A 72,089-nucleotide genomic window follows, 5' to 3' on the forward strand; every position below is an offset into this window, starting at 1 on the left:
ATTCATATTTCCTCAGGCTGGATCTGGATCTTGGCAACCAGAATACACTTTTGGCAATTGCATTTTCTCCATCAGCTAGTATAGACACGACATAGAGGAATCACTTGTTTTCCTAACCTGCTGAATTTCTTTTACTGTTCTTTACATACATTTAGTGGAAGCCTAGCCCTGTATAAAAATATGAAAGGGAAGCTCCCCCTAAAACTCAAACTGATCTTCTATCCTAAATTTCTTTCCTTGAAAGTTTGTGTTTACTTAATAATAAATTGTTTCAAATCCTAAGCACTGCTTCTATCCACTGGGCAGTGCAAACACATGAGTAGTAGAACATGAATGCAACACTTGACCTCAGGCATTTCCATAAACTCACAAAAGAAACTTGAAGGGAAACGGTATATTTATGATTCAGTGTATATTAGTCCTTGCCTAAAATTACTTTTGTTGGTGATATAGGTGGATAAATTTTGTATTGATATAGAAAAAATAATTTCTGTTAATATTGAAGACAAATACTGATTTGTCCATCACAAAATGATTTCATCCTTTTTCTGCATGAGAACAGCCAAAAAGTTTCTGGCACATACTTAGGGCTTTCAATTATGCGGAGACACTATCGGATCTGCATCTTAATAGCTTTTAGTGAATTGTCTTCCCCCTGGGTACGAGCCACCCTCCTAGGGCTGGCTGTGCTTTCTGAATCCCAAGCCCATGTTGTACCTAAAGGCCCTGTGGTGTGCTGCCCCCTTGTGGGAAAGTGTGGGCATTGCAGATCATTTATTGCCAAAGAAAATGGATTTTGTTTGCCCCTCAGAGGCAACTGGAAAAATCTTCATTGTTCACAGTAGGCACACAAGTCAAACTGGACCGCAAAAAAGACATTATCTTTAGAAATTTCTTCCAAAAATGGTAGTGTATTTATGAAAAGAATGTGATAATACTGTATAGCATGGCTAAGCTTGTACACAATGTGTTTATTTGCCAAAAGTTGTATAATTAGCTTTATTATAGATTCAACCATTTTTTTAGTGCACCATGAGAGCTGACTTCCAAAAGGAAACATTTAGATTTTTATAAAGTGCGGCATCATCTTGTAAAGTAAATAATCTATGCCCTTACCTCCCACCACCCATTCATTCTGTAACTTCTGATTGTAATATGAAATATTTCTCAAAGTAAGGACCTCTTTATACCATCAGTTATCTTCCAGCAAAGATTCTAGAAATCCCCCCCCCACCTCCCTTGCTCCATATTTTCATGGGATATAGTCATTGTTTCTACAAGCTATTTCTGCACGAACAAGTCAGTGAGCAGGAACCCTCCTTCTGCTCACTTTTGGCGCTGTGACCACACAGCTAAAACAAGCAACACAAAATAATGTGGTCAAAAGAGACTCACAATTCTCCCTCACACAGGAGGCTGAAGACACACTTCCTGCTCCTAATTTTAAATCTTCAACTTTTCTTCTTTACCCCTAAGAATGCTCACACTGGGCTTTTCTTTCTTTCTTTTTAAAGATTTTACTTATTTATTTTGACAGAGAGAGAGAGACAGAGAGGGAACACAAGCAGGGGGAGTGGGAGAGGGAGAAGCAGACTCTCCACTGAGCAGAGAGCCCAACGTTGGGCTCGATTCCAGGACCCCAGGATCATGACCCGAGCCTAAGGCAGACGCCCAACGACAGAGCCACCCAGGCGCCCCTCATTTCATTTTTTAATATATTTTTATTTATTTCTCAGAAAGAGAAAGAGAGAGAGAGTGGCAGTCAGAGGGAGAAACAGGCTCCCTACTGAGCAAAGAGCCCAACGTGGGACTCGATCCCAGGACCTGAGCTCGATCATGACCTGAGCTGAAGGCAGACACTTAACGACTGAGCCACCCAGGCAACACTGGGCTTTTCATAGCAAAACAGAATGTCAGCCCTGGAAGAGGGCTTCAAGTCTGCTAGCCCAATCCTTCCATTTGGAGACAGACTCAGGGGCTATGTCTTTTGACCCCCTAGTCCAATGCTCTTCGCCCTGCACCACCTGGAAGCTGCTCCATGTGCTATTCCCCCCTAGAAGCAGGGCACCTTTCAGTGTATCCAAGCCAGAAACTGAGATCAGGTGCGCAAACAACACCACGGTCAGAGGCGATAAGGGTAAGCCAATAAATACCAGAGAGGAACAGAAGCAGACGTTTGGCTCTCAGCACTCTGAAGATAAACAAGTGTTTGATCCGGGCTGAACACATTCCTTATCTGGTGAGAAACAACATTGACACTCAGAGGGAGTCTGTGCTTGCAGCAAGAACATTTGGAATCCTATGAGTGCTGGCCTGGTCCTCACACCAGCTGATCAATGGATTAGGGGAAACTGTTACCACCCATTCAGGGGTCCCTGAACTCCTGGGAGATCACAGGCTAAAGATTCCAAAGAAGACAGAGCCAAAAGTCTCGGCCAGGGAGTCCTGGTGGCCCCAATCTCTACTCATCCACGAAGGGCCACTGGGGCATGCCATGGATTTTCCAAATCTGTCCAGTAAAGCTTCTTAGACAGAAGTGTCAGAAGCCTCATTCTCTCTCACTGTTCAGATTACTGCCGCCGAAGAAAGCAGTGAAGAATGAACCCAGAGAGAAAACCATTAGTGTGTCTCTAGAGAGACTTGACTAAGATAATGTCTATAAAGATAATACTAATGACAATAATAACAGTTAATATTTACAGAGCACTTTCTATGTGCCTGGCACTATACTAAGTGTTTCTCCTGCACTATATTCTTCAATCCTCACTACAAAACTTGGAGGTCGGTATTATTGTTGAAATCTGCAGTTAAAACATAGACTTCAGGGGCACCTGGGTGGCTCAGTAGGTTAAGTGTCTGACTCTTGATTTCAGCTCAGGTCGTGATCTCAGAGTCATGAGATGGAGCTGCATGGAGCCTGCTCAAGGTTCTCTCTCTCCCTCTGCCCCGCGCCCCCCTCTAAAAAAAGACTTTAGGATATTAAGAGACTTGCCCAAAATTCCACAGCCATGAAGCAGGAGATCCAACAGTAGAGACGTAGTTCATCTATCTCTAGAACCCAGACTCTTAACCTCTTCTTTTCATACATTGGCATAAGCTGTTTGATGCATTTTTTTCTCATCTGTTTCACTACTTTAAGGATACAAGTCCTGTTAGAAAGTGTTATCGTGGTGAATGGAGCCTCTAGCATGGATTCTCATGAGAGCAGGAGGCACTGAGGGAGCACTGATAGGGTTGGTGGGGGGGGGGCTGGAGTGGGGGAGGTAAATGGACCCTTGCTGGGTTCTGCCATGGCGGGCTCTGGCTTCCTTCCCACCCTGGGCACAGCCCTGTTGTCTCCCACTGTGCAGCAGCAGTGGCCTCCCCTGCCTACTCTTTCCTCCTTCCTCAATGACAGGAACCTGTTTTTATTGCCACACATAATAAAGATTACATTTGCCAGCCTCCCTTTTAGCTAGGTGTGGCCACCACTGACCCTGAGCATGGGCTTGCCCTCCAGCGACAGCAGAACACAGGGTGTGAGGAGCCTGGGGGCCTGATGATGGAGAACCCGAGGCTGTTTACTTCCACTGCTTCCACATGACAGACAAATGCACTTGTGTTGTGTTTAAGTTCATAACTTGGGATTTTCTCTTTGTATGCATGGATACCTAGTCCTAACTACTAACATTGTTTTTTCTTCTTTTTACAAAGGGGGAAACAAGGTCAGAAAGAGTAAAGAGTAAATAACTCTACCCAAAGTCATACAAGTATTACTCGGCAGAATTTAGATTTAAATCTGACCCCAGAGTTTGCCTTTCCAGCACAGTCTCTACTAGTAAAAGTAGTAGGAGCATGCATGTATTTAGTGCTCTGTAATTTGAAAACATTTTCTCATGCATTATGCAATGTGTATAGTTTGGGATTTGGGGGCTGCAAGCAACAGCAATAGACTCTAGATAACTTACACTAAAGTGGACTCTCTTAGGAGGATTTGGAGAGGTGTATCAGTCAGCATTCACTCAGAGAAGCAAAATCGCTAGGGATTTTTTTTACAGACATTTGACCTCATACTGTGGTGGGGGCTGGTTAAGCAGTAAGACCACTGTCCTCAGTTCTGAAGCTGGGGCATGCGGTCCAGAGGGCAGACAGCTGGAAAGGCAGCTGGATGTAAAGTAGGGGAGAGCAAGAACAGCTGGAACCCACACACACCAGCTGGGGACCACAAGGATGGACTGCAACCCATGCCTCTGACCTCGGGGGCAGGGATATCCTGCAGACATCGGGACCCTTCATGACAGTTCTTGAAACACACACACACACACACACCTGGCCCGTAAGTTGGAAAAGCTGAAGGAGGATCCTGGGAAAGACCACTGCCTCTTGCTAACAAGGTGAGCCAGCAGATGAATGACAACAATGTGGGCTACAGAATGGATGCTTCTCTTCCACGTTCCAAATCTCACCCTAGAATCTCTCTCCTGGCCCATCCTACATGAAAACATATAGGAAAGGGAGTTCTGGGAAGTGTAGTTCAGCTTAGCCAGGTTGGCATAATATAAAGCCACCTCAGGTAGCTTAGGGAATTAGAGGAAAAGCTGCAGAATCAGACTATGGACAGGAAAGAAAGCAAGGCAGCTCAGGGGAACTGGCAGATGGCACTCAGATTCTCTCCAAGTCTCAGAGTCACCTCCAGCTGCACTCCCTCCTTGTACTGCTCAAATTCCCAGGACACAGTCTGGTCGGCTGCTGGGATCCTGTGTGCTCATGCCTTGGCCAGAGAAGAGCAGACTCCTCAGTTGACCGTCCAAATAACAGTGCATGAAATGGGGGAGTGGTGGTCGCCCAAAGGGAAATCAAAGTGCTGTTACAAGAAATAAGGGTGTGCATGCTGGAAAGGCAGACACAGCGCCTACCCTTGTACCTGCTGAATGCTGCAGAACAGGAGGCAGGAAGCACTGAAACCAACTTCTCTCCTGTCAGGTCAGCCTCTCTTCAGAGGACATGTTCCCTCACCAGATCCAGCTTCGGCTGAGATTTTGGACAGCAGAGACATCTTCCCCTTCCTGTGTCCCTTGCCAATACCCAGCCATAACAAAGAACTGAAGGATAGAGTGAAGATGTCAGAATGACTCCACAATCAGGGCTCAGGGTTGCAACCCTTCTTTTTCTCAGGTGTGGTGTGCATGTGTGTATGTGTGTGTGTGCGTGTGTGTGTGATGTGTGTATTTTCTAGAAGGGTACAAAACTTTCAGATTTTCAGAGGAGTACATGACTCCCCAAAAGGTAACAACTATTGCTTTACATTTGGTAAAATTCTGCAATTCCCTATGTTCCAGCAATTGATACTTATCACAAAGTGGCAGAAAGTGGTTCCCAAAGTGGCATGTAGTGTAGTGATCAAACCGGTGGACCCTGGAGCCCAGAATGCCTTGGAGAAAATCCTAATTCTGCCACTTCCTAGCCAGCTGACCCTTGACAAGTTCCTTAACCCTTCTGTGCCTTGCTTTCCTCCTCTGTAGAACAGAAACAATAATAATAGTTATAGGTCTGTTGTGAGGGTTTAATGAGTTTGTACATGTAAAGGGCTTAGACTTATGTCTGGCACGCAGCACGTACCCAGACAAATTTAGTCATTATTTTTCCCTAACACTGGGTCAGTATTTGTACAGGCAGGAGGCATAATCTCTGAACTTGAAGAACTTAAAACTGAAGAGATAAGATCATCCTATGGAAACAAAAGCCAATGACCTGGGCATTGTTAAATTGTGTGGTGCCCCCTTGGGTAGGAATTGAGGAGAAGGGCAGAGTGGTAAAGGAAGTTGAGGTTCAGAAGGGCTTGGCAGAAGAGATGGAAGTCTTGCCCTGGGCTTGACGGCTGGTGGCACAGGCCAGGGAAGGTGGTCTGGAATGAAGATGCTGATGATGGGCACAGGTGCGGCACACTGGGGAGAAAGACTGTCATGGTTAGAACAGAAAGAACACTGATGACAGAATCAGAAAGCTGCAGTGTTAGTCATGTCTTTTTGGGTTCGAGACATAGGAACTCAGGTCACACTGGGTTAATAAAAATGGGGAGGTGTGAAACTATGAAGGCCAGGGATAAATTACCACTGGCATGGCTAAACCAAGATGCAAAGCTCATGCAGTGCTGCCAGGGCAGTCTTGGAGTCATGGCCCCCCTGCCTCTGGGTTGACTGCATTCTCAGGCAGGCTCTCCCCACATGGTGGCCGAAGAGACCGAGTATATGTCAGCTCAGCTGAGCAGCCCCTGTGGGCAGAGGGCATGTTCCCTCCCCAGATCCAGTGGAGGTCTTGGAATCGAGGCTTATTGGCCGGGTTGGTCCCAGACCTCCCTGAGCTAACTTGTGTTGGTCAGGGAGAATGAGTGCTCTCATTATTCAGGCCCAATCCTGTGCCCACAAAAGTCCAGACAATGCTGAAAAGATTGGGTGGTTTCCTCCAGCAATGTGAGGTTACCATTGCTACAAGATGCAGGGGAATGGCAGCTGCGCAGGCCAAAACAGCATGCTTTGGGGAGGCACAGCCCCAGTCCTGCTCTTCACATGCTCCAGGTCTAGCTTGAGGCTGGTATCTGCAAAACCAGCAAATGGGATAAGGTATGCATAAGCCCTCTGGAAACTGAGACAACCTCCCACATATCTAAAAGTTAAGAGGAAACCAGCACGGTCAGACAAGAGAGAAGACATCTAGAGCACAAATAAGGGAAACAGAGTCACCAGGATGGGTGTGGGCAGAACCCCGAAGAGAGTATAGACACAAAGACCAAGAAGTCCCTGAGGCAGGGGAACAAGCATGGGTGCTGAGTAATTGTTTGATGTTTGATACAAAAGCATACATCACTAAAGGATAAATAACTTGCAAAAGAGTCAACACAGTGCGAGCTGCAGGCCTCAGCCCACAGGTATTCTCATCAGTAACCAGTGGGGAAGACCTGGCTACAGTTCTGGGCCCCCAGGGCCTCCTGCCCTCATAACTCTATTGGGAGCAGCCTCAGAAAGCAAGGAGAAACATGGGATCTGTTAATTAGCGTAGCTGTCGGGTGCCTGCCTGCCATGGGGCAAGGACACCCAAGAGGGCCTGGTCCCTCAGGCTGGGCTGTTATTTACCTGGCCCACTGAGGCCCAAGGCAGGAGCAGCACTCTGGTGACCTGGTGCTTGTCCCCAAGGAGAAGCAATCTCTGAAGCAAGATGCAAGGCAGTGCAAATCCAGCAAGTCAAGCACCCAGAGGCGACCACGGGGTCCGCTCTGTATATAATAGGCGAAGGCCTCTTAACCAAGCCATTCCAATCCACATGTCAGGGCTGCTCCCCTCTGAGGGTGACCACCTGTGCTGGGATGCTGCTGGGCTTTTAGTGCAAAAACCAGAAAAGTCCCAGGTAGACCAGGATGAGTTAGTCATCCTACCCACCTTCAAGGACTGAATTGTTCTCTGACTTCTGAGGAACTGACCAGGAGGAGCATGAACATTATGTGAAGGGAGGAAGAGCCAACAGAGCTAATTTGGACTTTGCTTGCCCATGCTTTGGGGGCCTCAAAACAAGGATAGAAGCAAGATTGTCTGCCTGGCTTGCCATTCACTTCAAGGCAGGTGACACCATCTTTGCCATCAAATATGGAATACTTGCAAGCCAAGAGAAGTTTCTACAGGAAATTCAGAGGGGAAGCAACAAATATTGTTCACAGATCATTCATGGGCCAAAAAGCATGTACTCCCAATCAGATAAAGAGGAAAAGCAGGGCGCCTGGGTGGCTCAGTTGGTTAAGCGACTGCCTTTGGCTCAGGTCATGATCCTGGAGTCCCGGGATCGAGTCCCGCATTGGGCTCCCTGCTCAGCAGGGAGTCTGCTTCTCCCTCTGACCCTCACCCCTCTAATGCTCTCTCTCTCATTCTCTCTCAAATAAATAAATAAAATCTTTAAAAAAAAAAAAGAGGAAAAGCAATAATTAAACATTGTCGTAGAAGGAAAAGTAGAAGCTCCTGCCCCTTCCTTGAGGCACAGGGCCTGTCCTGTCAATAAATTGAACAGATTCAGAGTCAGTCAGCCTTTTTTGAGCATCTGCTATGTGCCAGAGGAATTACACTCTTTTATTATGTAATTATTCCCACTCTAGAAAGTAGAGATTATTATCCCCATTCTACCCATGAGGAAGCCAAGGCTCAGAGCAGTTGAGCGAATTGCTTAGGTGACACCGTTAGAATATAGTAGAGCCAGGATTTCCCTCTGTTCTGCTCTGTATCTGGTGTCCCTTCTCTGACAGCAGGCTAAATAACTCAGGCACTAATCATACATTACTCACAACAGAGATTCTCTGGATTTGACTGCATTGACTATGAACCTTTGCCACACTTGATTCCCATTTGACAAGTTCTACAGGAGCTTTAATCTACACGAATGTGTAATTTAAAAGTAATTTTATTTGCTGTCTTTACCAGGCAATGTGGGACCTGGTTTGGGACTCAGACACTTGTCAGTCACTGTCTTTGACACCTATCACCTGCAGGGTGAGTGTTCCTGATATGGGGAGGGAGAGGACCATGGGGAGGCAGGTGATGGGCCATTACAATGGTCAGGAAGGATCCTTTGGGGATACATGAGTAAAGTCACTCCTGCCTGATCCTCACCAGGGACAGGAGCAGGCTCAGCTGCCAATAAAGGCCCGTTAATCTTTGGAAGGCTACAGCCATCACATTTATTCAATAGCAAATATGGATTGTTAGGCTAACCCGACCATAACTTAGAACAGTACTCTCTAAATTGTGCCATTGGTATTCATCACTGTAATAAAATTGTCTAATTGAAAAAGTCCATATTGACAAACCAACAGGAAGTACACTGATTTAATAGTAGCTTTGAATTATTAATTCTGTAATTTTTTATTCCATAGAGCTATTATATTTTCATCAGATGGGCCTTCTCTTAAAGAGGGCCAAAGGGTTATTCTGGAAAATTCCTGAGACTGAAGTAAGAAAGTTTTATGGATGCTGTGAAAAGTTATTTGGCTTTTGTATGCACTGGTGTGTGTGTGTGTGTGTGTGTGTGCATGTGTTTGACTGATTTCCTTAGGTGATCTGAGCTAAAGACAGGAATTTAAAGTTTGCTTTATTAGTTCTGTGGACTGAGATTACCATTTGGGGAAGAAGAGATGGGAGTCAGTGTAAAAGGTCACATATCTGGTCATACTGACCTCTCCAAGGACAGCCCACTTTGGGCACAGGTAAGTACACTGTGGTGATAATCCATAGCACATGAGCAGGCTCATAGCAAAGACTGGCTTATTGGTTAAATGGTTGAAAGGAAAACTGGGTCATTAAGGAATTCAGCTGCATGTAACAAAGACTCAGAATATAGGGGTTTATTCTCTCATATAATGGAAGTCAAGATGTGGGGAGTCTAAGGTTGTGTGGTAGTTGTCCATGATTCAGCCTCCTTTCTTTCTTCTCTAGAATCCCTAATGGATAGTTTCCATCCCAAGATCACATCTAATGATCTTGGCTACTGCAATGTTAGCCATAAAACCACTACATATGTTGGAAGAAGGCATAAAGGCAGAAGGGCAAAAAGAGGCATAACTTTCAGTGAGCAATACTGCAAGATGTTCCAAATATTGCCACTCACAGCTCAGGGGCCAGAGATAGTCATGTGGTCATACTTCACTGAGAGTGAGGTTATGAAGTGTAGTCTTGAGGTAGGCATACCACCACTCTGAAATAAAACAGGGAATCCCTGCTCAGGAATTAGGGAAAATGAACACTGATTTTGCATTAGTAGTTTGTCACAAAATACCATTACATTAGCATGAGGGAGACAAATTGACAACATCCATCAAAATGTTAAATATTCACAGTCTCTGAACGAAAAAACTAATTTTTAGAAATCCTTTCTATGTATTTACTCTCACATTGTGCACACACAAATATGTATATAAGTGCTTACTATAGCACAGCATAGCACTATTAAATATCACAAAATTGGAAACAAACTAAATGTCCATCAACAGTCAAATTGTCCAAGAAGCTATTATATGCACCATGGGATACTATGCAGCTGTGGAAGAAGAATGAGGAGAAGACTAGAAGTACTGAGATGGATAGGAGGCATTACTAAATTAAAAAGCAAGTTGCAGAATATTATACATATTATAAGTATAATATCCCATTAGTAGAGTTTTATTATATGTATTGCTGTATCAAAATCTTTGTGGACAGATGAAGGAGACTGTGTAATTTGAAAGAGCTGCCAGAAATTCTAAAAGAGAGAATCATAGTTAATAACTGCGATGAACCCCTGAGAACAAATAAATGAGTGGAGTCCATGGTTGGAGAAAGTGCTACCAGTCTGGTTTCCAGAAGAGTACCGCTTGTACTAAATTTGCACCAAAATATTGGGTGGGCCAATCAGATGTAAGGCCTTTGTGGCACATCTTAATGATGAAACTGGGGTGGTTCCTGGCAGGAAGGTGAACAAGATACCCCGAGGTAATACTCTAGACTACAATGGCATTGCATCCAGGTGATGACATGATTTTTAATACATTTAATACCAGAAACAGAGGGAACTTTCCAATGATAATAAAACAAAAGAATAACATAGAAACATGCAAAGTAAGCTAAAACCAGGATTGAGAAAGGAAAGAAAACTGCAAATTTGGAAGATAAATGACAATGCCAGCCACAAATGCCGGGACTGGAAGCTAACCTCAGCCTGCTGTGGAGCCCATTCCCTCATTAAGAAGGTTAAAGCCATCTCCTGTTGGTGGTATACATGACTCCAGGAATAAGTCAATGCAAATTCCATTTTGGAGGAGGGTGTCATTAATTCAGGTTTTCAGGATTTCCAGAGATTATGTGAAACCAAATAAAAGATCACAATAAAAAATTATCAAACACACAAGGAAACAAGACATAATGATTATATCACTAAGGACTAAATTTAACCTCACATGGCAAAAAACAAGAACATAAACAAAAACAAAAAACCCACCAAATAATGGTGCCTGAAATATGCATTTATTTGTTTTCATGTAAAACAAACCAAGAAGTAGGTATCCAGGGCAGGTTTATCACAAATTCATCAGGGACCTGTATTCTTATGGTTCATGAATCCTCTGAGATCTTGGTTATGATCATTGTTCTTGTGATCCGAGGTAGCTGCTGGAGCTCCAGATATCCACATTCCAGACCATTATGGAAGGAAGGACAAGAAGAGCACGACTATTCTCTTTAAAAACATATTCTGGATGTTGCACATAGCTCCTCCACTTGTAATTTACTGGCAAAATTTTAATTCCAGTGACCACATCTAGATGTCAAAACAAGAAAAAACCAAAAAACAAAAAACTAGGGAGTTTTAACTGGCTGACAATAAGCCTGGCTAAAAATTAGTATTTTCATTCCTAGGAAGGGATGGTAGAATGAATACTTATTGGCAACTAGCAGTCTCTGACACAATGAGTGTATGGTAGTCTGAATAATGAGCCCCCACAATATCCCAGTCCCAATCCCTGGCTCCTGTGAACATCACCTTGCATGAAAAAAGGGACTTTGCAGCTGTGATTAAGGATGCTGAGATGGGGAAATTATCCTGGATAACCCAAGTGGACCTTAGATGCAATCACAAGTATCCTTATAAGAGGAAAGAAGGAGACTACAGAAGTAGGGTATGTCATGATGGAAGCAAGAGGCCAGAGTGATGCAAGAAAGGGGTCCCAAGCCAAGGAATGAGGGTGTCCTCGAGAAGCTGGAAAAGGGAAGGAAATCGATTCTGCCCTACAACATCTGGAAAGAGCAGCCCTTCCAACACTTTGGCTTTAACCAAGTGATTTTGGACTTCTGGCTTCCAAAACTGTCATAGGATGAACTTGTGTTGCTTTAAATCACCAATTTCAATTTTGTGATAATTTGTTATAGCAGTTATAGGAAACTAATCAAGAGTGAGAGACAGAAGAAAAAAAAAAACAGATACAGTGCTCCTCTAAGAATTCATATATTGTAATGATCAGATAGTGAAAACTTTAAAGAAAGTTTAAGATAATTTAAAGATAAAAAAATACACTTTAAAAATGTGCGTAGAAGAGACTATCAACAATGACCTAGAAATAAAAAATGGAATCCATTTCAGAAATGAAAAATTATAATCTTGATATGAATAACAAATAGGCGGGTTAAACAGCAGATTAGAAATGGCCAAGAAAAGAACTGACAAACTGTAGAAAAGAACTGAGGAAATTATCTGTAATAACGCACAGAGACATGGGGAGATGAGAAGGATGACATATAAGTTAAACAGTATGGAAAACAGAAGGAGCAAGAGAAGAGAGACAGTATCTGAAGTGATGAAATATGATGAAAGCCATGAATCCACAGCTACAGGAAGACCAACATATATAAAACAGAATAAAAAAAATTCTACACCTAGACACATTTTTGTATGATTCCACAAAATACCAAAAATCTTAAAATAGAGGAAAAGGATCACCTACAAAGGAAAGGCAAATGGGGTGACAGTAGACTTCTCAATAACAGCAAGGGAAAACAGACAAGAATATATCTTCCAGCTCATTAACATAATATCCAAATAAGATTGTACTCCAGGAAAGGTATTTTTTTAAGAATAAGAGCTAAACAGGGGTGCCTGGGTGGCTCAGTCGTTAAGCCTTCAGCTCAGGTCATGATCCCAGGGTCCTGGGATCGAGCCCCGCATCGAGCCCTGCGTTGGGCTCCCTGCTCAGCGGGAAGCCTGCTTCTCCCTCTCGCACTCCTCCTACTTGTGTTCCGTCTCTCTCTCTTTCTCTGTCAAATAAATAAATAAATAAAATCTTAAAAAAAAAAAGAACAAAGGCTAAATAAAGATATCTTCAGAGTAGCAAAGAATGAAAGAATTTATAATTAATGGCTCTTACTAAATGAACTTCTAAAAGATATCATTCAGGAAGAAAAATTATCCCAGTAGGAAGGTTAGAAATAGAAGGAGGAATGAAGAGCAAAAATACCTGGTAAACATAAAGGCTTAACTGAGGTAAATGTGAACAAACATTATCCGGATATGATTAAGAATAATAATAAAATATAATATAATAATATAATATTCAAATACAAGTTGACATCAAATGAGATACCATTTTACACACCCACTATCTTAGCAAACACTAAGAAGCCTGACAATACCTCATGTTGGTGAGAATGTGGAACAAGGACTCCTACACACAGCTGAAGAGTATAAATTGGTGTACTTTGGAAAATAATTTGACCCTGTAATACCCTAGAGAAATTCTTGCACATATGGACTTGATGACGAGTTCAAAAATGTCCATAATAGCATTGTCTGAAACAGCAGAAACTGGGACAACCCAAATGCCCCTCAATGGGAGAATGCATAGATAAATTGTGGTCTGTTTATACAAATGGAGCCCAGCAGTGAAAATGTTGACAGCACAGTCAACTGACACAATAGGGATGAAATTTAGAAACATAATGCTGAATTTAAAAAAAAAAGGTAAGTCCAGCTCTAATTTCTTCCCATTTCGTTTTCCCTCCCTTCCCCGATGAGCACTGAGTGTTATATGCAACTGATGAATTACTGAACTCTACATCTGAAATGAATGATGTACTATATGTTGGCTTATTAGAATTTAAATAAAAAATAAAATAAAAAATGTAAGTCACAAGTGGTTGTGTATAATACGACCCTCCTTTTTAAAAGCTCGAAAACCACACTAAAACTATAGCTTTAAGGACATTTACCTATGTGGTAAAGGCTATTTTACACACCTAGAGGGTGATAACCACATAATGGTGGTTTCTGCGGTGCTTAGGCTGGAGATGGAATGAGAAGAAGCGAACAGGTCACTTCAAAGACATTGGTAGTGATGGAGCTTTAAAGTTGCATGGTGGCTTATGTTATTATTACACATTATAACATATATGCCTTATTTATATGTTTATGCATCAAGTATTACATAATAAAATAAACAAAATAATGAGGGTCTGGCTCAAAGCCAGATTGCCTGGATTTCAGTGCTGGTGCTGCCACTAAACTGGTTGTATGACTTTAGGTAAATCCCCTAATCCCTTAAATTGCAGGATTCTCACCCTTAAAATGAGGACAATAATAGTTCCCACCTCTTAGAGTTGTTATGAGGCTTATATAAGATAAAACTTGTAGAGCATTTATTAAATGCTCAGTAAACGTAAGGAGCAATTATTGTGATTACTCTTATTTCGGGATTCACCCTCCCTTTGGTCACTGTGTGCAATCAAGCTATGCCTGTGATAATCCACTCATTTTCACATCTCCTCTTTTATGCCCAAATCCTTACCCTTTTCTCTCCACTCCCTCATACAAATGTGAGCACGAGCAGCATCCAGGGCTTGTCTGACAGAGCATTTAAAAGCACATATATGGATGCTAAGAAGGGAATCCTAAGCATAAAGGGACAGAATATTCTTTGTGTTAAGGCCCAGCAGATGTGGCTTTTGCTTTAGAATGTGTTTGGATGGTACTGTTTGGCCCTTTATACAACTCTGAATGACTAATTTCTAAGCGATGCATCCTTAGGGTTGCAACCAGGACATTCAACTCTGACTAAATAAAATAAAAAGACATCCTCTTAGGGAGATTTGGATGCTGATGGTCTGAATGGGGTGGGGAAAATGCTTCCAGAACTGGGATTCCTGAGGAATAATGAATGCGTAGTTGGTTAGCACAGTCTGACAAACCCTGCTAAAATCCTGGCAGCAAAAGTCTTGAGCTGAAAGGGTCTGTTTTATTGTGCCCAAGGGACTGGAGAAAAATAAGTACAAAGTCACCCTTTCCCTCGACTTTCTTTTTTTAGCTCTAGTATATAGCACAGGCTGCTTGCATCTGGCTCAGGAACTAGGCATTTTGCAACATGTTTTGGAGTGCTTCTCTTTGTGTTCTCCAGAATTGCAGCTGGTTTCCTTGGCTGGAAACAGAGATGGAAAGAGAAGCTCATATCTAGCTGTCTTCACTCTCCTCCAAACCCCTAACTCTCAGTAAATACAATCCATGGTGTGATGCCTAATGTGGTTCTTCTGTCCATGCCTGCCAGCTTCCAATTCTTTCTCAGACTTAAGATATGTTGAAGTCTGTATTAGTATGGGTTCTCTAGAGAAACAGAACCAATAGGAAATAATAAAGATATATAGAAAGAGATTTAGTATGAGGTACTGGCTTACATGATTATGGGGAATGAGAAGTCCTGTGATTTGCAGTTGGCAAGCTGGAGGCCCATGAAAGCCTCCAGTCCCCACATGAAGACCTGAGAGCCAGGAGTGTCATTGTCAGTGGACAGGAGATGGATGTACCAATTCCAGCACTGTGTTGGGCTCCATCCATGGACTCACACCCATGAGATTAAGACCTGAGCTGAGATCAGATGCTTAGCCGACTAAGCCACCCAGGCGCCCCTATCATTCCCAATTTTTGAACACATTGCATTTCATGTGGTCTCAGACCACATCTTTTGAAAAATGTATTTATTTCCATGCCCCTATGGTCCGGTCTACAGGCAGAAAGAACCACACTCTACAGGAGTGAAGTACTCTACACCTCCGGCCATTGTAACATGGATGGGGGAGGACCCCAGTGGGGATATTTTCAACAAGATAAGTGTTGTTCACTGTGTTGCAAATAGAATCAAGAGCCTCTCAATTACTCTTTCTGTAGGAGGAGATTTCATTAATGTCCTATCCAGATATCATTTCTCCTTTCATTTCTTTGTCCAGATAATTGGTGGTTATATACTGTTCCTCTTGCTTGTTTAACCCAACTTGCTTTACCTATTTTTTCCTTCTTCCCACCAACAAATGTAGCCTTTATCATACAGATGTAATATACTGTTTTGAAAAAAATCCCCAGGCTGGATGTTGGGTTTGTGACAAGAGTTCTAGCCCAGCCTTCTCTTCCCACCAGCTCCCCATTCCCTACCATCATGCTCCTTCCAAAGAAAAGTATCATTGCAGTTGGAAATCACAGATTTTACACCAATTAGTTATTAAAATTGTCTCTTAAACCTTAAGAGTAGCTTAAAGGTAGCTGTAATTTCAATTCAAGACTATCTATGATTTATTTCATACCTACTAAGTGTCAGACCGTGCAGGGCATCAACATGAATAATCTTATTTAATCCTTACAACTGACCTGCAAGGCAGACAGTTGTGTTCGGTTGTTTGGAAACTTTTGTTCTAAATTATTTTGTCCTTAATCTCACTTAAAAAGCAATAATTTAGTTTTAATTTTGTATAGATAATAACATACACACAAAATCTAAAGGCAATGGAAATATGGCCAGTCCAAAATGAGATGTATTGTAAGTGTAAACTACACACTGGATCTTGAAGGCTTAATATGGAAAAAAAAAGAATGGAACATGTCTCATTAATAAGTTTTTATACTGATTGCATGTTAAAATGACAATATTTTCGATATATTGGGCTAAATAAAATCTATTATTAAAATTAAATTCACCTGTTTTTTTTTTTAATGTGACTACCAGAAAAATTTAAATTACATATGTGGCTTGCATTGTACTTCTATTATATAGAGCAGTGCTGAAATACTCAGGAAGAGGAAACTACTCCTTTGAAGTCTCAAAGGGAAGACTTAAAGAAAGTGGAGGCAAAGGTGCATGACCTGTGATACAGAGCAAGCTCTCCGTAAATAACAGGGAGGGGATGAACTGATTTTCTCTATGTAACATTTAGTTCTTGTTAAGGATGAGGAAGTTGACTTGAGACTATGGCTTGTCTCCTACCTTCAGTCAGGTACAGGTATTCTCCTTTCACACCCATGGCACTTCCTATTCAGCTCTACCAGAACCCTTCGGCTAGTGCCCCACCCCGCCCCCAATCTGGGCATTGCCTGCCTCCTGCAAAGACTCACACTCCTCAGTCACAATCTTGGGGGATTTAAGACTACTTCATTTTGTTCCCAGAGTCCTTTTCCTTTTATGAAAACCTGGCCCTTGGACTCTATGAGCTTATGCTTTAGAAAACAAGCATGGATGAGTATCTTTTAGGGTAAGGAAATCTAAGCCTTCCATATATAAATGTTTAGTTGATTTACAATGAGCCTAAAGTTGAAATCAATATAGATGGTGTCTTGGACAGAATTCCTTAGAAGCAGAGCTTGACACGGGGACTTGGGTATACATGATTTATTGAAGGAGTACTCTTCAGAAAAAATAAATGATAGATAGATAGATAGATAGATAGATAGATAGATAGATAGATAGATAGATGGATAGGAGGCAGGGAGGCAAGATAGGGAAGTAGGATAGGGAAGGGGAAATTGCTGAGCATGGACTTCATCTAGGTGAAATCTAACCTTAGCCTGATCCATAGTGGGTAGACTCTGGAGCTGGGCTGTCCAAGAGAAATTACTACAATGTTGGAAATGTTCTATGTAATTGGCATTGTCCAGTATAATTACCACTAGCTACATATGACCATTGAGTATACGAAATATGGCTAGCATAACTGACAAACTTATTTTTAAATTTAATTTAAATTTGAAGAGTTTTACATGGCTAATGTCTACCATGTCAGACAATGTAGTTCTGTAGTATAAGCCTCAAGACAGAGCAGGGAGGAGGGGGCTGACACCTTGTGCTCTCATTGGTTGTGGGCTGCCCCAGCATTGGTGGGAGGGTCGATGGGGCATAATTTCCTAGCCAAGGCTTTTAACAGTGGACATTCACACAGCTGAGGGGTAGGTGTACTGGCTAAGTAAAGGGGATAAGGCACACCCCAACGCCTGCTATTGGTTAGTTCTCAACTGGACATCCTGATATCTTATTTTCATCACTCCTCATGGATTCTCCAAGAACTAAATTGTAGCCATAGAATAACCTAACACTAACAACTGGCCATGGCTTCATGCAGCAGAACAAACTTCCTAATCCCCAGAGCTGTTGGTTCCTCTCCACCCCATTCTCAAATCTTCCCTGGCAATTCTACTGGTTTGCTGGTCCCAGGAGAGTCATGATGTTTTGTATAAGTATGCAGAAGGAATTTTTCTGTGGGCTTCTGATTATTAGCTTTTTCAGCCATAGAGAGGAAATCTATTTGACTTTACAATATCTACTAACCCAATATCTCTAAAAGGGAAGAAAAAACAAAAACAACTTTGCCCTTTTCCACACTGAGGTGTCATAGATGTGAGGTTATAAACGAGGAAACCTGAGTTCATGTTTTATTTATACCTATTACACTTGATTTATGGTGTTGGAAAACATATTGAGCTTAATTTATGCAGGAATTAACTTTGGTAGAGATTAATTTTGGATCTATGGCCCCTTCCTAAAGTATATCATCTCTTTTCATAACCTTGGCTTGCAGACAGAGATAGTAGTAAGTGAAAAAAGAAAAAGAGAGAAAGAAAAGGAAAAACAAAACCATAAACAAAACCAAAAAACTTCCAAAGGGAAATACTTTAAGTCTTTAAAATGAGAATAACAAGGGGCGCCTGGGTGGCTCAGTCGTTAAGCGTCTGCCTTCAGCTCAGGTCATGATCCCAGGACCCCAGGACCCCAGGATCGAGCCCCGCATCAGGCTCTCTGCTCATTGGGAAGCCTGCTTCTCCCTCTCCCACTCCCCCTGCTTGTGTTCCCTCTCTCGCTGTGTCTCTCTCTGTCAAATAAATAAAATCTTTAAAAATAAAAAACAAATAAAAATAAAAATAAATAAAATGAGAATAACAAGATGTTTTAGAATTAGGATACCTTTAGAGTTCATTGATAGAGCCAGAATTCAGAATTTATATAATGGTTCTTTCTACTGAGTTCAGCCATTCAATAGAAGGCTTTAGATGAAATACATAATAGAAGGTTTTTTTAAATTTTATTTAAAAGATTTTATATATTTATTATAGCTTTGAGCTTTGAGCTTCTTGACAGTCAAGGGAAAAAGGGAACAATATATGTCATGCCTAATACAAGAAAGTATATTAGTTTGCCAAGAGGAACTAATTTTGTTTTTGTTTCAGAATGTTGTCTATTTAAAAAAAGAAAGCTGTCGGGGCGCCTGGGTGGCTCAGCTGTTAAGCATCTGCCTTCGGCTCAGGTCATGATCCCAGAGTCCTGGGATGAAGCCCCGCATCAGGCTCCCTGCTCAGCGGGAAGCCTGCTTCTCCCTCTCCCACTCCCCCTGCTTGTGTTCCTTCTCTCGCTGTGTCTCTCTCTGTCAAATAAATAAATAAAATCTTAAAAAAAAAAAGCTGTCTTTATTAAAAACAACAACAACCCAAAACCAAAAAAAACCAAAAAACAAATAAATAACATAGATTATGTCTTTTTTTCTTTTCTTAGATCCCAAACATCTTTATTGCCTATACCTGGCCCATTTCACTCACTGGCACTACCTGCCTGGCCCTGGCTGATACCTGTGATTGTGAGCCCTGGGCCTGAGGATGCCATTCAGAGCTGGTCATACCTGCCTCTTCCTGTTTAAGCCTCAGGCCAGTCAGTGCCACCAGGTGGATAGAGGAGGAGACAGAGTGAGTTGTCCCCTACCCTTCCCAAGGCAGATGACACCCTCTCTCCACAGCTGTATGGTTTTCACAACTCTCTATTCCTGAGCCCCTGGCACTATCATCACCCCAGCAGCCAGCCGGCAACCAGAACTCCAGGCCACCTCCGGTGATGGGACAGGGGTGCCAAAGGAGGGTGTTGAAAAAAAAGGACTCCACGGCAAGGCCTAAGGAAAAGCCTGTGGAAAGAAAACGGCAAGATAAAGCAACACAATTTCAAATCTTAATCTCCTGAAATGGTGCCTTTAAAGCTGCACTTTCCACATTTCTGAGTGGGACCCGTCAAAACTCCGTGTCAAATCATGTTATAACCCTGCTTCTTATCTGTTTGTGATAGTTTTCAAGGGCCAGTTATTCCCCCATATGTGGCAGAAAAGTTCATAGTAGAGATTTGCGCACTTGACTAAGCTTCCTGCATCGCTTTTTGTGGAGTGCTGGTGAAGGAGAGAGATTTGTTCTCCTTTTCAGAACTAAACCGGGCAACTGCCAGCAACACAGTCTAGAAGCAAACCAGAATCACTCACTTGGTCAGATAATCTACAGAACGATGACTTAATATTATATACTCTCCACTTTTGTCCAATAAAACACATAGCCAGGTAGAATTCCCTGCCTTTTTTCAAGTACAAATTAACAGACATGCTTTAAGACTTGAAGAAAACTGAATAAATTTAGTATGATCGACTTCATAGTCACTGGCTCCACATGCATTTGCTTGCTGTGAAGAGAAAAGCATGTGAGGAAAATATATTGCCACTGAAGGAATGGATCTGTCTCCAGTATAACTGCTCATTTTTTTCCATTCCTTGTGTTTTACCAGAGTAGATTACTAAAGAAGCTAGCCCTGCAGCATGAAGCCCTCTCAGCCACAGCTCTTCAGGATGGGCCACATCTCTAGGCCTCCTCACTCTCCACCCCACGCACACTAGCAATAGCTTGGTGAACACCAGTTCCCTGGGTCCCTTCTCAATTCCCTGACATTCCCTGAGCATCTCACAAGGCTTGAGTCCCTGGGCTCTTGGCAGTTGAAACAAAATCTAAAAGAAATCCACTAAGCTCTGCAACCAGTATGCTAAACCCCTCCACAGCAAGAGGCCAAACCCTTCTGTTTCCAGTCACATGAATCCTGGAGCCACTGGGCTCAGATCCCTGGAGAAGCTGAGACCAAACTCTATGTCCAGAAGGGGAGAGCAGATTTAGTCCTTAGCGCAGAGCCACTTCTATTTCCTGAGAAGAAATGAGGAATCAATCACTCACATCAGACTTTCTAGAGCAATCCTGTTTTGAGCTTTCTTATTTTGTGGGCTATAAAAAAAGCTCTTCTGTCCTTATTAGAGCACAGGCTCGACCTGTGCCTGGGGTTGGGGGTGAAGAGATTGGGGAAAAGGTAGATCTAGGAGCTAACAGAAATTGAGGTTGGAGAACTGCTCATATTATTTCTGGGGAGTCCACTGCAATTATTAGGGCAATGTGTTATGAGGAAGAGCTGTGGACCAGGACTGCAGCTGAAACTGCCTTATTTGTTTAGCACACTCTCAGTCTTGTCAATTAAACAGAAATTGGGGCTCTGACAGGTGTGGAGAACGAAGAAGAATGGCAGGGTGTGGAGCTGGGAGGACTATGAAGGCCTGAAACCTCTGGCAGCATCAAATAGGTTGGAATGTACAGGCAGAGGTTTTCCAAATGGCCCTGGGGACCTGGGATATAGGTTGGGAGGGAAAGGGAAACTCAGCAAAAGGAAGGTCTGGGACAAACTCTGCCTATTCTATTGTTTTGCTTAAGCCAGCCTTAATCCCTGGGGTTGAACTGCATAATGAACAAAAATCTTACCAGGACTAAATAATTCCCTAAAATATTGATCCCAATGATGTGACACATTGCCAGGGCCTTTGGTCAGGCCTGGTGTGGTTTTGACAATATGGCTCCAGTCTGTCTTTCTCAGGTCATCTTTTTCCACCCTCCCATCAATCCCTTGCTCTTGTCCTTCCCCATTCCCAGGCAGACCCTGAAGTTACACAGCTGTGCTGACAGTGTTCTCACTGCCTGGCAGAAGTTTTCTCTTTACTCTCTAAAGAAGTTCATTATCTGCTCTTCATGTTCCCTGTCAAGTTCCTTCTATAATTATTTTCTAGATCCCCATACAAAATTAATCCCATCCTTTGAATTTCCATTTTTATGCTACTCTAGCATATGTTGGATTATGATGATTTCTTTATTGGTTTTGCTCTGCTGGATCATGTATGCTTTAAGTGGAGGGGTGGGGGAGACCAAAGTTAAGTTTCATTGCCTTGTCCTGCATTAAATTAAATGAAAAGTCTGAGATACACAAGCACTGTCTCAGTATTTGGTAGGTGTTGATAAAAGGAGGAAGAGAATAGGGGTAGAGAAGCTCTATCTCTGTTATCAATGTCGCATGCTGGCATACACACATATTCATATATGTATATGTGTGTGTGTGTGTGTGTGTGTGTGTGTGTGTGTGTGTACGGACACCCAAATATAAATATATAGAAGTACTTACTATGTACCATATACTGTGCTAGGCTAGGCAATTTTACATGAATGTTTTTATTTAATCCTCACAAGGGTCTGTTGTAAAGGTGAAGAAATAGAAATGATTAAGGATTTAAGTAATTTGCTCAAGATCACATAGCTAGTAATAGGCATAAATTCAGATTCAGATAGTCTGACTCCAGAGCCCAAGATTTAATCTGTTATTATTAGTTACCTCTCTTTATCATACCTGTAATGGACAGCTCTCATTTTCTTGGCTCCCTGCCTTCCACTTTAGAAGCTGAGAAGTCCAGCCATTGTCCCAGCTTCAATTGTAGCTAGAATGTAGGCACCTGACCCAGGCTTAACTAAACAGATGCACCTACTAGTGACTTTGAAGTGGGAGCTGGTAACATAAAGAGGCAGAGACAGTGGAGAATTCAGAGGCACCGAGGTGGTGGTAGCAGAAGGAGCACCATCCAAAGTCCACTGTCTATGGCTGCCTGGTAACCTGCAGCATTCATTGTTTAGAGGTAGGGGCGGTAGTGGTGGTTTCCTCCCTAGATGGGTAGGGTGGTGTGCTCTTGGCTGGGGTCCTCTTGCTGCCTTGCTCCCTTGTCTGGTCTCCTTTTCTAGCCTGGTTCCAGTCAGGTTGGAAATTCCTTGAACTATTTAATAACTCAGCAAAAAAAAAAATATCTATATATCTATATATCTATATATATATCTTCTTTTTTCCCCTGCTTAATCAACCAGAGTTAGTTTCTGTTGCTTGTAGCCAAGACCTCTGGCTGGTATAATATCCAAACCCATTATCTTGAATATAGGTTGACTGCCACATACACCATTCCTACCTGGAAAAAAAAAAACCCAAATATGGATCCAGAATTTTATGAAAGTTCAACTGAGTGGAGGATGAAGGTGGCAGATTGTGTATCATTGGGAATAATTTCTAGGTCATTTATCTGACTACCTATTTATGATTCATATTGCAGTTTGCATGGATAAATATGAGACTTTTTAGTATGTTGTTACTAAACTAGAATCCAGAAATGGATTTTTACCTTCCAAGTGTAATTTGATTTCCAGGCCTAACTGTGAGCTTTAAACATTTTGTAATGAATTTTGCTTTTGAATAATAAGAAAAAATACTAAATATCTTTCCTGATCATTATAGGAAAAATGGCTTCCCAAAACTGGATACTTACAAAACTAAGATCACAGAGGAAGTTGAATTGCTGAATTATTTGATATAATCTAACTCATTAGAGTCTTAGTTTCTGAGATGGAAGAGGATATGATAGCTTACATAAAGATTATTGATAAATTCCAAGATGAAATTCACTTTGAAGAGAATGAAATGTGGTTGGGTGTAACTAATCTCTCTGGCCTAATTCAATGAGGGAGTTGAGTTTGCAGTTTGACAAAGGGGTTATAATTATAAGGCATCTTGGAACTTCTGGAAGAAGCTACTGCTTTGGATGGCCAAGTGGTCTACTGAGATGTCAGATATTAGACAGGAATAAACCTTACAGAGGCCAGGGCTTTGACCTTGGTAAGTCTAGACATACTAACATAATTATCATCACTCTAATCAGATTATAAAGTAAACACACACTCTACAAAGCAAAGAATCTCATGGGGTTATTTAGAAGATGATGAAAAGCTGCTTTCTATCTCTACCGAGGACACAACAGGAAGAAATGGGGTGGTTTGTAGCATAAGAGACTTTGGGAAGATTAATGGTTCTTTTTTTTTTTTTAAAGATTTATTTATTTATTTGAGAGAGCGAGAATGAGAGAGAGTACATGAGAGGGGGCAGGGTCAGAGGGAGAAGCAGGCTCCTCGCTGAGCAGGGAGCCCGATGTGGGACTCGATCCCGGGACTCCAGGATCATGACCCGAGCCAAAGGCAGTTGCTTAACCAACTGAGCCACCCAGGCGCCCAAGATTAATGGTTCTAAACCAGGATTAATTTGGAGACATTTTTGGTGGAAGGGAGAAGGTGGGTGTTACTGGCATCTAGTAGGTAGAAGCCAGGGATGCTGCTAAACATCCTATAATTTATAGGACAACCCCCCCCAACAAAGAATTATCTGGTCCCAAAATGTCTAATAGTGTCAAGCTTGGGAAACCCTGAGTTTAGACGTAAGGAAAAAATTTCTGATTATGAAATTATATAAATAGTGGAATGGGTTTACAGGTCCAGGATAGTGTGAGGTGAGTGAAGTATTTGCTTTAAGGTGCAAAATTTAAGTGCCAAAAGCCTCAATTATCAAGATAAATAATATAAAAAAAACAAAATCAATGCAAAATATCCATGATGAGCAATATAACAAAATTTTAAATAAAGACAGGATTCAATAGAGAAGGCACTTGGGTAGGCGAAGTTGAAATATTATTTATCTTGATTACTAAGGCTTTGGAACCCCCTCCCCTGGCCCCCGTTAAGTTTGTGCCTGAAGGCCTGTGCCTCATTCCCCTCATCCTAGTCCTAGCCTGTTGGATTATTAAGGGTATGCAATTGTTTTAGCTAAAGGGTGATTTGATTTGATTATTACTAAAATGGGGTTAGTCAGGTCTGGTAAAGGTAAATGAGAAGGTCTTTCCAGCTCTAGAATTTTAGATCTTAGTGACTACATTAAGTAAGGAAGCAATCCCTGTATTAAGCCACATAGAATTTCCCTAACATGGGTTTTTAATTTCTCTGATTTATAGTCTGGCCTTGATTAGCCAAGATCACCTTCATTATGAATGGTAATATATGAATGGAATCCCAAAGAAATACGTGGCATTAATTGTGGTCTTAAGCAATACTCTTCTGTTGTAACTCACCCTTCCTGGAAAATAACCCTTGTATGATTTTTCCATTTTACTTAGCAAGTAAACTATTCTTGTTTCTTATCCTCTCCTCTCCGCAATCCCACTTCACCTCAAAACCAGCTAAGTATTCTTTTCTGGGCTCCACTGATATTGACATTCTATATCATTTGCCCCTTTTGTCTCCCAAAATGCCTTAGATGGAATTTTTTTTTTTGGTGGGGGAGAAGATTTTAAATATTTCTCCTTCTAATTGGCTGGGAAACTTGTCTATATCTAATTACTAAGTTTATGTATGTGGATATAGAGTACTCACAACATAACGCTGACCCCCTCAGAAATGCCAGATGAAAGATTCAAAGACAATTTACTGTCCTGGGCAGGGCAAGATAGTTATAAAAAATTACAGTAATATTACTAATTAGGAGAAATGTGGTCTTGGATAGAACAAACACTCTAGCCATTATAGATTGCTTTCCATTAATTTCCCTGGTTTCTGTCTATGTGCAGCTAGCCTGTTAGAGTACCTGCATTCAGCAAATGTACTCGTGCATCAAGTAACTGGATATGGGACCTACCACTTCCCCACATCCTGTCACTTAATTTAACTGACATATGTACAATTCCTTTTGATCTATGATAACCATCTTTATCTCAATGCAGATCTCAGCTTCCTATCTGTTATTTTTAAAAAATGCTTTAATCAGAGGGTAGTGACAAGTTGGGTTGAATTATAGGGTTCGGGTTTAGGACTTTTTTTTTTCATTCTGTTAAAACAACTTCAAACTTGGGCTCTTTCTTCCTAACCATTTAGTCATAGCTATTGTGATTAGCTATTTTGAGTTTATTTCTTGAACAAAGAACAAAAAGAAAGAAGAGAAAAAGGAACTAAGGAACTAAGTGATGGGGGGTAGATGAAGTGATTCTAATATTATTTGAATTGCCAAATCTAGACATATCCAAATGTTTTCTTCTCTTTTTTCCCTTTTCCATTCCTTTTCTTTTTCATTTTTGGTTCAGAGGTGAACAGAAGTTCATGTGCATCTGTCTGCTGCTTTAATTGTCTAGGATTTGGGACTCAGCTACCTGAGATGTGAGCTTTCCAGAAAATCCACCAGGAGAGGGCAGTATGGAGCACTGAGTGGAATGGGTGTTGCCCTGGGGAAGAAGTTGCTTTACTATTAAACATTTTGGCTAAGGACAGGTCATAGGATCTAAATCGTATGTGGCAAGGTTTTCCAATTCACAAAATGGTGATGACGATGCTTAAAGCTTCCTTTATAATAAACTGTATACATGAATATTAAGTTTGTGGACTACCTATTATTCTGTTGCAGAAAGAAAAACCCAAAACCAACCAACAAACAAAAAAGCTATGTCCCCTAGAAAATTTTAGTTAGACCTTTGGAAAGAAAATCAAATGAGACAAATCAGGTATTCTCTTTTTAAAATATAGAATACCTTTTCTCTAAACAAATGTTACTCCACCTATTTTATGATCATATCCTGGCCAATTGTGCAGTTAATTTTCTTCTCAAGATTACATATATTTTTTACAATAGACTTCCAAGTCCAAATAAAAGAAAACAGCTTTTTAAAAAAGTATATTGAAATGTAGCATGATATTCAATTAAAGAGGTTATTTATTTATTTTTTAAAAAAAGATTTTATTTATCATTTGAGAGAGAGAGCACAAGCAGCGGGGAAAGGCAGAGGGAGAGGGAGAAGCAGACTCCCCACTGAGCTGGGAGCCCAACATGGGACTCCATCCCAGGATGCAGAGATCACGACCTGAGCCGAAGGCAGACGCTTAACCATCTGAGCCACCCAGGTGCCCCTAAAGGAGTTATTTAATCCAGCCATTGTTTCAACAGGTTTGTGTTTATAACTGGCTAAGCCATTTTTAGTTCCTAGGTAGAAATGAAATGATTAGGTCTTTCAAGCAACCACTTGCAGGACTTGGACACTAAAGCTTTAAGAGATGGGAACTCTGCAGAACCACAGAGGAAAATAGGACATATTCCTGTAGGTTCCTTGAAGACAAGATAAAGGGTGGTACCAAGATGGATACATCATTTTGTTTTGTGAACCTCAGAGAAGGAGAAAGTTTGCAAAGCATTTCCATGCTTCTTACCACATAGAGGATTTTAACAGAAGATTCTGCTCACAGTGCTCAATAAATGCGATGCCAAGAATAAGGCCCTTAAAGGTTATGTGAGGGCTTGATGTGAGCCAATATGTGAGATTCTGGTTCTTTGCTGTAGCTGGTGGGTTCTTTGCGTATTTTATCAAGCTTTCAGGACTGATGACTTTGAGACAGGGAACCAGAAGTAGTGTGAGGAGTCATAGCTTCTAAATTATGCTTCTTAAACATCTGTTTATTCTTGTTGTTTTAAATTAGTGCTTTCAGTACTGATACTTTCAACATGGCCCCCTTCTAGAGGGGTGGAGAATATAGGGCAAAGTCAAGGAGTCTTTTCTACTGAGAATCTGCCCTTGCCCCTTGAAGAAGGGTGAGGAAACTGAGTAGAGAGTATGATGCCAGGGTAAGACAGAGCAACTATCATACATGACAGGTGAGGAAAAGTTTCAAATCCAAATACTTATTAAGTAGCGAACACAATTATTTAAGGTCACAAGAACTTTACACTATTCTTTTTTTTTTCTCCTTAAAAATGACATTTAAAAAAAAGATTCTATTTATTTGAGAGAGAGAGAGAGAGAGCATGTGATGGAGGAAGGGCGGAGAAAATATCAAGTGGAATCTCAAGCAGACTCCACATCAAGCACGGAGCCTGACACCAGGCTCCATCCCATGACCCCAAGATCATGACCCCAGTCGAAATCATTAGTTGGATGCTCAACTGACTGAGCCACGCAGGCGTCCCTTAAAAATGACATTTTAATTTGATTATGTAGCTATTAATTTTAAAAAGAAGCTGATATTGGAAACATTAACTTGGAACTAGATTCTCTGTTGCTTTATATTAAAAAAAAAAAAAGAATAATACAGTGAATCTCCTGTGTGAACTTCAGCCATGAGATCTGAACCAATATGCTCTAGAGAGCAAAGAAAAACGGAAAAATCTTCACATAAATGCTGGCTTAAATAGTAGAGATGGGGTTCTTTGTGGAGAAATAAGATACTCTAGCATTTATTTAAGTGTGTCTGTTCTGTCCAAATCAGTTATGAGGGCAATTATGGAGTTCCTTTAAATTGGCCCTGCTTCTCGGTCGTCTTGAGAATCAAGGCCACAGACTGCAGTGAAAGCTTTTCCAGATACTCCTCCCTGTGAGGGGGTGAGTGAGAGGAACCATGGAGCATGTCTGGAAATAGAGCTTTAGAATTCCTTCAGGCTCAGAAGACTTGCTCAGGGCAAAATCTCCTAACAAAACAAATTATTAAACACCCACTATGGAGTAAGATGAAACTCTCCTTTAAGGTATGTTTAATTGAGCCATTAACACATCGTGAGGAACAGCCCAAAGCACTTGCATTTCAACCTCCTGGCTCACTCACTGGGCATACTAGGCATGTCATAACAGCCTCATAAAACACAACCAATTGTCTCTTATTTCGTAATTAACATCTTGTAAAGTTGACAATATGATTATGATTGAATTGAGCCAGAAATGAATTGCCACTTTTATCTGCACATAAGATAGTTTCCTCACGGGAACTAAAGGACTAGTGTAGATAAGAAAGGAGCTGCCCACTATGTGAAGACAAAGCAAAAATAGTGTTATTTTAAGGAGCTCCTTAAAACCTTTAAAGAAGAAAATAACAAAGTAAGGGGGATCTTAGCTCTATGATTCCTTAATCAGCTTCCTCTTCCTTAGCATAAGACTGGCTGTGTATATAGCACTAAGGCAGAGTAGGAAGAATCAAGTGCCAGGTGCAATTTTATCTTCTTTTCACAGATTATCTCATTTAATCCTGCCAACCAACCATCAGGAAGATATATAACGACCATCTCCTTTTACTGGTGAGGGAAATGAAGCACAGAGAGGAAAAGTAACTTGTAGAAGTTCACAAAGTCATTAAGTTCTGTCCTGGGGTTACAACCTGAAATTCTGACTTTGTAGTTGTGCTTTGTACCACTATTACCGCACTGCCTTTTTCTTTTTCCTGCTAAACTCTTTTTTTTTTTTTTTAAGTAAGCTTTATGTCCAATGTGGGGCTTGAACTCATGACCCCAAGATCAAGAGTTTGCATGCCCGTGGACTGAGCCATCCAGGTATCCCTCTGCTAAACTCTTAAAGAAATGTTTCCCAAGTTGGGGTCCAAAGACAAATTTTCAGGGACTCTGGAATTCTGTGAGAATTAGCATTTCTTATGATCTTGCCTTTTGTGAGAATCTGAAAAAAATTAACATAAGCATGTTCAGGGAATCCCATTATAATTGGGTATGGGCCTGTGCTGTAACTTCCTTTTGCCTATGTAAATTCCTGCCTCCTGTGAAGCCACAGACTTGGAGAGAGAAGGATTTAGTCATTAAGGGCTCATGCTTCTGACAGTCTTATGACATCATGCTCCATGGAAGGAAGAAGATCTCTAAATACAGTTTGTATCCCACGTTTACATCTCTGTTGGGACCTTTTTCTTTTTTCATTGGCTGCCAATTCTCATTGCCTCTTTTGTTTCCTCAATTTTTTATGTATTTACAGTGTAGGAAAAGTGGAGACACAGGGTTCCCTGTCTTCCCAATATTAATTATCTGTATTCCTACAGTTATGAGATTGAATAGATTACAAGGATTACTGTAGGATAGGTGCTTTAAAAGAGGAAGATTTGGGGGCGCCTGGGTGGCTCAGTTGTTAAGCGTCTGACTTTGGCTCAGGTCATGATCCCAGGGTCCTGGGATCAAGTCCCTCATTGGGCTCCCTGCCTGGTGGGAAGCCTGCCTCTCCCTCTCCCACTCCCCCTGCTTGTGTTCCTGCTCTCGCTATCTCTCTCTCTGTCAAATAAATAAATAAATAAAATCTTAAAAAAAAAATAAAAGAGAAAGATTTGTCTCAAGGGACTAAGCGAGGTCCTTGGGAAAATTGGTACATCCTTCACACACTTTTGCACAAATGAATCTCTTTGTGGTTATGTTGTTAAAGTGAGAGAAGAATGTCATGTCATGCCACCTAATAATTTTGAAATAAACTTTTCATTTGTAATGTTAGATTTATAGAACAGTTGCAACTATAAGAGTTCTTGTTTACTTCTTAGCAGTTTCCCCCAATGTCAATTCTTTTTTTTTATTTTAAGATTTTATTTGCTTATTTGAGAGAGAGAGAGAGATCACATAGGCAGAGGGAGAGGGAGAAGCAGACTCACCGCTGAACAGACAGCCCAATGCAGGGCTCGATCCCAGGACCCTAAGATCATGACCTGAGCCAAAGGCATACACTTAACCAACTGAGCCACCCAGGTGTCCCTCCCCTAATGTCAGTTCTTAACTTACATTTATTTGTACACTTGTCAAACTAAGAAATTAACACATATTACTTTTAACTAAACTCTAGATTTTATTCAGATTTCACCAGTTTTTCTCAATTTTTTCTGTTCTAGGATCCAATTCAGGATACCACACTGCATTTAGTACCTAATAATTTTGTCAGAAATATTAATTTAGTCATTTTTAAGATTTATTTGAGAGAGACCGAGAGAGAGAGAGAGAGAGAGCAGTAGGGAGGGTCAGAGGGAGAGGAGAAGCAGACTCCCCACCAAGTGTGGAGCCTGATGCAGGGCTTGATCTCACAACTCTGAGTTCATGACTTGAGCTGAAACCAAGAGTCGGATGCTCAACTGACTGAGCCACTCAGGCACCCCGTGAGAAGTATTTTAAACAAAAATCTCAACCAATACTTGATTCTGTCTTTCTTCATTCTAACAATTAGTGTCTTACAGTTATAACCAGAATTTTGTTAATATATAATGAAATAAATTTTTAATAATATTTTTTCTTCTAATTTTCAAATTGGAGTACAAATCAAAATATTTCTTACACAATTTACTATCAAATTTTACTTTAACTATGGAAATTTAACTTAAACCAGTCTTTTCATCTTACTATGTTTAGATAACTAGTTGGCTAGAGGGGCTTCTTTAATATATGTAAAACAGGTTTTTAGGATCTGTGGATAAAAAGAATAAGTTTGATGTCTGTATAATCAGAACTATGTACAATGTGCATATCAGTTCTTTGAGTTAAAAATTAATTAATAAGGGGCACCTGAGTGGCTCAGTCGTTAAGCGTCTGCCTTCCGCTTAGCTCATGATCCCAGGGTCCTGGGATCGAGCCCCGTGTCGAGCTCCCTACTCAGCGGGAAGCCTGCTTCTCCCTCTCCCACTCTCCCTGTTTTTGTTCCCTCTCTCGCTGTGTCTCTGTCAAATAAATAAATAAAATCTTTTAAAAAAACCTATTTTTGTTTTATCAATTTATTAATTTTTAAAAAGATTTTATTTATTTATTTATTTGAAAAAAAACTATTTTTGTTTTATCAATTTATTAATTTCTTTTAAAGATTTTATTTATTTATTTGACAGAGAGAGACATAGCGAGTGAGGGAACACAAGTAGGGGGGAATGGGAGAAGGAGAAGCAGGCTTCCGGTGGAGCAGGGAGCTCAATGTGGGGCTCCATCCCAGGACCCTGGGATCATGACCTGAGCCGAAGGCAGACGCTTAACGACTGAGCCACCCAGGTGCCCCAAAACAAAAATAGTTTTGATGCATTATAGAACCTTCAGATGAATACCTGGACAGTAATGCATTGTCAGATGGTAATTACTCTCTGCCTGCCTCTTGATACATAAAAGTATACCTTCAAGCAGATATGTAGCTTTATGATAAAAAAAATAAAGTTTTCATTTATTTCAGCAGTATTATATTTCACCACTATCACCTTTATAATATTATGAAATAAACCCCACTGAATATGTAGCTTATATATTGGGGGTAAGACACCTTTATGGTTTTTGTTTTTTTGGTTTTTTTTTTACTTTTACATTTTTTGGTTCAAAAAATAACTCATAATATCTAGGAGAATTAACACTTTACAAGAAGCCAAACTCTCTCCTCTTCCCCTTTATGTATTTTTACTGACCTGTGGCAGTTAGCTAGTGCCACAAAATTGTGTGCTGTGTGGCATATAATTCTATACATTTATTTCTTTGGTGTCTGAAGAATGGCCTACCTCTCATCTTGACCTGGGCTCACTTATGTATCTTGGCATGGGCTATGAGGCAGCTGGTTTAGCTGTGCTTAGTGGGATGACTGGGTTCTGCTCCACGTGATCCTCACCTTCCTCCTGGGATAATGGGCTAGCTGGGTCTATCCTTCTCATTGTGATGGCAGAAGCACAACAAAGCAAGCCCAGGTTTTCATGCTTCCTCTTGCATCATATCCACTATTATTCCATTGGCCAAAACAAAGCAAATGGCCAAACTCATCATCAAGGGGTGGGAAAATATACTTGACATCCTGATGGGAGGAATAGCAAAGTCACCTGGAAAAAGGCACAGACACAGAGAGAGCTGAAAATGCACTGATCTACTACCTGTTTCTTTCAATGATTTAGCCTTCTCATAACAGGGGCCTATGTTACAATGTTGAAAACTCAGCACAGCCTGGCTTAGTAAGGAATACATATAGAAACATTTTCAAAGCCTTAAATTGCAAAATATAGCACCTAACTTCTGTCATAAAGTTTAGGAAAAGCAATAAGTAGGTTGGAAATCATGATTTTACAGGTTTTACAGACTAGGTTCAGAGCACTTAACTGAATCACACATGCCCACACCATTGATGGACTGATTTCTGAGTCTTGGACCATCTAAGAATGCCCTTTCCCTTTATAGCCTTGATTGTCATTCCAGAAAACTCAGGTTATTCTTCATGTGGGAATGGCAGGAGGCACAGAGCTACATGCAGTTCATAGAATGGATTCATTTTGAGTAATAAATATATTTATTTTCATTATGCCTATAAACATTGATTTTTTTTTGAAGGATGTTATTATGTGGCAAGGTTTCAGGGTATTTTTATTTATTTATTTATTAATTTATTAAAGATTTTATTTATTTGACAGAGAAAGACACAGTGAAAGAGGGAACACAAGCAGGGGGAGTGGGAGAGGGAGAAGCAGGCTTCCCACGGAGCAGGGAGCCCGACGCAGGGCTTGATCCCAGGACCCTGGGATCATTACCTGAGCCGAAGGCAGACACTTAACGACTAAGCCACCCAGGCACCCCGGTTTCAGGGTATTTTTAAGGAGTATGACAGGAATCAATTTCTTAAAGAAGCATTGAATTATCAGTTATTTTTTCAAATGGGCTAATTCTAGGGAGGTTTTAAAATCCTGTCTTTATTCCATTTTTTGATGTAAATAATTTAGGACAATAAAGCACAGTGAGGTGAAGATGAGTGTTATGGTCTGAATGTGTCTCCCCCAAATTCATATGCTGAAATCCTAATGCCCAATGTGATGGTTCTAGTAGCTGGGGCCTTCGAGAGGTGATTAGGTCATGAAGGAGGAGTCCTTATGATGGGATTAGCGCCCTTTTAAACAAGGTCTGAGATAACTCCCTTCTGCCTTCCCCAAGCAAGAATACAAGAAGTTGACAGTCTACAGCTGGAAGAGAGGCTTCACCCAATCTTACTGGCACCCTGATCTCAGACTTTCAGATTCCATAATTGTGGGAAGTAGCTGTCTATTGTTTATAAGGCACCCAGTCTGTGGCATTTTGTTATAGCAGTGTGAAAGGACTAAGACAATAAGGGAAGAAATATAACTTTTCGTGTATTTAGAACGACTTATGAGCTGACAACCTAGCTTAAATTTTCCCATCCCACCAGATGTTTCAAATGAATCAAGTACTCAACACCTGGAAAACAAAACAACAGCAACAACAACAACAACAACAACAACAAAACCCAAAACCAAAACAAAACAAAATAGGAAGGAAGGAAGAAAAAAGCACAAAAAAAAAAGAGGAAGTGGCTTATTTATTTAGATTAATTAGACAAACAGTACAGATAGTGATGGCATCAATTGCTCATCACCTAGAATCTCCTACTTGATTTAAAGAAAGAATATTCTTACCACCTGGGCATTCTTCCTCAGGGTGTCATGAAACACTAATGACCTCCCCTGAACTAAGCCTAATTTGCTGCTAAATTCTCATTGTAATTTTTCTGTTTCTTACAGCAGCAGTCAAATGAGGTGGAGTTAGACTGCAGATTGTCTTCTGAACTAGCAAGTCAGGGTCCCAAATGGGGCTGGGCATACATGCAGGGACTTCCATCCCTCAGTACCTATCTGTCTGAGCAAAGCTTACTTTCCATCAGTCCCTCTCCTGCAAGGCTGGAAGTTGGAGTGGAGTGCAGGGAAGCTGAGTGGTAAAGCAGCCTCACTTGCTTATTTATTCTCAATATCCAGTCTGAGAAGTAGGGAGAGAGTGATTTAGCCACTTTTGGTTCAATGATTAAACAATTAGATTAATGAATGAGAACAAACTTCCAAATGCTGATGTGGACCAGTTCACAGTTGTTTTTTAATTCATGATATATGAAACAAAGAAACAAAGATGGAAACAAAGCTTGCTATTGGAATTGTTAACATTACTATGACCTGCACTTTACTTTTCAAAATTGAGGGAGGGGATGGGGGTAGCAATGGGCAATATTCTGCACAGTAATATTTTGTACACATAGACCATAACCTGTGGTGATTATTTCATCCCAGGTCCTTAAAGGTCACAAACAAGACAGGAGTCTTGTAAACAAACCACCCATAAAGCTAAAGGGCTGAATTTCAGAGAAGGCTCTTCCTCTCTGGTCTCCCATCCATCATGCTTTTTTCCCCCGCTTTCCTTCCCTTCCCTTCCCTTCCCTCCCCTTCCCTTCCCTTCCCTCCCCCTCCCTTCCCTTCCTCTCTCCCCTTCCTTCCTTCTTCTTTTTCTTTTGTACTTTAAATTTATAGACAAGCTGCAAGAATAATACAATAAACTCTCTCATATCATTCACCTAGATTCACTGATTATAAACCAAACACTTGGGGCGCCTGAGTGACTCAGTTAGTTAAGCGTCTGACTCTTGGTTTCAGCTCAGGTCATGACCTCATGGATCTTGAGATCAAGCCCCACATTGGGCTCCGTGCTCAGTGGGGAGACTGCTTGAAGATTCTCTCCCTCTAATACTTCCCCCCCCCCTCAAATAAATGGATAAAGCTTAAAAAAAAAAATAAATGAAACACTTTGCCACATCTGAGATCTCTTTTCACATATAATTACTATTATTATTACTATTAATATTTTTTCAGAACTATTTGAGAGTAAATTGCAGACAACATGGCCCTTTACTCCTAATCTAAATATTTTAGCATGCATCTCCTGGGAGCAAGAACATTCTCTAACATAATCACAGTGCAATTATCAAATACAAAAAACATAGATTTAATACTATTATTCAATATAAAATCTATATTCAATTTCAACTGCCCCGGTAATATTCTTTGTAGGGTTTTTTTTTTCTTCATTGATTCGGGATCCAATCCAGGATCACACATTGCCTTTTGCTGTTGGTCTCTGTAGTTTCTCAATCTAGGACAGTTCTTTTCTTTCTTTCTTTCTTTTTTTAAAAAATCTTTTATGACATTAACAATTCTGAAACAGAGCTATTTTTTTTTTAAAGAATGTTTCTCATTTTGGGTGTGTTTGATATTTCCTGAGGATCAGACTCACATAATATCCTTTTGGCAGGAATAACACATTAAATGATGGTATGGTCTTAGCGCATCACAAAAGGAGGCATGTGATGTCAGTTTGTCCCATTAGTGATGCTAAAATAGAACACTTGGTTTTATATCTACCAGATTTAGCTATTGTAAAATTACCATTTTTACTTTCATAATTCAAAAATAACCTATGATGAAGTGTTTTAAGGTGGTGTAAATGTCCTGCTCTCCATCAAACTTGCACCTAACAGTTTCAGCATCTACTGATGAATCTCACCTGAGTTGATTATTATTATGATGGCTGTAAAACGGTGATTTTCTTTTGTTATCATCCAGAAGATAGGAAAAAATTCTAATATTTTACTCTGGTATTAATTGGGAGCCTGATTTGTAATACATAATTTGAATACTAAGATCTAAGAAACTTCTTTTTTTTTTTTTTTTTTTAAGATTTTATTTATTTATTTGAGATAGAGAGAGTGAGAGAGAGTGCACGAGAAGGGGTAGGGTCAGAGGGAGAAGCAGACTCCCCACTGAGCAGGGAGTCCGATGCGGGACTCGATCCCGGGACTCCAAGATCAGACCTGAGCCGAAGGCAGTCGCTTAACCAACTGAGCCACCCAGGCGTCCCAGATCTAAGAAACTTCTTAAATTCAACATCAGAATTTTCTTTTTCTATCAACATTAGAATTTTCTAATTTCCTTTTTCTTAGTGATAATATTGTATAGTGATAATTCCTCTTACTAATGATTAATGTTTATTAAATGCTTACTCTGTGCTGGGCACTGTGGAAAGCACTTATGGTGCCTCATTTGCCTCACAGTTATTATTAGCTCTATTTTCCCAATGAGAATACTAAGGATCAGAGAGATTAAATAACTTTCCTAGGGTCACATAGCTAGTTTGTCCTGAACAGCTACTTTTGCATCATCCACCATCATTTGTACTGTGAAGTAATCAAATGGGAAGGAATTCATCTACTCTGGGAATGTGGTCAGTGCCTTTACCTTCCAGTTTGAAGGCCAGCTATATTGTTAAATATTGAGTCTCTTTCATTGCAACTAAGAGCTGGAGTATTCACCAGCACTGAGGCGAATTCAGCCTCCTGATGTGAAATAGAGTAATAGAAACTGTGATGTAGCATAAGGCAGTGGTTTTCAAATGCTATCAGGAGGTATTCCCCCCTCCCCCAGAGGTTTTGGATAACTTTTCTTTTTTCCTTCTCCTCTCCATTCCCCCACCACCGCCAGTTTTATTGAGATATAATTGACTTACAACACTGTATTAATTTAAGGCATACAATATAATGATTTGATATATGTATATAAATCACATATAAAAAGTTACAAATGTAAAAATGATGCTCTTAATCACTTACGGTAGTCCCCACCTTGTCTTTAGAGAATATGGTCCAAGATCTAACACCTGCCCCCATGCCTGAAACTGCATGTAGTACTGAACCCTGTATATACTGTTTTTTCCTATACGTACATACCTATGATAAAGTTTAATTTGTAAATTAGGCACACTAAGAGATTAGCAACACTGATAATAAAATAGCACAATTATAACACTATATTGTAATAAAAGCTATGTGAATATGGTCTCTCAAAATACATTATTGTACTGTACTTACCCTTCTTTTTGTGATGACATGAGATGGCAAAATGCTTATATGATGAGATAAAGTGACATGAATGGTGCAGGCATCGTGTTAAGTGACTATTGACCTTCTAATAATTCTAATCATTCATCAGAGGAAGGATCGTGTGCTTCCAGATTGCTGTTGACCTCAGGTAACTGAAACCAAGGAAAGTGAAACCATGGTAAGAGGGAACTACTATGAACAGTTTTTCCTCTCATATCTGATTGTATTTATTAAAATATAATTTTATGCTTACTGAAACTAATAATGAAAAATCTGTACTTGTATTTTGCCTATTTTTTTCCATTTTTCAAGAAATTCATTTAAAAAATTTTTTATTGTTATGTTAATCCCCATACATTACATCACTAGTTTTTTGATGTAGTGTTCCATGATTCATTGTTTGTGCATAACACCCAGTGCTCCATGCAGAACGTGCCCTCCTCAATACCCATTACCAGGCTAACCCATCCTCCCACCCCCCTCCCCTCTAGAACCCTCAGTTTGTTTTTCAGAGTCCATCTGTCTCATGGTTCGTCTCCCCCTCCGATTTCCCCCCCTTGAAAGAAATTCATTTTTGCTCTATCTTACAAAAGTATCTTTCAGTGATGAATTATAAAACTAAAGAACTTGTGCTTTAACCACAGATAATTTGGGAGTCCGCTCTAGACGGTTAATTTTGAGGCGGACATTGGGAGTGTAGTAAGAAGCAAGGCCCCTGAGGGGCGCCTGGGTGGCTCAGTGGTTAAGCGTCTGTCTTCCACTCAGGTCATGATCCCGGCATCCCGGGATCGAGCCCCCCCCCATCCGGCTCCCTGCTCGGTGGGAAGCCCGCCTCTCTCTCTCCCACTCCCCCTGCTCTCGCCATGCCTCTGCCAAATACATAAATTAAAAAAAAAAACCCCAGGGTCGCGGAACCAGTTTAAGCAAAAATAAAAACCTAACAAAGCTTTAATAACTAACATTTTTTTTTTCTGGTTAAGTATGCCCAACTTGTATCTGGGTGTACGCAGAATACAAATCTAGTAAAAGGTACCCGCCTCTTGCCCCAAACTCTTCCACAGGTCTGGCCTGAGGTATTTGAGATAGAGGCCCAGGGAAAAGGAGACAGGGGGCGGGGCGAGTCGCGTGAGGTTATCACAGAGCGCCGCCGCCCAGCGGACAGAGCCGGCGCCTATTTGACGTCACCACCGCCTGCTTTTCCTGGAGACAGGAGTAGAAGGCCCGCGAGGTATTAATCAAAGCTGGGGTTTGAGTTTTTCTCGTGTTTCTGCAAAAGTTCGCTTCTTCTCGGAGTCCCCCTTTTCATCCCCGGGCTGACTGAGGGGAGCCGGTCGGGCTGCGTAGCCTTCACGAATGCGTTACCTCTCACCTGAGCATTGGGGTTGGAATTGTTGCGGGACCCACACTTCGGCTTGTCCTGCGGCTGCTAGCCGGTTTTGGCTAACCTTGGCCCCTCACCTCTCTCTCTTGGTCTGTCCTTTAGTTTTTTTCTCCTCAGCTCCTCCTCTTAAATATTGGGAGGTGGAGGAGAAATTAAATGACTTCACAATTTTCAGCTGCCGTCAAATCTTGTTTAGGGACGAAGGCCAAAGTGTAGGGTGTAGGGGAATAACTTTATGTTATCGCCGTTTATCATTCACATACGGCCTGCCGCTGCAATATTAGCCCACCTGAGATGGTAGGCTAATTTCGATTTAAAGGTGAAATCTGTAGTCGATAATCTCGACAAAGTTTTTCTTTTTGCCTCAGGAAGGCTAGGTGCGATTCAAACTTCTGTTTAAATTATCTTTAATGTCTTTCTGTTTGTTGACCTCAATTCAATTTTGGCTTGATAAAGGTGTATATGTCCCGCTTATTAATCTCTTTGGACTGTCTGATAATATACTGAACCGAGAATTAACTGTATTTTGATACAGTTGTATTAATTGGATCTGAAAATGTTGGATCCGAAAATTCAGACAATTCCTGTTAAATTCAGAGAACCGTTTGTGATTTGTGGACATGCTAGAACTCTTTGTTTTGTTGAAAGATAAAATAATGCCCGTGTGAACAGTGGTTTTCCAAAATGTTACAGGGTGGTATAGCTGCCTTCAAATAGTTAATGTTATAGGTATCACAGGTCAGAGGTGATACAGTTTTTCATAAAACTGCTTTTAATTTTCAAATGGTTCTTTATATGTGTTATCTTAGCTACTGATTCCAAACAGTCGACCCTTCGAGTATGGCTTTGAATAGTCCACATTGGTCACATTTGGTCATTTTCACTTTAGTAAATTAATAACTATTACCACTAGCTAATGTGTTGAGTGGTAACTGAGCCAAGCACTGTTCTAATAGCTTTACCAATATCATTCATTTAACTTTCACAATCGTCCTATATACGGTTATTATTTTAGAGATGAGAATTTTGTAATAAGTGAATTCCATGGTTTTGGAAGGTAATTTTGCTGCTTCATATGTGTAATTTTGAAAATACTTTGAATTAAACATTAGCATTAAATAATAGTAAATTCATTATAATCTGATGTAATTATTCATCTCAATTTTGAGCAACCTTTTGTAATTTGTATCTTTTTCTATTATAAGACTTTGGGATAAATTTATTTTTTAGAGGTTAACACCTTTAAAAGGAAAAAGTATCTTTTCTCAGGGATTTTACTGTTAGTTTGAAGGAGAATTATAGGTGGCATCAACATGGACTGTCTGCCAAAGGAGCAATATTATTGATAGATTGTTGTATGTGTGTTTCACCATTATTTTCTAAGATAATGCAGTGTGAAAAGGTCATTATGGTAATAGAATTCTGGTGCAACATCTGCAGATGTCTCAACATTATAAATTGGATTTTTTTCTGGTTTAGTTCATAATTGTATGTAACTCTACTTAGCATAGGAATGGAAATAGCCCTAGAATGTACCTTATGGTACATTTTTCTTTTGGGTCCATGTGGTGACTTCCTAATATCTTTAAGTACAAACTCAAATCTGATATTAGGATTCTCAAAATTTGTCCTCAGTTTACTTTCATTGGTTTTGAAGGGGTAACAAACAGTTACTAAGTACCTAATATGTGGCAAGATGTTATGTTAGTCATGTGCAGATGCAAATGTCATGCAATATAATTCCTGCTTTGAAGGAATAACGTAGAGGATGAATAACCAGTGGAATGTTCTGGGCAGAGGAATGTCATGATCTGATTTAGGTTTTTAACAGGATCACTCTGGCAGCTATGTTAAGAACAGATTGTTGGACAGTGCGGTAGGCAAAAGCCAGGAGACTAATTAGGAAGGTGTTGTAATAATTCACATGAGATTATAGTGGCTTCATAGGGTGAAAAGAAGTATGGTGAGAGGCAGTTCAATTTTGGATGCATTTTGTAGGTAAAGCTAACAGATTTGTTTATGGATTGAATGTGGATTGTAAGAGTGAGATAATTTTCAGGGTTTGGGGCTTGAGCAACTTGAAGGGTGGAATTGCCATTAACTAAGAAGTGAAAAACTAAGAAAGGAGAAGTTGTGTGGGGGAAGATTAGGAGTTCAGTTATGACATGTTAGGTTTGAGATGTCTGTTAGTCATCCAGGTGGCGATGTTGAGTCTAGCAAGTTAGGAGTTCATTGGGGGGAGTTCATTGTTGGAAAAGAACATTTGGGAGTTGTCAGTGAACAGATGGTACTTAAAATTGTGAGACTGGAGATAATCACCAAAGGAATGAATGTAAACAGAAAAGAAAAGCAGTATAAGACTGAGTCCTTAGGCATTTTAGCCTTTATAGGTTTGGGGAGATGAAAAACCAGCAAAGGAGACAGAATAAATAAATAGCTAGTGTGGGACAATGACAGTTTTGAGAGTCTAGTGTTGTGGAATTCAGGGCTGAGTAGTGTGTTCATTTTTGTCAAATGCAATGAATGAATGGGTCAAGTAAAATAAGGTTTGACACCTTTGGATTTACCAAGAGACATGAGAAGGAGTATGATTGATGGATATATAATAACTAAGTCTGGAGAACTTTGGGAACAAAGAAGAAGAGATACTTTTGTTTGGAAGCTGTGGGAGCCTTTATAGAGGAGGGGCATTTGATGCTGGTTTAAATAATTAATGTAGACTACGCCCAGAACATAGGGGATGGGATGTGAGGATGAGGTAATCCAAGCAGAGGGAAGGGCCTTACTTTTTTCCCTTCAAGGCCATACCTCCCAGTCAGTTGTTTTAAGGATGCTTTTCCAAGTTCTTTCCTAGCCATTTCCTCATTCTGGATAATTATTCTTGCTCTAGGTCTGAAGAAATTCACAAAAGACACAAATTAATGCTAGTTATCCTCAACCAGGTACTCGCTCAGTTCCCTGACAATTCTTTTATTTATCCCTACTCCTCCTAGCACATACTCTACAATGCCATGTAAATGAATAACATTTACTGAGCATTTACTACATGCCAGGCACTAAGGAGTCATTTATTTAATAGATATTTATTTAGCAACTATGACATGCTGCCACGATACTTGGAATGTAATCATGAGCAAAGACTTGCCCTATACAGGATTATAGTCTAGTGCGGATGATGGGTGTTCATCAAATAATCACAGAAGTATAAAATTACAACAATGACAGGGAGAAACCAGGACGCTGTGAGACTCTATAACTAGTGGATGTGACTTGATCTGAGTGATGAGGGAGCTGGGTTAAGCAGGCAAAAAATGGTGGTGACTGGGAGTCCTCACAATTCTAGGAGTTCTAGGCAGAGAACAAGGCCAGAGAGGCTTTTGTACGTGAGAATAGGGAGAAAATGGCCTCATGGTGGCTAGAAAATTTATGTGTAGAGAAGGGAATCTATTCATATGGTTCTTTGAATATAATAGAGCTAAAGAATATAGGTTTGATTTTAGCTGCTAAGTTGGGAGAAATGACATTGGGCGTATTTGGGAATAAATTTCAAAATTTCAGGTAATTAAAAAATTTATGTATGATATGTAAAAATATATAATTATTATAATATGTTATATTTATTATTGTTTAAAACTCGTAATTCTTTTTTTTTTTTTAAAGATTTTATTTATTTATTTGAGAGAGAGAGAATGAGAGACAGAGAGCACGAGAGGGAAGAGGGCAGAGGGAGAAGCAGACCCCCTGCTGAGCAGGGAGCCCGATGTGGGACTCGATCCCGGGACTCCAGGATCATGACCTGAGCCGAAGGCAGTTGCTTAACCAACTGAGCCACCCAGGCGCCCTAAAACTCGTAATTCTGAGAGTATAATGTAAAATGTGCTCCTTTACCTTCCTGCTTATTGGTTTCCCAGAAGTAGCCATAGTTAGCAGCTTCTTTTGTATCCTTTAAGAAATTTACGTGCATGTACAAGTATGCTTCCACACTCATACATTTTTTTTCTTAAAAACAAATGGGTTGTATTATATATCCTACTCAGTTTTTGTTCACTTAATATATCTTAAGAATCTGAGCTCTACTTTATACTTTTTCACTGCCTCAGAGTATTTTATTGAATGACTATGTCATAATTTATTTAACCAGTTCTTGTTAATGGACATGTAAATGGTTCTCTGCTTTAAAGTTTCAGTATTTTAAAGAGGGTTACAGTAGATGTCCTTGAATGTTATCTTGTATGAAAATGTACTCTTTGGGAAGTAAAATTGCTTGGTCAAAGAATTTGAACATATATAATTTTGAAGCAAGGTGCCAAATTCCCACCACCCCCCATACTCGGTTTACACTCTAAGAGTGAATGAGAGACTGTTTTTCCTCACCTTTGCCCATATTAGATACTATCAGTCTTTTTAATTTTTGCTTGTTTGGCAGATGAAAAGTGACATCTTGTTTTAGCGATTTATGTTTCTTTGATTATAAGATTGAGTAGCTTTATCTTTATTGGTCGTCTGGATTTCCTTTATATGTGAGCTTCTGATTTTCTTTGTTCATTTTTCTTTTGGGTTGTAGGTATTCTTTTTGTTGTTAAGTTGATTTGTAGGGGTTCCTTTTTATGTCTTTGTGTTGCAAACATTTTCCCTACTTTTACATATGACTTTTGACTTGTGTTGGTTTATTTATTCATTCCTGCATGCATACATTTTTAGGAGGGCCAGATAATGTATAGGACATCAGGATTTTTTTAAAAGGAAATTTTGACATTATTGAAATAATTTGACATTCTGGAATGTCAGCCTTTGTTGGAAATGTTAGTAATATAAACCTCATTTGAGGCCACAGGGTCTGTTTTGTTTTTATAAGCTTTGTTCAACAACTATCACCGATCTGTTGAGCGCACCCAGTAACCTAGCTTCCCTTTACCCCCAGTTATATTTGGAATTGAAATGGCAGATAATATAGCTGCTTTAGTGTTCTAGACTGTAATTTCTGTTTAGGTGTACCTCAATTTATGAACGGAGTTATATTCTAAATGTTAGGTTTGTGAGTTAGGTATCTAATTTCACTATAGAAATAATGTGCATAGGTTCTTTTTTTAAAGATTTATTTATTTATTTTGAGAGAGAGAGCGTGCATGTGTGAGTGCACAAGTGGGAGGGAGGAGCAAAGGGAGAGAATCTTTCAAGCAGACTTCCCGCTGAGTGAGAAGCCCGACAAGGGGCTCGACGAGGGGCTCGATCCCGCAACCCATGACATCATGATCTAAGCTGAAATCAAGAGTCAGACACTCAACTGACTGAGCCAACCAGGTGCCCCTATACATAGTTTTTTTTTTGTTTTAAAGATTTTCTTTATTTACTAGAGAGAGAGAGTGCACACAGCAGGGGGAGGGGTAAAGGGAGAGGGAGAAGCAGACTCCCCGCTGAGCAGGGAGCACAATGTGAGGTTCAATCCCAAACCATGGGATTGTGACCTGAACTGAAGGCAGATGCTTAACCGACTGAGTCACCCAGGCGTCCCCCACCCCGCCCCCCTACATAGGTTCTTATCTCTATTCTCAAAGTATAAGTAATTCGTGAAGGCTAGTTTTTTTAAAATTGCGAATTCAAGATGTCTGTAATTGTGCCCCTATGTACTTCAGTATGCATCCTTAAATGATATCATTATATAACTATAATGCCATTTTCAGTTGAATTCTAATTTCATAGCAAAATTATCAATAATCTCTTAGTGTCATCTAACACCTGATCCATATTCAGATTTCTTTGTCTCAAAAATATTTTTTTACACTTGATTTGAATCAAGATCCAAACAAAGTCTACATATTCCATTTGGTTGTTAGCTCTCCCAGATCTCCTTAATTTCTTCTTCCTCTACTTCTCCTCCCTTTTCTTAGTTTTTCTTCATCACATTTTTTGTTACAGAAACCGGGTCAATTGTCCAGTAGAGTCTTTCTCATTTCAGATTTGTCTGTTTGCTTTCTTATGGTGTTAACTTGTTTCTCTATCCTCTGTATTTCCTGTAAAATGGAAGTTAGCTTTAAAGGCTCAATTAGATTCAGAGTCAACTTTTTTGGGAAGTTGGAAATGCTACACAGATGGTGCTGTGTACATCACATTGCTTCACATCAGGAGATTCATAATATGTTTGTGTCCTACTTTCAGTGATGTGAAGATTGATCCCTGGGCTTAAGTAGTGACAGTCTCACTCCTGTGTTGTAAACTTCCCCATCACCCCTTTATCTGTCAGTGATTGTTGCCTGAATCTATAATTTCATTAGGGGTTGCAAAATGGTGATTTTTTTTTTTTTTAATTTGTCATTCCTTCACATCTGTTAGTTGGAATTTGAACTCTAGTTTTATTACTTGGGAACCTGACAATCAGGAATAACAAGGCTATTGTGGGAGAAGTTCTGTCAGAACAACAACTTGTAATGCCAGGAATGTACCTTTTCTTGCTGTAGTTCCAGAGGCTTAAAGGAGTGTGATGGTCTTTTTGATGTGACAGCTTGACTAGGCTGCAGCCCCAGATATTCAGTCCAAAACCAGTCTAGGTGTTGCTATAAAGGTATTTGTAGGTGTGATTAAAATCTACAAATTAGCTGGCTTTAAGTTAGGAGGAATATTCTAGATAATCTGGGTGGGTTTGATTCAATCAGTTGAAAGGCTTTAGAAGCAGAGCTGAGGCTTCCCTGACAAAAAAGAAATTCCACTGTGGACAGCAACTTCAGCCTGTAGCCAAGACTTCCAGTATGCTCTTCCTTGATGGCCTGCCCTGCAGATTTTGGAATTACTTAGCCAGCCCCCACAGTTACTTAAGCCAGTTTCTTTCAGTAAATCTCTTCATGTATCTCCTATTGGCTTCTTGCAATAAATGTCTTCAAATCTCCTATTGGTTCTCTGCTCTGGGTGAGCCCTGGCTGGTACCAGGAGCAACTCCCCTGATGCCGTTCTCTAACAAAATGGGGTGGGGAGTTGTGGTAAGGGTCAGAGACCCTACACTATTTAGGGTGATCATATGATTTATTGCTCAAACTGGGACTTCTGAAAGAGAAATGGGGAGCTGAGTGGATGGCCAGTAGAAACAATAGGCACAAACTAGGATTGTCTTGGGCAGATTGAGACATAGTCATTCTATGTGTCAGCCACTGGTGATGGAACATCAGTATGACACAGCCCCTTCAAGGAGCTTGTAGTCAAAAGGGAAATTAATTATATCAACAGAAAATACCAGATAGTGTTTTAGTGATATGACAGCTTGTAGTTGCATTTTTCAGAGAGAATAGGAGGGTGGCACTCAGAGAAGTCCGAAGTTTGAACAAAGTTAAGTGGGAAGAATGGTTAATGTACAGAAAGCCATGTAGGTGAAAGGTGTGAATGAGCGTGGCACATCTGGAAAACTGCCATCATGGTTGCAGCTATAGGATTGGAAGAGGGGGGCAATGGAAGATGAGGTTAGACAAGCAAGGGTCATGTCATAATGGGCCTGGTATCCATACTGAGGGATTGGGGAGCTATTGCAGGATTTTAAGCAGAGGTGTACCATGACTAGAGTATCTTTATAGAAAAATCATGTCTTGTAACTTTTCAAAATTGAAAGTGGAAAAAATTGACAGTAGGGAGATTACTCAGAGGCTCTTGAAATGATCTAGTCAGTGAGAGTGGAGGAAAGCTTGTGGTGTAAGGACATTGAAGCCAAATTGATGGGACTGATTGGATCTGGGGTCTGAGGAAGGGGTGATGGGTGACTCCCAGGTTCCTGACTGGATTGACCTTCCTGAAGTAAGAGAATCGTCGGCAGGAGGTAGGGGGATGGCTTCTGTTCTTGTGTGATGCTGTGCACCCCTCCTTTTCTGCCTGTATTATGATTTTCCTTACCAGTGAGAGGAGGGAGGGAGTGGCAGTAACATCCTGTAGAGATTACTAGGGAGGGTTCCCTCCATCTGCGCTTAAATCTTAGCCAGACCTTAGGGATGGAAAGAGGCACATTTTCTCCTGTCCTCTCCTACCTCCACCTCTGCTGCTGGTACTTCAGAAGGAGCAGGTTGAAGGGCGAGAAATACCTATAGACTTTGGGAGAGGGTGAGGAGCAGAGGAGGTTGAGTTCTTTTCTTCTTTCCCTTTGGACATTTTACCATGTACAACTTTGGGCAAGTTATTGACCCTCAAGTAAAGGAGTTAATGTGTATAGAGTACTTAGAATAGTGCCTGGCTCATAGGCAGTGATTTTCAAATGTTTGCTGTTGCTGCTAATACCATACATTTCATGGCTTTATTCTGGGATCTGAGTAGCAAAGGGAACAGAGGGAAGTTTCTGCAGTTCTCTCCTTGTAGATTTTCCTGTGGAAGGAACGAATATTTAGGAACTGTCTATATAAAATGTTAGAAGAAATCATATGAATTGGAGGGAATTTCTTATAATAGAAGAACCATTATTTTGTAGTCTGCCTTGTCTTTATTTTTTTTAGTTAGGAAAAAGGCAAGTGGTTCAGTTCATATTTAATGAGGGTAATTATTCTTACTGCTTTGCTTTCAGTGTTCACCCTAACCCATTTTAACAATAAATAACTGCTTGTTTATTGGGGCTTAGGAACCAGGAATAGTTGTAGGAAAAATCCCCATCATGATTCTGGAGAGGAAAAATATTCTCAAATAGAAAAATTGGATGAAAAAAAATGCACATTTAAATAAAGGCCTTACTGTGTTTTTAATATTTGCAGTATTTGTTAAAAGCCAAAATGCATTGTTAAAATATGCCTTTATTTGAATTTAATGATTTATTTTTTATTACAATTTTAGTACATGCTTTTTGAAATAACAAAATTTAGGGATGCCTGGGTGGCTCAGTCAGTTAAGACTTTGACTCTTGATTTCGGCTCATGTCATGATCTCAGGGTTGTGAGATCTAGCCCCAGTTTGGCTCAGTGCTGGGCATGGAGCCTGCTTAAGATTCTCTCACTCCCCCCTGCCCCGGCCAGCACACGCATGTTGACTCTCTTAAAAAAAAAAAAATTCATGAAGAATTAAAAAATGAGTCTGCTTTGATCCTATTCCCTAATCCCTGCCTCTTAGAAAGAATGTCTCTTTTTTGTGTATCTCTTTCCAGACCTTTTTCTACATATCTTCATATATACAGGTCTTTAAAAACAAATGGCATATGTTAGATACATATTGTTTTATATACAACGTTCTATGAATTTTTTCACCACTTCTCATTGTGTGTTACTACATAAAGATTTACTTATTTGTTTTTAATACTCTTTTGGTTGGATGTGCTATAATTTATTTAACTGTTTCCCTATTGATGAATATTTAGATTAGTCTTTCCAATATTTTGTTAAGAGTTTTTTCATTCAACAAATGTTTGTTGACTGTCAGGCAGTGCTAGTGAACAAAACACAAAAATTTCTGCTCTAATGTGGCTACATTCTTTTGGAGGTGGCCAGACAGTAAATGAATAAAATAAATATGTCAGGCTACTGAGCATTGTGAGGTAGAGAAGGAGATAGGAGTGCTGGAAGTCGGTGGGGGTGGTGGGTGCATTTTAACAAAGGGTGGTCAGGAAAGGATTGCCTATAGGTGACGTTTGAGTAGAGATCTGGTGAAGGTGAAGTAATGAACTCTGAAGCTCTTGGTGCAGGAGAAGCATTCTAGGAAGGGAAGAACAAAGGTCCTGAGGTAGGGGCATGCCCAATGTGAAGGGGAAGAGCAATGAGGCCATTATGGCTGGAGAGTCAAGGACCATTCTGTAATTTTAGGTCTGAACAGTTGGAAAGGTAGAGTTGGAAAGACTATAGCAGGCAAGATTTTGGTTTGGGCACATTACATTTGAGAATCTATTAACATCCAACCAGAGAGGTATTGAGTAAACAGTTGGAAATGTGATTTGGAGTTCATGGGGAGGTCAGAGTTGGAGATGAAGACCTGGGAGTCATCAGTATATTAATGTAATTTAAAGTCCTGAGTTCACTTAGGGAGTAAATTGGAGGGGAAAAAAGAATCAAGGACAGCCTGTGGGCATATCAAGGGTAAGAGGCTGAGGATATGAAAAGGATGCAGGAAAGGAGACCAAGAAAGCAGCCATGAGGTAGGAGGGAAACCAAGAAAATGTGATGCCCTGGAAACTAAAGGAAGGGAGTGAACAATGTCAAGTGATGAGAACTGAGAATTGACCATAGAATTTAACAGTGTGACTGTGTGGGTGACCTTGACAAGAGCAATTTTGAGTGAGAAGGAGGGGACCTGGTTGTAGCAGATTCAAGAAAGAATGGAAGGAGAGGAATTGGGACTGTTCGTATAAGCACGTCTTTCAAGGGTTGGAAGATGGTTTTTTTTTCTGGAGGGGATATGAAGTCAAGATGTTTCTTTTGTTGTCAAAGATGGAGAAATAAAATGTGGTAAGCTTATGGTTAATGATAGAGCAGAAGGAAAAACTGATGCAAGAGAAAGTGGGAGAGATTGAGAGAAGAGTTCAAGGTGTCCATTTTAATAAATTTGTATGTATGTATGTATACAAGGATTTCTGTAAGCTAGATTCTTAAGACTTCCTGAGTCAAAGGGTATGTACATTTAAAAAATCTATGCCAATTTATATTCCACCTTCATTCTATACCCTTGCCAACATTGAACTTTGCTAATCTTTAAAATTATTGCCATTCTGATGGGAGATATCTATATTATTTTAATTTGTAGGAATTCTTTATATAATCTAATTCTTTAATATATTTTGATAAATATCTTTCCCAGGCTGTTTCTTGCCTTTTAACTTTGCTTACGGCATACTTTTACCATGTAGATTTTTTTTTTCTTTCAGTTTTTATGTAGTTAAGTCTGTCACTCATTGCCTTTTATAGCATTTGGGTTTCATATGGATTATATAAATATTTTAATCTTTTAATATGTTTATACATTTACCTTTTTAATTCATCTGGAGTTTATTTTTGTGTATGTTATGACATAGGTATCTCAGTTTTTCATCTTTTTCTGTGTTCATAAACAGTTAAATACTATAAGAATTAATTGTTTCTTAAAGATTTGAAAGAAATTACCTGTATCTTCTAGACTTGGAGCCTTTTTGGAGGTTAGACCTTTGACCTTAAAATTTTTTTCTGTGGTTAATCTATTTGTTTTACATACTTCTTCTAGGTTAATTTTGGTAATTTTTTCCCCCCTGAGCACCTCGTTCTTTTCATCCAGATTTTCAAATTTATTGGCTTAAAATTCTATGTAAGGAGAAGAAACACTAAGTCTTCCCCATATTTGCAGTATATCCCTTGTACTTACACCTTTATCTGGGCAGCAGCTGCTGGAGCCTTCCAAGATCTAGAGATTTTGGTTTAGCTGTTTTCAGCCCTCATGCCCCAGTTCTTAGTGCCCTTCATCTTGGAGTTAGTCATACATTCACCTTCTCTTTTGTTTGTGGGGGATTGCAGGCTTCTTGGCTCTCTTTCCTATCACGCTGATCCCATTTGCTCTTTAGCTTACAAAAATTTGTGCTGTTGAGGTCTGCTGATGCCCTTTTTGGTTTCCAACATTACTATGGACTTATTTTTGGATTTCTTTTGTCATTTGGAGAGATTTTGGGAGGGATGAGAGGCAAATACATATTTTTAGTTAGCCTTTTGAAATAGGAAGTCACAGTTCCTTCCTGTGTGGTTTTCTTTTATCAGGTCCTTTGTTCAATTGCTGGTTGCACAGTAGTTAGATAGTAACTTTACAGCCCAAGTAGTGATAGCCAGATAGACTTCACTTTTCTTTTTTTTTTTAATGAAACCAGATGACTCAGCAGAATGTACTTGTTGAATAGAAATGTTGACACATTGTCAATAAATATTCCAATAGTACTTCTTAAAGTTAAGTGACATAGTCGTAACATTTAGAATTATAAGGGACTTTACAGATCATTAGACCAACTGCCTTATTTTATGCATGAAATATTTGAGGCCCAGAGACTTTCAGTGATTTATCTAAGGTGACAAAGTCGGTGATCAAGCAAGACAGAAAGCCCAAGTTTCTTTACTTCAGTTCTACTATGCTTTGCTATTTTACACATTCTTGGTTGTTCTACTTAGCTTTGTAATGAAAGAGGTATTTTCAGCTAATATATATTTTTTAAACCTACAGATGGTACGTATGGCTTGGAATTGCTTCTGAAAATTTGGTCTTAGATATCATATTAAATATGTTGGTGTGGATTTTGGTTTTTCTCACACAGATAATATGTATTATGATATAAATGTGAATTTTATTTTATTTTATTTTTAAAAGATTTTATTTATTTATTTTACAGAGAGAGAGAGAGAGTGAGAGAAGGAACACAGCAAGGGGAGTGGGAGAGGGAGAAGCAGGCCTCCCGCCGAGCAGGGAGCCCAATGCGGGGCTCGATCCCAGGACCCTGGGATCATGACCTGAGCCGAAGGCAGACGCTTAACGGCTGAGCCACCCAGGCGCCCCATAAATGTGAATTTTAAAAGAATGGGCTGTCAAGATATACTCTAGCCTAAATGAAAATCATATCGTTTATTTCTCCCAAGTTTCCTCTTTTCTGCTGGTAGACTTTATGTGATTTATGGACTCTCTGAATTTGTTATTACTATTTTAAAGAGGCTTAAAGAATATATATAAATGTAAATATAGGCTTAAAAATGATTTTAGTGATAGTCATAAGCTATTTCAGACCTAGGTTTTCTAATTTTTTAGTTTAATATACCATGCTGCTAGATCAACACCTAAATTAGTTAGTTAATTAATTTATAGATTTTATTTATTTATTTGACAGAGAGAGATATCTAGAATAGGAACACAAGCAGGGGGAGTGGGAGAGGGAGAAGCAGGCTTCCCAAGGAGCAGGACCCTGGGATCATGACCTGAGCTGAAGGCAGACGCTTAACGACTGAGCCACCCAGGCGCCCCTCAACACCTAAATTTAGAAGGGCTAAAATTTTTCAAAGCTTTTCAAAGAAAGAGCTTATTATTTTTTCAACAAGCATAGGATATACTCATTGTACTTTCATAGCTTTGGTTGGTCTTTAATTTCAACAGGTTTTTTTTTTTTTTTTGAAAGTTTTTAAAATGTGGGATTTTGATTATTGATAATCCATGTTTGGTCTTTGTTCTTGAAAGGCATTGAGGCTCTGATACGTGTAGCATTAGTGGACTTGGGTGGGTTCTCTTCTCCCCTGCCACCTCGAACAATTTGAGGATGGAAAGTGAATGTAGTTGCTCTAGAATTATATTTTAAGATTTGTATAGTTATCTTTAGGTTTTAACTCTTTTAGTACTTTTTAAATGCATAATATTGATTTTGTTTTTGTAAACTAAAGAGCAATCTCTGTCTTCCACGAATTCTAAAAAATTTTTTTTCCAGTTGGTCATAATGGCCGGTGAAGAAATTAATGAAGACTATCCAGTAGAAATTCATGAGTATTTATCAACATTTGAGAATTCCATTGGTGCTGTGGATGAGATGCTGAAGACCATGATGTCTGTTTCTAGAAATGAGTTGTTGCAGAAGGTATTTTAAAAATGTAATTTCTAAAAATGTAATTCATAAAACAGAGTGCTATGTTATGAAAATATAGAAGATACAGATTAATGACATATGCTCCTTTTCCCCTTAATTTCAATTTTATAAGTGTTTGGGTATTTTTCGGGGGAAAAAACAAAACAGAACTCCAACCTTAGGAAATACTTCCTAACAATATTTTTATTTTGACTTGGTTTTGAGAAAAAAGGAGCTCTCAACAACATTCTTTTTGACAGACTCTATCTTTGACCTTTTAAATATTACAATGATGTTATCAGGGTTTCTGGAAACCCTATAGGACAAAAAGAGTAAATTGACTTTGACATTCTAAAACAAATCTCATTATGTTTCTTCTGTCTTTGGTATTGCCTAAGCATTTTAGCCTGCCTCTTATACATAAATGCATCATGTACAGTGTTTATATTGATAAATTACTTTTGACATACAAAACCCAGATCATAACTCCTGAAATTAAAATAATTGAAAAGAATTTTGCTTGGATTACACATTCCTTGTCTAAGTAAAGTTGATACCCTGAAGTGAAAATTTGTGGGCAAAAATCACTGGTTAACAAAACTTTTTCTTTTTGCAAATTATTTCAGGATCATTTGATTATTGGATTATAGGAAGGGAAAGAAACATCTCTTTGATACATTGTATTTGGTGAAAGTCTAAAATAATGTGATGGTGCTCAGAATTTGTATGTATTTCTTTTTTCTTTCTCTCTCTCTCTTTTTTTTTATAGTTGGACCCCCTTGAGCAAGCCAAAGTGGATTTAGTTTCTGCTTACACATTAAATTCAATGTTTTGGGGTATGTATATTAATTTGGAGTTAATTAGCAAATTATTTATTGTGTCAAAGGTGATTTTTTTTAAATGCTAGCACTTTATATACAGTTATACTTTATGGCAATTTTAATAGTCAGATATTTATTTCTTTTAAGTCAGAATACCAGATATCCATGAGGCACATAAAAATTTAATAATACATAGAGGTTGAGTAATTTAAGATTTAATTGATCATTTTTTGTGACATTTCTTTTTTGTGAGTAACTAGAGTTTCTTTAATTAATGCTCTTAATTAATATATATGCCATTTTATTCCATGAAATCTTTGTCTTGTAGTTTATTTGGCAACTCAGGGAGTTAATCCTAAGGAACATCCAGTAAAGCAGGAATTGGTAAGATTGCAGTGGATTTTTTATTTGACTCTTTGTTTGTTGTGGTATTCCTGAAGTCAAAGTCACAGTACCTTTATCATACTAATTATGGAGAACAAAATTACTTAGAGTCCAGCTTATGAAAGTGAGCCAGATTTCCTTATGTCTTTTCCTTACCTTTGTCAAAGAAATGGTGTTCCATATATTATATAAATCTCTGGATGGGAAAATGTTACAATTCAAGTAATTATTTATAACTTCCATATTATTTTTTCTATAAATTCTTGAAATCCTGTTCATCTCTACAGCTGCCTTTTTTTTTTTTTAAACTTACACAATTCTTAAAAGTATATTCTAGTTGATTTACTAGCAAAGACGGGAAAGTTTCTCCCCCACTTTTCAATTCTTCCATTAATTCATTTTCTCAGCAGTAAAGAATCCAGTTCAGCAACAAAGCTAAAAGCTTTTTTGGCACCAGTTGTATGTGTACTGTCCAGTAATTCTGCATTAGTGACATATTTACAACCTGTAATAAATCTTCTAGGTTTGTCTTTGTATTCCATTTAGATGTATAAGTACAGTATATAAGGTCGGGTATGTTGGAGTTTTTGCTGACTTCAAAAATTAAATCATTCAATATGAAAGAAAAAATTAGAAATCTAACTTACAGTTACCTTCTTGACTTGGCTTTATGAATAAGAATGTTAATAAATTTATTCTTTGTGTCTATAAGTTATAAGGTAAATATGTGAAATACACTTGACACTGTATTATTATTTTCAAGTCTTATGGTGGTTGATATGTATGTTATTTTCAACTTAGTAGAATACTTGGTCATTTATTTATAAAAAAAACGAGTAAACCAGGTATCTTGTCTTCATTTTATAAATATATGGACTAAGGCATTGTCTTCTTTTAAAGTTTTTGGGGGAAAAACAAATTTATTTTTAAATACAGAAATTGTGAAAAATACTTAAAGCAAAAATGTAAGACAATGTGAAGCACAGATCTTGATTTGACCGGTGATACTGACTTTAAAATCTTAAGAAATGTGCCCTGTATCATCTGTTTTCAACTTTCTAATATGGACTTTACATTTATAAGGTTTCTCATTTTTCCTTTAATACAAACTTATTTGTAGTGTCTTAATACTTGGTTCTGTCATTGGAAATGGATAAAATCATCATGTGTCTTTTTTCTCTGTCAGAACCCACTTTATGGAGGAGTACATTAATATTCTGGACGATGGTTGGCACATAAAAAGCGTACATAAACCCATTCTCCTTTTCTGACCTTGTGATAGACATCACTAATTGATCACAGAGTTAGTGTGTGAGAGGAAACCTATTTGTCATATATATCATGAATGGGGAAAGGCATTGAAAATAGTCAATTTATTTACAATTATTACAAATAATTGCATGCCTACTGGAAGCCAGGCATTATATCCAAGTGAGATGATTCCTCTGTGAATAAAGCTGATAAATACCACTACCCTTGTGGCAGATGCCAGACTATCTAGTGGAGGGAGACCAGCAATTAACATAAACAAATGATAAATACATATAGATATATAGTATGTTAGAAAGTTATATGTTATGGGAAAAAAGAATAGCATAGGTTGAGGGGGATTGGAGTGTTTGAGTAGGATTGCCATTTTAAATGGTAAAGGCAGGGCCTATTAACAAGGTTAACATTTGAGCCAGCTGGAAGGGAGAGAGGGAGTGGCTATGTGGATATTTGAGGAAGATCATTCCAGGCAAGGCTGGGTGAGTGTGTGTTGGGAGGACTTGGGCTTTTACTCCAAGGGAAGTAGAGAGCCAGGAGAGGATTTTGAGCAGAGTTGTCAGCCTTTCACAATTAAAAAGTTCTAGGGGTCTGCATTTTTCTGAGTATATTTCTATAACTATTTTGATTATTTTAATGAAACTTGCTTTTTTATCAGTGATCAATCATTTACTATGCTATTTTACGGCTCTCATCCCCTTTATTTCTCCAGTGAAGGTATAAAATAGCCCTTTATTCTTATTAATGGTCTCAGAGGATTCGAAGTGGTATGGCAACCTTATTATGTTCCTCACCTTGTAAAGTCTGATTAGAATTGATTAGAAATATAGAAACTATATTTCATTAGAAAGTATCATGTGCTTATCAATCAAAACTATGAAATTGAACAAAAAATCTTGTATTTTCATTTTGCTTATTTTAATTGTGATACTAGAAGGTAAAATAAAAAAATAGTTAAATACTACTTCTTCCATTTCCTGTTTAGAAAAGTTTCAAGAGAGTTTAATTTGTATGTTGCATACAAGTATATGAGAGCTCTATTTTCGATTATAGACTTCAGATACATGAGAGTTCTTATGTGGATTTAGGTTAATGTTAAATTAAAAAATATATAACTACATATGAACAATTCAGTGTTTATCTCTGTAGTGATGTCTTAGTTTAGTTCTTCCCCTATTGAAACACTCCAAATACTTCTGAAATGACTTTTTAATGTCTATGCCCCCCAGACTATGAACTCCAGAAGAGCATGGAACATGTTTATCCTATTCACTTGCACTTACTAGCACCACTCAATAGGCAATAAATACATATCTGTTGAATTTAACTGAGGTATAGTATAATAAAGCTTAGTGGTGGTGAACAGCTTAGTAAATCTATTGCCTTTTTTTTTTTATCTTTAAGGAAAGAATCAGAATATACATGAACAGAGTCAAGGAAATAACAGACAAGAAAAAGGCTGGCAAGCTGGACAGAGGAGCAGCTTCAAGATTTGTGAAAAATGCCCTTTGGGAACCAAAACCTAAAAATGCATCCAAAGTTGCCAATAAAGGAAAAAGTAAAAATTAACCCTTTGGTTTTGATGTACACATATTGTAAAAGTACATCACTTTTACTGTTTTCCACAAAATAGATGATTATGTGGCATTGCAAGGTTTAAATGTATTTGTTATTGAATCCATATATAAAATTTACATTTTAAATTTGTAATGCTAAATATTCTTTCCCCTAGAAAGATTAAGTTATCTTTATTGATTTTCCTATAGGACACAATGAGGTTTTTAACATTGTGATATATTTTATATTTATAGTTTATCATCTCTCTTGACAAGACTCTTATTTCCTTATACAGGTCAATCTTTCAAGTACCATTTTATAAGCAACTATGAAATTTAAGTTAAATGTTCTTTGTAAACATTTGTCTATTTTAAATGAATGACTTTATGAAGTATGCTATCTGAAGGCTAAAGTTATAAATACATCTGTTTTCACTATATAATATTAAGAAAGAATGAAATGACTTAAATGCCCATTTCTTTCCTATGTAGCTACTTCATCATGTTTTCATGATTTTGGGAATTATTGCTTTTTTGATATTTGAAGTATGAAATTAAGACTTTAAGGTTATATTTTAATTCTTGGCAATTTGCCTCTATGTCCCATTTAAGGTAAAATATATTCTCATTAGCTTTAGATGGGAAATGAGGCTGTATATTGATGGCTGAATTTTGGCATAATGGCTATACCCTATCAATAAAGGCTGTAAAGGTTGTATAGATGACTGTTTATTTTTCTCTTTTGTGTAAATTTGCCCTTGAAATTAGGAAGATAGGTTTTAGAGATTATTAGGAATAGAGAAACTCGAGTTTTTGTTGCTTATGCATCATGCCTATAGATCTTCTGGCCTCATTTTTTCACATTTTTTGATTACATGGTTTTGAGGTGGCATCAAGTACATACAAGTATTTTGGAACAACTTTCTTTGTTTATGTAATGCCACAGTTAAGGAGAGGACAAGTCCAAAGGAGATTATATTGTGTTTAAATTCTGATTTATTTTTTCAGAATATTTGTTACAGAGAATTCTACATATTATAAATTTTTTTTAAGGTCTAAGTCCTTGAATTTTAATTATATGCTCTTAATGCTTTCAGTCTTTGAATCCATATATCCACATCATTATGTATAGGAATGCCAAGTACAGTAAAGTACTTTAATTTTTGAAAAAGAAGTTGTTAAAATTTTCTATGTGATTAATTCTCCATAAGTAACCTTGAATAAATGGATTTCTTGATTTATGGTAGAAGATATTGGAAATGGTCTTAAAATGTAATGGATTTTGTAAAGCATGTTGAACTCTTTCTATGACACATGAAGAGGAAGTCACTGATAGATGCAGAGTCTTCTGGCTCAGATGTCAGACAATTTTTGAAGTGGAAGAACATTTATAGTTACTTCATTACTTTTTTTACCCTCATCCTCTCAAATTTCTAGCTTTTTTAAAAAGTAACTTCTTCATGAGAGAAATAAATGTTATTATGAACAAGTGTAGTGTACATGTGTTATTTATTACAAAGAAACTTACAACTTGCATTTCTGTATATTTTCTAATTTCATAAAGAAAAAAATGAAAAATGTCATACAGTTGCAGAAAATCATTAGCCAAGTTATGGGTTTGTGAAAGTCCAACTCTAAATTCTGTTAAATTGGAGTTTCTTAGTGAATAATTCTTTCAGTGTTTTATTAATAGAAATAAAAAACAGTTGAGTGTATTCCCTTTTATAATGTAGAATTTGAAATACATATTACCTGGCACATAATAAGGAACTGAATGGTAGAAGTGCAGTGGGTGCTCATTTTGTTGTTATTGTTTATTCATTCCACAAATATTTAATGACATTTACATTGCCAAATACTACTCAGGTTCCAAGGAAGACAACTCTAGCCTTTATTCTGTTTTTATAAAGCGTTATGAAAAAAGTAGTCTTTTTGTTCACTTCAGTTTTTCAGAGTTACTAGAAAATTTATGACAAATTGTGCTCATTAACCTTAGTCAGAACCATAAAGGGTGATGGGTTGATCTATTTGACTGTGGTATAGTTATTGTTAACATAGTTTTTTCCAAATGACAGTCTGCTCTAAGTTTAGATGTTAATCACATCTTTTATTAATCTCTTTGGGAATTAACAAGTTGGAGAGGTTATAGCTATAGATATTTTTAAGATTAGAATTATAGACTATTAATCTAATACTAAATAATGAGATTTTGTCTTTTAATATTATTTTAAGTACAGTTTTCTTGTTCAAAATTGCAGGATGGGAATTCATTTTAGTAAAGTAGAATATGTTAAGAGGAAAATTGAAGGTTGAATTATGGTTTACATTCCTGGAATTAGGAGGTTATGTCAAGTTGATTGGTTTTTAAGATACCCTACAGATTAAAAAATTGTTCTACTTAGCTATTAGAAGTGGATTGGTATTATTTCTAAATAAGGCTTTTAAAATTGACTAGAAATGTAGGAAATGCTTCAAAAATGGACAATATATTGAATATAGATACTAATTTCTTAAGTAGGTGATTGGAGAAAAAGATGCTCTAGGAATCATTCGGCTTATGATATAGTTAAACTATAATTTTATGCAGTAAATTATTAGAAACTCTGGCTTTACAAAGTGACATTAACTGAGAAAGATTTGAACAGTGATTCTGACCGTCATGTAATAGCTAAGTTTGGTATATAAAGGGAAGAAAAAGAAGCCCTTGGCATCTCATTTTCTTCCCTCATAGCATAGTTCATAAACTTGCCCTTGCCCAAATATATTCAATGGCTCCTTTACCAAATAACCTTGGTAGCAACCTATTTTATATAAATGTGATCTGAATGTACTTTACTAATAAAAACATTTCCTTTTCTCTGTATCCTGGTCTAAAACTCTTCGGTTTTGGAAATATAAACTACATTTTGTTTATTTTGTATATTAGCATTTTATAGTTGTCATTAACAATTATGTTAGGGGGAAAAGTATACAGGACTTCATAGTAGAATTCTGTAGATTTGTTCTACTTTGTTAATTTGCTATTATATTGCTTGTGAGCAGGATTTCAAGAAAATGCTTTGAATGTTTTTGGCTAGCAGATAGGTTTTCCAATCAGAGTGAGCTGTCATAGAGTACTCTTTGGAGCAGCCACCCTCTGACTTGATGTGCCTTTTAAAAGTGTTTATTTTATGGCATAATTTTTAATATAGCCAGGAAAGATTAGTAAAGTTATCTAGAAAAGGGGATAGCTATAGTGATCTCTATTGGCAGTTGAGGTTTAATTTTAATTCTGTCCCCCCCCCCCTCCAAAGGCCAAAACCCAAAACCAATCTAGCTCTGTATTATTCTTCTGTTCATAAAAGGTTGCGAAAAAAATGCTAGCTCCCTCCCCTCCCCCCCCATAAACCTTGAAGTTAAGCAAATGTATTGTGGCAGAATAACTGCATGCAAGATGTCAATTTTGTAAAGTGATTTATTTATTCTGTAAAGTGTACAGAATTTGATGGTGGGGAAAAACAAGCTTTTATAAATGAAACATTTAAGAGACTTTTTTTTTTATTTGCTTTCAGTTTAGTGTTGCCTTTTAGGTGCACCATTTCAGTTTGGCAGCTACAATAAATGAAGGAAATTGAAGATGATAATTCAACATTTCAAGATGCTTCTGCTGAAATGAATGTAGACCTATCCAGGTTTATTTAAAGTTTATAGTAATATGGTTTTTTAAAGCCAAGTACCCAGGAAATGATATGATTTGAATGAGATGATTAGGAGAAATAGAAAAGAATACTTTCAATCCCTTGTTATGTGGGTATTGAGAGTCTATGTTGAAAATGTTAGTGTAAAAAGAATAGAGGCTTGTTATGTACAATTTACTGTAGTGTGTACAATTCATCTTGGATCTTGTCCAAAGAGGTTTAGTTATTAAATAGCAGAAGAATTATTGTAACAAGGAACCACCTGATTTAGTGCTACAGGAATGGATTACCCATAAACGGTACTGTAATGTATCTGGTTGATACTGTTTCATTTAGTGACCTTTGCTCTCTCTCTCTAATAACGCATTCCATGACTTATTTAAATCGAAATCATTTACTACCCTATTTCTGATACTTTCTTTTCTACTATCGTTCCCTTAAGAAAGAAATCATTAAAAATATGTATAATAGTTGCTGGGTTTTATGGTTTTGACATTTTTGATTTTTAACATTTGTGATTTTGACTATTGACGAGTGACCTTAGAAGTCCATGGGGTATATGGTAGTTTGCTATTTTGCCAAGGCATAATCCTAATTCCCGCTAAATGCCATGCAGAATGGCATTACTCAGCTAATGTGGCCTAGCAAGCCTCTCAGCAGCCAGTTTCTTCCCTCACAGTCTCATGCATTTATTCACTCATTCATTCCACAAATATTTATTGAGTCTCTCCTGTGTGCCAGGTTCTATTATAGGCATGGGAAATTCAGCTGTTATCCAGACAATATGTAGTGGTTGGAAGATGTCAAACTTTATCATGTGAAAATGGCTGCTATGGGTTGAATTGTTCTCCCCCAAAATGCATATGTTGAAGTCCTAACTCTCAATACCTTGTAATGTAACTCAGAAATAGGGTCAATGTGGATGTAGGTAGTGAAGATGAAGTCATTAGGGTGGGCCCTAATCCAATATGATGGGTGTCCTTATAATAAGGGGAAATTTGAACATAGACCTGCACAGGGAGAACATCAGATGAAGATGAAGGCTGAGATCAGGGTGATGATTTTATAAGCCTAGGAACGCCAAAGATTGCTTGCAAACCACCAGAAGGTAAGTGAGAGGCGCAGAACAGATTCTCACAGCCCTCGGAAGGAACAAACCTTGCCAACACTGTGATGTTGTATTTGTAGCCTCCAGAGCTGAGAGAGCATACATTTCTGTTGTATAAGCCACCCAGTTCATGGTACTTTGTTATGGCAGCCCTAGCAAATGAATATAATGGCTATTCTATGAGAGGAATTAAAAAGATTAATAATTTGCATGTGAAAGTATGTGTAAGAAACTTTATGACACAAGGTTGAAAGTGTAATTCTGAAGAAAACCAGGAACCTGTATATATTTATTCAGGAATATTTTTGAATTTGAGCAAAGATCTCAGGACTTAGACTTTGAAATGTCAAGGGTCTGTTATACTCACTCTGAAGCCAAAATGTTCAGACTTTTCTAGCAGACATTGTCAGTTATGATTGAGTGTGCCATCTTTTAAACTTGGTTTGAAGAACCTCATTTCCCTGAAGGAAAGAAAACCCTGTCAGGTTTCCATGGAGAGAATGTTTTCACCAAGCCTATTATGTGCTATGTGGTCTTTTCCTAATATAATGCCGCAGTCTGGTTCAAGTAATGAATATAAATACTTAACACATCTTACCCAAGCTGTGCTTATTCAAGAGCACAAACCACGTAAGAAATCTCATATTGAATTCAGCTTGATAGTTTTTTTTTTTAAGTCATTTTTCCCCCCCCAAATTCTAAACTGTATAATGTGCTATTCAGTTTTCTTTCTTTAAAGTTAGGTATTAGAGAACTCAGAAGTGGGTTTTACTCTTACTGGTTTGGGCCCAGTTTAAGATTTTTTTTTAATATTTTAAATGCTGCGTATTGATGTTCAGTTTTTAGAATCAGTCAGTAGATTTAAACGTGGAAGACAAGAATGTAAACAAAATCCACCGTGACTATGTAAAAGTAAAGGCATGTAGAATAGAAGTGAGTTTGAAATGGGGGAAAGAGGACATCATCATGGGGAGAAATCCAGATGCTGCACAACACTGATGGATGAATATGGTTTTAACGTTTATTTCAGTAGTAAAGGTAATAGCTCTATTATTCTTTTTTAATTCTTTCATGAAAAACTGGAAGGAATTGGGGGGACTAGTATAAATTAAATCCTTATTTTTAGGAGGAGTCAGAAGAGGTCCAGTGAAAATTTGTAGTGTAGATACACATTATGAAGGTAACCACCAGAATTAAAGACAAATGATTTGAAAGTGGTAATTCCTCACTTGGAATGGAGATAAAGTGGGAGCACAGCTTTTTTTTTTTTTAACATGATTTGCTTGGTAAAAAGATGTGAGGAAGTTGTACTAATGAGCAAAACATTTGTTCAAAGAAGCAGCATGACAATTGGATAACCTGGTGAATGCTAGTTGTTTAGTTTTTGAAATGTTAGGCAATAAATAAATACATCAGTGAAATAATATAAGAATGCTTAAGTGTGCATACGTATATTTCATTGTCTTAAAAAACCCCTCAAACACCCGTATATAAAAATGTCTTTAGGCATTTAATAATTTTCCTAAATTTGAACGCAGTTTATTTTTAATTTTCATTTTAGACAAGTTAAATTCCAGTTATAGCTAGAAAATAAGAATTTTTATTTTGAAGTGGCTCTCTAGTGTGCCTTCCATGTTCTTTCGAAACTTCTAAATGTTATTCAAGATAGTTAGGCACCACAATGATAGGGTTATATGTAAGTGATAGGGTGATCTTTGCTTGAATGTTTTAATGATGCTGAATTGGAAGAGGGGTTTTCTTGTACCTAATTTTCATTAAAAAATGAAAGGTCAGGAGAAATGCCCTTATAATTTTTTTCAAGACCTTTTTTCACACTGTAGTCTAACTAGATAGATGGAAATTGATTGTTCAGTAACCGAAGTTATACATGTCAAAGTGTAGCAAAATGTAAAATCTTAGGATTTGTCCTAACAACAATTAAAATTAGGGTTTAAGGAATTGGAATTGCTAGATTTTATCTACCACTTCTAAAATTTGTAGAAAACACTAATAAAGACTAATCTATTAGTGGTTTTCTTAATTATTGATGCTATTTAAAACCTTATTAGCACAAGTTGATATTCAAAGTTAGCTACATTATATTGCCTAAATACATAACATTGGAAAGAACCTGTAATTAAATTTCATTCTCTCACTTATCTAGGCATTTAAGGTAACTTAAAATAATTTAAATATATAACATTGAAAAGAAATGTTAAAAGCAGCTTTTGGAAATAGGGTTAATGTATATTCTAATCCTCTTAAGGGAAGTACTATGTATAGCTTAATACATATCTTGTTAAGCTTAATTCTTATGTACTGCCTTGAAGTTTATAGAAATATTGAAATAATCATCTTAAGCTATAATTGTATATGATCCATTCATTGCCTGTACTCCTCTTCCCCCTTATATGTGATCTTAAAGAAATTACTTAATAAACTTTATTTTCTACAGCAGTTTTAGTTTCACAGTGGAAAGTACAGAGAGTTCCCACATCCCACATACCCCCTGTCCCCCAACATGCATAACCTCCAACACTAATGACATCCCCCACTAGAATGGTACGTTTGTTATAACTGATGAACCTACATAGATCAGTATAACCCAGAGTCCATAGTTTACATTAGGGTTCATGCTGGGTGTTGTACATTCTATGGGTTTGGACAAATGGGTAATGATGTGTATCTATCATAGCATCATACAGCATAGTTTCACTTCACTAAAAATCCTCTCTGCTCCACCTATTCATTCCTCCCTCCCCAGAACCCCTGGTGACAACTGATCTTTTTCCTGTCTTCATAGTTTTGTGTTTCCAGAATGCCATATAGCTGGAATCATGAGTATGTAGCCTTTTCAGATTGTCTTCTTTCACTTAGTAATATGCGTTGTTTCCTCCATGTCTTCGTGGCTTGATAGCTCATTTGCTTTTAGTGCCAATAATATTCCATTGTCTGGATGTTTATCCATTCACCTCCTGAAGGATATCATGGATGCTTCCAAGTTTAGCAATTATAAACATCCATGTGCAGATTTTCGTGTGGGTATGTTTTCAACTCCTTTGGTTTAGTAAAGACTAATATGTGCGATTGCTGGGTCATATGGTAAGAGTATGCTTAGTTTTGTGAGAAACTGCCAACTGTTTTCCAAAGTAGCTGTACCATTTTGTATTCCCACCAGTAATGAATAAGAATTCTTGTTGTTCCGGGACTCCTGGGTGGCTCAGTTGGTTAAGCGTCTGCCTTCAGCTCAGGTCATGATCCCAGGGTCCTGGGATCGAATCCTACGTCCTGGGCTCCTTGCTCAGTGGGGAGCCTGCTTTTTCTTCTGCCTGCTGCTCCCCCTCCTTGTGCACACGCTCTGTCTCTCTCTGATAGGTAGATAGATAGATAAATAAATAAATAAAATCTTAAAAAAAATAAAGAATTCCTGTTGTTCCACGTTCCACATCCTTGCCAGCAATTGGGGGTGTTGAAATTTATTTTTAAAGCTTTTATTTGCAGATTCTGCCATACATTTTTGTAGTGGTTCAAAGAAAAAAATTTAAGTGATCAAAGGAGATGTAGAAAATCTTAAATTTCTTTCTTTTTTTTTTAAAGATTTTATTTATTTATTTAACTGACAGAGAGAGAGACAGCTAGAAAAAGAACACAAGTGGGGAAGTGGGAGAGGGAGAAGCAGGCTTCCCGCCAAGCAGGGAGCCCAATGCGGGGTTCATGACCTGAGCTGAAGGTGGCTGCTTAACCGACTGAGTCACCCAGCTGCCCTGAAAATCTTAAATTTCTTAATGATAAAATTGGAATTGGGGCGCCTGGGTGGCTCAGTTGGTTGGGCGACTGCCTTTGGCTCAGGTCATGATTCTGGAGTCCCGGGATCGAGTTCCGCATCGGGCTCCCTGCTCAGCGGGGAGTCTGCTTCTCCCTCTGACCCTCCTCCCTCTCATGCTCTCTGTCTCTCATTCTCTCTCTCTCAAATAAATAAATAAAATCTTTAAAAAAAAAAGATAAAATTGGAATAGAGCTAGGATCTGCATCCCGAAAAGCTAGCAAGTAGAATATTTCATTCAGGATGAGACCTGAGCTTTAATTTAAAATGCATCTTAAAATTCCTTAAATTTCCTGACTCATTGGAGAACATTCTCAATATATTCAATTTTTTACAAGACAAAGTATTGGAATCCTCTTTAAATATATATTTTTAAAATCAGAGGTAAATAACAAATGCTTGTTAATATGTGAGTTGGGAAGTACAATTGAATTTATTAAGTCTTTGTTTTTAATGCTATCTTTACCAGTTGTTTTAAATTTTATTGCTTTTATCAAGATAAAATGAATACTAGATTGTCATTTTCACGGCTGGAACTCAGGCTGTGTTTACTATCTTTTGTACTAGTATCTGTAATTAAAGCATAGATTATTCAATTTAAGAAAATGACTACAAATGAAAAAAGGGTTTTCTAATTATTCCTTTCTGATTAGTAATTTTTCTGTGTGTGCATGTATATTGTCATGCACTGTCCACGTGTGAAAGTCCGTGCATTTAGGCAATTAACACCCAAGTCCTTGCCACGGATGATCCAGGCCTCGTGTTACTGCATTTGGGATCCATACAAGCAATTGGGGTGGGTATTATTTTTTTGTTTACAAGGTTACTGAGGCTCAGAGAGGTTAGGTCTTGTCCAAGGTTACACAGTTATAGTAGTCCTCACTTATCTGCAGTTTCGCTTTCGCAGATTCAGTTTCGGTGGGCAAGGCGGCGGGGAAGCAGATGAATCTCCTGACCAATCGTCAGAAGGTCAATAATAGCCTCGCGCTGCGCGCTGCGTCTGAATGCGTCGCCCTTCACGTCACTTCATCTCACGTAGGCATTTTATTCTCTGACGTTCGGAGAGGGGTAAGTACAATATTTTTTGGGAGAGAGAGACCACATTCGTGCAACTTTTATTACAGTACATTGCTAATAAGTGTTCTGTTTTATTATTAGTGTTGTTAATCTCTTACCCTAATTTGTACACAGAACTTTATCAGAGTTTATGCGTAGCCGGCCTTACTATCCGAGGATTGGGCATCCATTGGCGGTCTGGCATGTATCCCCCTAGTGATAAGGGGCCACTCTTGTAGTAGTGAGGCTAGGATGTGAGTCCACTGGGGGACCTCACCTTCACCGCTGTGTTCGCCCTCAGCTTTATTACCGGCTGAGGAACCTCATGCAGAGGAGGCTTGGGGGAGACAACCTGGCTCAGTCATGGATGCTGTTTGCTGATTGGCCAGATTTGCTCTGAATTTTCTTTTTTCTTTCTTTCTTTTTTTTTTTTTAAGATTTTATTTATTTATTTGACAGAGAGAGACACAGCAAGAGAGGGAACATAAGCAGGGGGAGTGGGAGAAGGAGAAGCAGGTTTCCCGCGGAACAGGGAGCCCGATGCAGGCCTCGATCCCAGGACCCTGGGATCATGACCTGAGCCAAAGGCAGACACTTAACGACTGAGCCACCCAGGCGCCCCCTGCTCTGAATTTTCGTTAAATTTGGAAACCAACTTTTAAGCATGATTTGGAGCTAACACATTTTTGACGTGTGCTGTGTGGATAGTGGCAGTGATGGGAAAATCATTCTGAATTTTTTTTTTTTTTAATGTAAGCGCTATACTTGAGATTTGGAGATCAAGTTGCGTGTCCTTCTGACTGAGCCAGCCAGGTGCCCCAATCACCTTGAATTTTCAACCAGGTCTGATCATTTGTCCCATAGCTCAGACCATCGTAAAACTATTCAAGAAGCCCACTACTGATATAGCTGGCATAGTCCTCAAAAATAATTCTTTCCTTAAATTAATTTATTGATCCCCCCCTCCTGGCCATGTAAAACATGCTCTTTATAGATATTAAAGAGAAATCTCCCCCCTCCCTGACCAAGAAATAATTGACTAACATTTAAAGTATTTTCTTTCAGCCTATTATCAATTTACATTCAGCTGCAAATAGTTTTTGCATCGTTTTTTATTTTATCACTTGATTATAAGAATTTTAATGAAACAGTTTAGTGTAATTGGTTTAAAAAAAATAAAGATGCGGTTGGTTGAGATAAACAGGTGTTTATTGAGTGCCTACTATAGGCTGATGCCCAACCAGCCCGACACTAAGTACCCCCACTCTTGCTTGAATTTACAAACTAGGTGAGGTTTCCTCTCAGTATTTATGCAGCATAATGGAACGCTTTATTATGTAACTACCCTCTTCAAAATTTGTCGCTTTTAATAATTTGGATTTTCATGTTTTGGATTTTCTTAAAGATGTGCTTTATGTCTCCTCCGCATTAGTTGTCATCATTGCATTTACTGATCAGAGCCACTGGGTGGCAGCAAGAGAACACAAAAGATTTTCTATTGTGCTTTTTGTGTACACAAAAATGAAGTGAAAGCTATTTGAATTTCATGGGTGATGGGCAGAAAAATATAGTGATTAAAGCTTGACATGTAACTAAAACAGACTAGACACCAACACATCTCATCACTAAATGTATGTTACTATGGGTAAAAAATTAAATGTGTGCTTTATTGTTACCAAAGCCATATTATAAAATTCTCCTTTCAGTTTCTTTTAGTCATGAACATATCTTTCTTTTTTTTTTTTATTCTTATGTTAATCCCCATACATTACATCATTAGTTTTAGATGAAGTGTTCCATGATTCATTGTTTGTGCATAACACCCAGTGCTCCATGCAGAATGTGCCCTCCTCAATACCCACCACCAGGCTAACCCATCCTCCCACCCCCCTCCCCTCTAGAACCCTGTTTGTTTTTCGGAGTCCATCGTCTCTCATGGTCCGTCTACCCCTCCGATTAGTCATGAACATATCTTTCAAGATTCCTATGCAATTACTTTTCTGTTCATAAAGGTGAAGAGAAAAACCCAAGCCAGATGCTAAGAAAAACTTGTTTAGTAAGAAACTTGTGAACAGAGATTTCAAATGTCAAACAACAATGGAAGGAAGTCATTTTCTTGACAGTCTGTTTTAAAGAACATTCTTGGAAAAAAACTAACTGAATTTGGAGTTCTTGTTCATAGAAAAGAGTTTGTTTTACCTTTTCTTTTTAAAAATCGCTTAGCAAGCAGATTTTTCAGTAATGGGAGTCTCTTTGAAGATTTTGTCCATTCCTATAAAGTTACAAATGGCTTAGTTCCAAGCTGAGTATACCTTACATATGATAGACAGCTCCAGCTAAAAATGTGAAATGGTCATGAGGCAGTGACAAGGTAACAAACACTTGTTTTATTTTTATTTTTTATACAAATATTTGAAATCTGTTTATTTGAAATCTGTTTAGGTGAAAATACAGCTTCTCCTTTCTCCCAAACGTTTTAAAACATAATGCTTTAAAAGATTCTTGTCTTTTAAATTTTAGACAAAAATATATTTAGTTTATCTGAAAGCTTCTGAATGAGTTATATAAAATATTAAGTGCAGAATGAAAAGTTTGCTTTTGTCCAGAGAGCTGAGTATTGAGCAAGACAGGGGATCCTTCCAGGGCTGATTCCCAGAGGGTTATGGAAGAACAGTGTTTATGTTTCTTCCCTTTGAGCTTCGGACCTTCCAGTTGTGCTTGGAGCCTGAACCCTTCTTGATTTTATTTCTTGTTGGCAACATTACCATTGCCTTTTGATGTATTTATGATATAGATCAGTGAACCTTATGTTATTTGACCCTTAGTGGAAATGAAGTTTAGGAAAAATAGGAAATTTTGTTCCCTGTAATGAGTATATGGCCACCAGACTCTCAATGTTCACTTTTCTTTAACACTTCTCAAATGAGATGTTCCAGCAGTATTTATAGGTGCTGAAACCCAAATCTGAAACTATAGGTGATAACTCTCCTGGGCTTGGACTCTGGCCATCAGTGTCTGCTGTGAACCCAGAACAAGGACAGAGAAATAATTATTTTCAGTATTTCCTCCCCTTGGAGCAGTTTTTTTTGGGGGTGGGGGGGTGGGGAGTAGGAGTGGGGGAGGGAAAGCATTTGTATTGTCCCAATGCAAGATAGATCTGTGTGAAATGTATTAGTTTCTTCTTTAGAAACTATGTAGAGTCACTATGATGAGAGAGTCATTTGCTATTTCTAGTAGTCTACAGTATTGGAGGGCCGGAGGGTTGTAAATCCTCTTGGGAAATTTCTGGAAAAGAAAGTTCTATACACTTCCTTAGTAATAATCACCCATAAGTTTCTTCTTATGGTTATCATTTAGTCACATGATTTTCATTTATTTGTATTGGCTGTCACTATAGTAAGGACAATTATGAATATAATGAAACAGTTTGTTTTGAAAGTAAGATGATAAATGTAAAGGCTAAAGCTAAATATAATTTGTAGTTTCGTTTACAGACTATAGAGACCTATCTTTCAGGTTTCAGGATTTGTTTTATTTCAGACTTATTATTTGTATGGCTATTTTACATTTTGTGGAATTTGGTAATGCAGTATTAAATCAGTGATTCTTAAAATATACCTTGAGGTAAATATCTCAATAGAATATTTTTTGGTATGAATTATAGAACATCAAAAAGACTATTGTAACACAGCTTCAATTGTTTGATTCTGTCAGTGACAATTGACTTTGAATAAATCACTAAAATTATGCATATAAGTCTCCATGTATAAAGTGGGCACAAGCATGCCCATTTTTTTCTCATCAACTATACAAATTTAAATGAAAAGGATTCAGGTTTTTGGAAGAAAATGCTATTTAAAATGTTACACGGGTAGTACTAAAATTATGATGTTTTCCAACAAAACTGGACAGATTTGAAAGAAAGTTTCTCTTCTAGTCTGTTCTTTATTTTCTTTGTACCAAGTAAGGTTTCTAAATGAATAGTTGAAGAGGTCATTTGGGGAAGTTAGGGCTCTCAGACTTTGTGCTTGCAAGGTTCTTTGCTTGAAACCTGACCCTGGAGTCTTATGTACTCTGGAGACCTAAGGTTTTGCTAGGTTGTTTGAGAATATGGGCCAATCCTTAGAGTCAGGCAATGAAAAATTTCTAACAAAGGAAAGGGCATTATATTATATGAGAGAGTGTCAGTCCTTCTCTAATTCATTTGGAGAAAGAAGGCCAAACCACAAGGAATAGATTTTCTCTGTATTTGTTACAAATGAAAATTGTTCCTCTTGACTTCAGAGCAATGTCTGGAGCAGTGACCCTCAGCTCTGGCTCCTCATGGGGATCATTCTTGCAGCTTTAAAAAAAAAAAAAAATTCCCCACCCTAGACTCAGGCCCCATCATAGAACAAATCAGGCTTTCTGGGCATGGGGTCCAGGCATTAGTATTGTTTGAAGCTCCTTAGGATGTATCATGACCATGCAAGGTTGAGAAGCACTGATCCAGAGACTGTAGTGAAAAGCAACAATTTTGCAAAAGTCTTAAACAAGAGGACAGTCTTCAACATCCATTACTTTGTTCCTGCTTTTATTATCTCACTTTTCTAGGCAAACCTATAATTTGAAGATAGACAAAAATAAGATGTGCTCAAAGTCAGCACATCTTGTCAGTTAACCATGGTCCTTCCTGGGACAATTCTGATTTGGCTGTGCCACTGTGAGGGATGGAGTGATTCCTTCCAGCCTATCCATTCACTATGCCATTAAAAGGAGCTTAAAAATGAACATAAGAGTCATCTGAGCCCGGGAAAATATCTGAGGGTTTCAGAGGGGAGGGGGGTGGGGGGGATGGGATAACAGGGTGATGGGTACTAAGGAGGGCATGTGTGGTGATGAGCATCAGGTGTTATATGCAACTAATGAATCATTGAACTCTACATCAAAAACTATGATGTACTATACAGTGGCTAATTTAAACATAAAAAAAAAAGTTACTTTCCTTCAAAAAAAAAAAGATTCATCTGAGCCATCTCAGATACTGCTAAAGTTCTTAGATATTGACACAAAATAAAAGAAATATTTTACCCAACTTGAACCTGAACCCACTTAGTAATTGCCACAGGTTTTAACAAATTGGTGGTTTTTCTATTCTGAAACAATCAAAAAAAAGAGGAAAATAAACCTTACTCAAAACATTCAAATAATGATATTAAATCATTTGTACATACACACAAACAAAGACACATTCACAAGATAACTGTTGTAGAATCTAGTCTCTCTATTTCATTATGTGGACCTGGGAGATAGAGATTCTGGACTTGAGTTGGCCCTGGCTAGCTGGGACCTTAAACATTTCTTTTATTCTTGCTTAACTTCAGTTTCCTTATTTATAAAAGGGGGTTGCATCTATGATTCTGGCAAGCCAGAGATCTTATTTGCTACTTTTACAATGCTTATCTACTTCTGAAATCAACCCTGCTGTAGAGATTTGAAGTTCCAGTTAGCTATAGACTTGCTTTAGAAAAATTCCAACCACAGGTGATAATTTTTGCTGGGTAAGTAGAGAAGAATGTTGATGTCATTTACTACCAATTGCATTTGTCCCTTTTTATGAGGAAGATAATGCAGACATTGGATTAAATTTCAAGGCTGTCTTAGACACATTACACAGAGAACTGGGAAATATTCTTTTCACTGATTATATTATAGACACTAATGTTTAATATGACACATAAATCAGTAAAGTACATGAGCAAGAGTCTGACATACTTTAAAAAAGAATGTAGCAATATACTTATATATTTGATATATAGTTGGTACTGAACAAATATTTGTTAAATGTGGGTGAATTTGGAAGGTTGAAAAGCAGTTTCTCAGTCTCAAATGCTAATTTGAAGAGGTTTTAAAAAATTAGTGTTTTTTGGTTATAAAATATGTTTTTGATTTGGATTTTCTTAAATGGTTAAAATTTGAGTACAGTGAAATGGGCAAACATCATGGGGCAGAAATGGCAATTTTTAATTAGTGCTTGGGCTAATAACTTATGTAATCATTTTGAAAAGTTTACAAAAGTTACAGCAAGCTTTGGAATATCTTTAACCCATTTTATTAAAACTATAATCTCAATGGACAACTCCCAAGTTTGTTTTTCCTATGGGGTGTATATCTAGTTATTCCTATGGTTATATCAACTATGATAAACTTTGTGGCTATGAAGCACAGTTTTATTAAGATTTTGAAGAAAGTGGAAGTCACATTAATATTCTGATACAACCATTTGTTTAAATTAGTACTTTTAGGGG

General features: G+C 38.4%; 1 protein-coding gene across 1 annotated transcript; it reads left to right on the forward strand.

The window, feature by feature from the left end:
- Positions 1-38,406: 38,406 nt before the first annotated feature.
- On the forward strand, positions 38,407-57,620 carry C1D (C1D nuclear receptor corepressor). Its single transcript, XM_021699105.1, has 5 exons — positions 38,407-38,466; positions 51,977-52,123; positions 52,881-52,947; positions 53,261-53,316; positions 55,987-57,620. Exons 2-5 carry the CDS (start codon positions 51,986-51,988, stop codon positions 56,149-56,151), a joined length of 426 nt encoding a protein of 141 aa, XP_021554780.1. The 5' UTR covers positions 38,407-38,466; positions 51,977-51,985; the 3' UTR covers positions 56,152-57,620.
- Positions 57,621-72,089: the final 14,469 nt, after the last annotated feature.

This window comes from Neomonachus schauinslandi, chromosome 10, assembly GCF_002201575.2.
Source record: "Neomonachus schauinslandi chromosome 10, ASM220157v2, whole genome shotgun sequence".
Classification (NCBI taxonomy): Eukaryota; Metazoa; Chordata; class Mammalia; order Carnivora; family Phocidae; genus Neomonachus; species Neomonachus schauinslandi.

Bases quoted from the DNA above. Each gene is read 5' to 3' on its own strand.
- C1D (XM_021699105.1), top strand. From the start codon at position 51,986: ATGGCCGGTGAAGAAATTAATGAAGACTATCCAGTAGAAATTCATGAG. The intron at 52,124-52,880 runs GTATTTTAAAAA...TTTTTTTTATAG, and splicing joins GAAATGAGTTGTTGCAGAAG to TTGGACCCCCTTGAGCAAGC. The intron at 52,948-53,260 runs GTATGTATATTA...TTTGTCTTGTAG, and splicing joins ATTAAATTCAATGTTTTGGG to TTTATTTGGCAACTCAGGGA.